This window comes from Schistocerca cancellata, chromosome 2 (assembly GCF_023864275.1).
Source record: "Schistocerca cancellata isolate TAMUIC-IGC-003103 chromosome 2, iqSchCanc2.1, whole genome shotgun sequence".
NCBI classification, from domain to species: domain Eukaryota; kingdom Metazoa; phylum Arthropoda; class Insecta; order Orthoptera; family Acrididae; genus Schistocerca; species Schistocerca cancellata.
This window is the reverse complement of record NC_064627.1, coordinates 911,157,500-911,229,588: the sequence shown is the minus strand read 5'-3', so window position 1 is coordinate 911,229,588 and position 72,089 is coordinate 911,157,500. Positions and strand designations below refer to the sequence as shown.

The 72,089-nt window shown below is 40.0% G+C and overlaps 1 protein-coding gene across 3 annotated transcripts; it reads left to right on the top strand.

The window, feature by feature from the left end:
• Nucleotides 1-34,328: 34,328 nt before the first annotated feature.
• Nucleotides 34,329-65,482, top strand: LOC126162848 (phospholipase A2 group XV-like). 3 transcript variants are annotated; one of them, XR_007535121.1, is made up of 8 exons: nucleotides 34,329-34,622; nucleotides 36,662-36,804; nucleotides 36,982-37,213; nucleotides 37,297-37,524; nucleotides 54,394-54,565; nucleotides 54,652-54,774; nucleotides 58,369-59,043; nucleotides 59,158-65,278. XR_007535121.1 is itself a non-coding variant. In XM_049919619.1 (8 exons), exons 1-8 carry the CDS (start codon nucleotides 34,523-34,525, stop codon nucleotides 65,447-65,449), a joined length of 1,239 nt encoding a protein of 412 aa, XP_049775576.1. In that variant the 5' UTR covers nucleotides 34,329-34,522; the 3' UTR covers nucleotides 65,450-65,482. The 3 variants fall into 3 exon arrangements, 2 of the variants coding, with proteins under 2 accessions (XP_049775576.1, XP_049775577.1); XM_049919619.1 differs by lacking the exon at nucleotides 59,158-65,278 and adding an exon at nucleotides 65,358-65,482 and having other exon boundaries at nucleotides 58,369-58,517; XM_049919620.1 differs by having other exon boundaries at nucleotides 58,369-65,278.
• Nucleotides 65,483-72,089: the final 6,607 nt, after the last annotated feature.

Here is a 72,089-nt window from a genome sequence, read left to right as displayed (position 1 = left end):
TATGTACACAAGGTTATACCATCAGTCGATCAGGGTTATGTTTAAGACTCCTTTCCAGGCGAGTGAATACAGAGAAAGGGGAAAAAACACGTGGTAACTGTTCCTGTTAAATTGTGCAAACCAGGCTCTAAACTTCATGTAAGGCATGTTGTTGTTGTTGTGGTCTTCAGTCCTGAGACTGGTTTGATGCAGCTCTCCATGCTGCTCTATCCTGTGCAAGCTTCTTCATCTCCCAGTACCTACTGCAGCCTACATCCTTCTGAATCTGCTTAGTGTATTCATCTCTTGGTCTCCCTCTACGATTTTTACCCTCCGCCCTGCCCTCCAATACTAATTTGGTGATCCCTTGATGTCTCAGAACATGTCCTACCAACCGATCCCTTCTTCTAGTCAAGTTGTGCCACAAACCAATCCTATTCAATACCTCCTCATTAGTTATGTGATCTACCCATCTAATCTTCAGCATTCTTCTGTAGCACCACATTTAGAAAGCTTCTATTCTCTTCTTGTCCAAACTATTTATCGTCCACGTTTCACTTCCATACATGGCCACACTCCATACAAATACTTTCTGAAATGACTTCCTGACACTTAAATCTATATTCGATGTTAACAAATTTCTCTTCTTCAGAAACGCTTTCCTTGCCATTGCCAGTCTAAATTTTATATCCTCCCTACTTCGACCATCATCAGTTATTTTGCTCCCCAAATAGAAAAACTCCTTTTCTACTTTAAGTGTCTCATTTCCTAATCCAATTCCCTCAGCATCACCCGACTTAATTCGACTACATTTCATTATCCTCGTTTTGCTTCTGTTGATGTTCATCTTATATCCTCCTTCCAAGACACTATCCATTCCGTTCAACTGCTCTTCCAAGTCCTTTGCTGTCTCTGACACAATTACAATGTCATCGGCAAACCTGAAAGTCTTTATTACTTCTCCATGGATTTTAATACCTACTCCGAATTTTTCTTTTGTTTCCTTCACTGCTTGCTCAATATAAAGATTGAATAACATTGGAGATAGGCTACAGTCCTGTCTCACTCCCTTCCCAACCACTGCTTCCCTTTCATGCCCCTCGACTCTTATAACTGCCATCTGGTTTCTGTACAAATTGTAAATAGCCTTTCGCTCCCTGTATTTCACCCCTGCCACCTTCAGAATTTGAAAGAGCGTATTCTAGTCAACATTGTCAAACGCTTTCTCGAAGTCTACAAATGCTAGAAATGTAGTTTTGCCTTTCCTTAATCTAGCTTCTAAGATAAGTCGTAGGGTCAGTATCGCCTCACGTCTTCCAATATTTCTACGGAATCCTAACTGATCTTCCCCGAGGTCGGCTTCTACTACTTTTTCCATTCGTCTGTAAAGAATTCGCATTAGTATTTTGCAGCTGTGGCTTATTAAACTGATTGTTCGGTAATTTTCACATCTGTCAACACCTGCTTTCTTTGGGATTGGAATTATTATATTCTTCTTGAAGTCTGAGGGTATTTCGCCTGTCTCATACATCTTGCTCGCCAGATGGTAGAGTTTCGTCAGGACTGGCTCTCCCAAGGCCGTCAGTAGTTCTAATGGAATGTTGTCTACTCCCGGGGCCTTGTTTCGACTCAGATCTTTCAGTGCACTGTCAAACTCTTCACGCAGTATCATATCTCCCATTTCATCTTTATCTACATCCCCTTCCATTTCCATCATATTGTCCTCAAGTACATCGCCCTTGCATAGACCCTCTATATACTCCTTCCACCTTTATCGCAGAGACTCATGCTACAGAAGTACATAGACTTTTTGAATTACCAGCTTTTGAAAAGTTAATGAGGACTCGAGAAGGTTTTGTAAAACCTGTGTTTATTTTCATTTGCAGTGGTGGTCTCGACGAAAATCTACGATACGATGGCGTTATAGTTTCAGCTGCACAACATTTTAAAAATTTTGATTCGGATGCTATTTACATTGTCAAATGCTCCAAGAAGAAGTGGTTTTGAAGCGGCGTAACATCTGTGACTGGAGAAAAAGAAGACGCACCAGGAGGCAAGTAGTACGCTTATAACGATTGTGCAAGTTATGTATACTGTGCTCAGTAATAAATAGTGTGGAAATGGAGTGTCACTATCTGCTCTAACACCTCCGGTTCCCATTTCCCACAGTGGTGGCCCCAAATTCCTACGTCGCGCCGCGATTTTGCTGCTGAGTCGAAAATCTGCCAGCGTTGTTTACGCCATCCAGAATGCTGCCTTTACAAACGGTAAACCTCACTGTTTCTTCGGCAATGTCGGCAACATCTCTCAACAAGTGCTCATAAATTTCACGAAAGTTCCGTGTTCAAAATCGCTAAATATCCGCTAAGATTTGGACGAAACTACAATGCCGAACCACACAGCGACAATGTCTTCATTGTTCGCCACATCTTCGGACCAACGTCGCATCGCAGTCATTGTCAAGCAGCGAATTGTGTCACAACGATTGTCGAATTTACCGGACGACTTCACGATAAACATTCCAGATTTGACACCGAGTGAATCTATTCCTGGTACTTCAGACAGAAGTGCTGCAGAAAATCATAATAAACAATGACCGCCCGCCTCCGTAACAAACGTTAATCTAAATGCCTTCGCCCATCACACAAGACCATCTGCCAGCGGACCGCGGTATCAAGGTTTACATCATCTTCCAGTACCTGTGCATTCCGATGTTCCAAATCCGGTTCCGACCTTTCCGACTAAACGCAACTTCTACGAGACAGACTATGACGTCATTCATATCCCAGCCGCGCCTGGCGTCACAACGTGCTACGCATGTGCATCAGCTGCACCCAGCACCCAGCACCTAAAACCAACTTGGACTCCGTGAACGTGTTTTTCACTTCCTCGCCTCGGCAGGGTCAGATGCCGCAGCTTCACGGTTCGAGTGACGTTACGCCCGCCTCGCGAACGATTCCACATCCACACGAATTTCATGAGATACCGTCTGTGCTGCTGGATAATAATAGGGCTACCCCTCCTTACTTTACCGTGCCACGACTTCACGCGCACACTCACACACATTTTCTGCCGTCTGAGGCATCTGATATTGGGAAAGTCGTACCTACCGCGTCAGCTCCGGAATTTCACTCACAGGCGCGGCCGTACCTCGAAGAGCCGTGTGAGTTCTACGCACGTCGCCGCGTGACGCTGACGCCACCCGCGTCGCCATATGAATCACCGCATCACGCGCCTCCCTACGTCGAGCCGCATTTTCTGCCCGTCTCGCGCACCGAGGCGACAGCGCCTCCCGACGCTCAGGCCAGTATTACACTATCAAATTTCTTTGTCAAAGATTTGATCGAAGATGTGATCAAATATTCCGTCAAATATATTTGACAAAGATCTTTGACGTAGCGCTAGAAGGGGTATTACACTGTCATCATATTTTTCGTCAAAGTTCAAGATGGCTGACAACAACAACTTCTTGTTAACCGCAGCAGTTGCATGTACCACAATAGCACTGTGTGCACATGCGGAAGAGAAGCGGGGGAAAAAAAGGAAACATACCTGGGTGAAGCCATGGGTTTTACGACGACACGACAAAAGCGTTCAACAAAACTTGTTACGTGAGCTTATAGTGGAGGACGTCAAGTCGTACATCAATTACTTAAGAATGGATGAGCATACGTTTCTGTATGTGCTCAGTGAAGTGTATCCTCATATCACAAAGCACAATATTCACTTAAGAACTGCTGCATCTGCAGAAGACAGGCTCACTGTAATACTCCGATTCCTAGCTACAGGAGAGGGTTAGGTTAGGTTATGTCAGGTCAGGTCTCCAATCTTCTTGATCTATTTTTGTATTCAGGGTGCCTCACGTTGTAAAGCGCCTCATCAGCTTCATACATCTCTATTAATTTTGTAGTAGTCGGCACACACCAACCGTATTTACCGGCAATGTTTATAAAAACGCTACAGACGACAGAACGCTGCAGTGATGCTGGCGCTCCATGTGGTAACACGTCACATTGCACTGCACAGAAGACAAGCGACTTCTTTGATCAAATCTACAGCGAGGCCCTAGATTTGATCAAATATTGGACGACATTTGACAAAGTTCCCCATTACACCATCAAAGATTTTTGACAAAGAAATTTGATAATGTAATACCGGCCTCACCTCGGGATGATGCCTAACAATCAAACCACTGACGGCCATCATACCATCCCCAACCGTCCGAAACTACCGTTGTTCAGCACGGATTCTCCGGCAGTGTGATTTGCCAATGTTTGATGTCAGCCAGTGGCATCATTGGGGACGACTAGAAGTTCACCAATTTTCTTAACCGCCTCGGAGACAGTGCAGACCTTATTAGCGACTTGCTTTTGGACGTTCCGCCATCGTACGAAACTCTCCAGACACTGCTGCTACAACGACAAATACGCACGCCTGAACAGCAGCTACATCTCGTCATCAACGAGACTACTTTGTACAACAGCAAGCCGTCTTCGCTCTGGCGCCGCTTGCGAGTTTTAATTGAGCCAACGCTACTACTTGATATTGCTGCCAGAGAATATCCATACAGCGAAGTTAGTGCATGAGGAGTCAGCTCTGGAGTTAAAACTTTGTCTCGCTGGCAATGCAGGCATTATCACAACACCGCATTCTAATCATCTATCAACAGCGCTACGCTGCAGTCGACGCCCAGTACGACCGAAAGCGATTTTGCACGAACCCAGCCGAGATACACCGACACCCCCCCCCCCTCCCCTGCCAGTACCTTCCTTGGCGCCTTTCACGGCTCCGGCGTACAACAGCCGCTTTATCGCGACAGCCGAGGCTGTTACGGCCCAGCTGGCCACAGTGTGTAAACAAAAGCCGCGTCGACCAGGTGCATCGTCTCCTTCCGCGCCCAACATACAGCAACGCTACTGCTGGTTTCACACCAGATTTGGTGAGGACGCACAGCACGAAACTAGAAGGACGACCTGACATTGGCGCACCAGGTCTCTGTTCTTTAACTAGACTGCTCTGCACACCACGACAAAACTGCACCGACGCTGGGTTCCAACGGTCAGAGAGTTGCCGACTATTCGTGCATACAGGCGTCTGCACACGTATTTCCACGTTGATTCCGGGGCCGATGTGAGCACGCTACCGCCTGCTCTCGTGCCTGGTACACTGTCACCGTCGCCGCTGCAACTGCGCGCGGCCAGTGACATCGTAATTACAGTTGCTGGAACTGCACACATTACTCTCGACCTCGGAACAGATACGTAAATACCTTGGACATTCGTAGTGGCAGAGACACCCGAACTAGTCCTGGGAGCCAAGTGCCCCGGCGCTACCAACTACTGTGGGATTTAACCCTCGTATTATGACGGGACGGCCAGCAGTAGATCCGTTGTGTGGTCAGCCTGCCGGCACAGTAACGCCCTCGGCCACGCTGCAGCCGCTCGAAACACCACTCGATCTGAAGCAGCGGAGTACTTATCATTACATCATGGCAACGAGGTCACGCATCTCAATAACGAACAATTACGGAGACGAATCATGGACGCCACTGCGTCACTATGCGCAGCTCAACAGCACCTCGACGACCTTCGTCATCTCGACACCGAGCACAACTGTGGCGTCGTTGCTTCGGACACTTCTCAGATTAGTGAAGCGTCACGATCCCCACTCGAGTGCGCCGCCGAGACAATGTCGTGTGACGTTGTCAGCGACGGCGAATCACGTCGCGCCCCGCCGCCTGGATTCACCCCACGCTCCTCCATTAAACGACATACAATCTGGGCCGTGCAGGACGGTACTGACCTTGGCGCGTCGCTTGCCGAAATACTCGTACTATAGGGCGAGCCCTCACCCTACCTGCTGAATTCGTAGTGCATGGAACGGTCTCCACAGACCAGGGCTTACCAGAATTAGTCGTGCGCCTGCGCACACATATGCCAGAAGTCTGTGTGCCACCCCCCCCCCCCCCCCATCACACAACACAACGAATTTTTATTCATACAGACCTGGTCACATGTTCCCAGGTGATGCTACGTGCAGATGCAATGAAACTCTCCCTACAACTGCCGTTTACAGGACCGTACCGAGTGATGAAAAGAGATGCAATCACTTTTGATATCGAAATTGCTGGAAAGCGAACAACAACCAGTGTTGACTTTAGCAGACTGTCTAACAGACACTCCTGGCCCCAGCGCCTATTATACACCCGTTAGTCAGTTTCTAAGTGCGAGTGAATCTCCACTATTATCTGTCTGTTGACATATGTCACATTATGCGATACCGACCTCGTGATTACTGCTACGTACACAGACAGGCGGTCAGGTGAAAGCACCTGTCCCACCAGAAGTTGACACAGCAGGACTCACCTCCCGTGTTTCAACAGACGGTACACTCACTAGGACCGCCCTGGCTTACACCGTCGCAGGCCTCACAACACCTTCTGTGGACGCAGCAATGCAAGGCAATGCCACCAACATGCCTCCCTTTTCAAACACAGTCGCCAAGCCAACAACAATGAAAGACACCGCCGAGACTACGTCCTTACCTGCAAACGCTGTCTGCAGCAACCAAAGGCTAGGCGCGCACTGGCGATTTCCCGTCGCGCGATTTATTTGTCGCAAGAATGAAACACAGTGGCTCGCATAGGAGCGCGCGCACATGCGACAAAAAAGTAGCGGCGATTTAAAAGACGCAACCGTCCCTATTTCACGTGCGACGCGATTGTCGCAGGTGTGGAATGATTCACAGGCAATGGAATGGGCTCGCGCGCACTAGCGACGCGATTTTTCAGTCGGTCGCTCTCGCTCTGTGTTGCATACACACAAGTTTAGTGCGCCAGCAGCATGTCTGATAACGGGAGTTGCGCTACGGATGACATTGTAAGTAGTGTTGTCGATTTAGAAAGACTAATTGCAGAAGTAGAAAAGCGACCAGCTCTCTACAACAGGAAATTAAAAGAATACAGTGATCGCAATTTGAAAGAGAAACTATGGGAAGAAGTATGATGCAGCCTAATTCGGAACTGGACTGAACTGCCTGGACCAGAAAAGACTAACAAAGGTATTTCATGGTTCACTTATTTTATTTATTCGTGTAGACATCACAGTTACAACAACTGAAATTTTTTCATATTGCCAAGATACTGATCCTTGTGGAGTCACAAAGTAGTTTGCAAAACAATCCCTTATCTGCATACCACATGCATCAGCTCTTATTCCTACAGGCTCACAGCCTTGTAGAAGGCATTCGGCATTGGTACGACTCGTCCTCAGTTCGTACACCGTCATTTTGTCTTACGAAATTATACAGAATACAACATGCTTTTATGATTATGTCTGAAAAACAAACATCCCCGCCCATAGGTCGATGAAATATTCTCCATTTGTTAGCCAAAATCCCCAAAGTACATTCCACCATTCTACGAGCACGACAATGTCTATCATTAAAAACACGCTGTTTCATTGTCAGGTTTCTTCGAGTACGGCTGCAGAATATGTCTAGACAGAGCAAATGCTTCATCTCCTACAAAATTAAAAGGTTGAGGCTCTCCTTCCTCGTCGTGTGGTAATTATTGAGGATTTGGAATGTTTAACTGATTAGATTTCAGTTTTTAATAGAAGTTGGATTTCTTGAACACATTAGAATCCCCAATGGCTCTGCACGAGCCCACGTCTATCACAGCAAATCAATAGTCAGCGTCTACTACAGCCAAAAGTATTGTCGAAGAATAATTCTTGTCATTATAAAACTCTGAGCCACTGTCAGCAGTCTTCTTCAGTCTCACATGTTTCCCGTCTACAGAACCAATGCAATTTGGAAAGTCAGTTCTGTCTAAAAACTGTTTGGCAATAATCTTCCAGTCATCTTCAGTTTTTTCTGCCATATGAATAGGCTGTAGACATTGCCACAACAGCTTGCATGTATCCTTCGCAATTTCTGTTTGTAGTGGATCCCAGTAGGTATTCGTAGTGTAATGAGCGAAAGCTATTTCCAGTTGCAAGGTATCTGGAAGAAATAATATTCAGTAACAGCATTAATATTTATTCATAGAAATATTAAGGGAAATACTTACAATAAATTATATACAGTGATAATTTCATTTATGACAGGTAAAGAAATTCAAAGGAAGTGATAAAATTTGAAGGACTGCTTCGCGAGAGAACTGGCATCACAGAAAAAATCTTCGTCTGGCGAGGCTGCAAGAAAATGGAGGAAATATCTATACTACGATGCAAAGTTATTTCTGCTCCCTCAAATGGAAGACAGACCGACCACCAGCAACATCGAAATTTTGCCCAGTAGCACAGGAAACAAGGAAGTAGGTTCTCCCCCCAGTTTGTCTTCACAAAACAACAACGATACTGCACAGAGCACAAAAGTACGACATCCTACGAAAAGAGAAGCCAAGAAGGTTACGTCCTACGAGTAATCTCTATTAAATATATTAAAAGACAGACAAAAAGAAGAAGTTAACGAGGATAAGAATTTTGCATTAATGCTTGTCCCCACGCTGGCGAAGTTAAACGAAGAACAGAAACATTACGCGAAAATAGAAATACTGAATGTGATGAGGAATGCCAGGTATTATCAGCTTTCACCGATTTTTCCACAGCATCCGAACATGTGTTATAACACAACTCAAGCGACTTACAACACCACTCAAGCAACTTATTCTCCAGCATCTTCATTCGTTCAACCGTATTCTTCAAATGTCCTAAATGAAACGGAACCTCCACAAAATTTGTTCGTGTGCCCCTCTGCTGACAACCGCAACAAGACCACAGAAACCTCTATGCGCAACATGGTTTTGCAGTTTTCCCATGAAACAAGTTCGCCAGTTTCGACCTGCAGTAGTGATTTTCTTGATGTATCTGATCAGTAATGTAAAATGGCAACAACAATTGTTGAATGAAATGATTCTCTTGATGTATCTAATCAATAATGTAAAAGGGCAATAAAAATTGTTGAATGAAATAATGTGTGCTCACCTCAAAGTCACTGATAAGCGCTCCTCAGGTGGTATACACTTCCTCCATGTCGTATCTTGTTTTGTTGTATTCGGTCCTACTGTCTGAAGCAGTGTATCAAAACTATTCGTACTCATTGGATAGTATTGAAAGAATTTATTTGGGTGATTTTGTAACTCTTCGTGTAATTTGTAAAACTGCCCTTTCACTAGTCTTTGACTTACAATCGGATGCACCCAGTAACGACATTTGCGCTGTTTTCTCGCTCTTCTTCGCAGTAAAAGCGCCACCAAACAAGCTGTTTGATGAAATACATGCTGGTACTGAGAGGAGTTGCAATTCTCCTGCCGCTGTGTGCGCACCACAATGTACTTCCGCGACAGCGATTGTTAAGTCGCGCCAACTGAAAAATCGCCTGTGCGCGCCTAGCCTTGTGTCGCGCCATCGACGTCGCGCATTGGGCATGCCCTGCGCCTCCTTCGACATGTATTCCATCGCATCCACCGTCACACAGCCGGGGGGGGGGGGAGATCGCTGCCCCGAGAGGCAAGGAGTGTCGGTATGTATATTGTGCTCAGTCAGTCATAAATAGCGTGGAAAATTCTATGGAGTGTCACTATTCTGCTATCACACCTCTGGTACCCCATTTCCCACAAATTTAACAAAGTGGAGCGACAAATGGCGACCCTTAGTCGTGAACTTACTGGTGTTGTGTTAAAACATGATAGTTTCCATTCACATCTTGATTCTAGTAATCTAGCTACTGACTTGGTGCTAGAAAAACGGAACTCTGAGAGTGCAGTCATCGTTTTGGCTGATGTTTGGAGCCAATTGGTCATAACGATTTTCCTGTGGTTGCCGAATACATTGTGCCAACAGATACCATACCGTAATAGATATCATACAAGCTGGGACATTGAAAAATGATGCTGTTTGGTAAGCAAATCGCACACGTGGATCACAATATTTTTTACAAGTTGAAATATGCGAAGCTTGTATGCAACGATCTAGCCTGTAGCGATAATCACGAGGTTTTTTTTTTCTTCCCACCAACTGTTTCGATTAAACAGACTTCAGAAAGATACGTACCGTAGGAAAAGATGACTCCGAAGGTAAATTTGCTCCGCTGTTACTGCAGCTATCTATGGATCTCCGAGCGTCATCACATTTGAAGCAAGTTCCGTACGATGGCTACTGCTCCAGTGCGTGTCGAGGCATACTTATTCAAACGATCGTGAGGCATCTGCGGCCTACATTTTTCATCATACAAAGCCACTATCCAAGGCCGTAGCCAAAGGGGAGGTGTTAGGGTCCCACCTATAACCTAAATGAAATTACACATGATCTAGTTGCCCTGTAGAGAAATTGAAAGAGATTTGATTTTCAGTCATACGATGAAAATAGGATACATACTATCGATAGTCAGAAAGGCCAACGATAGATTTGAACTACCTATAAATCCACAGTAATCCATGGTGCTATTGGCTATTTCGCATCCACAGTCTAGCCAAGACCGAACATTGATCTTCTTTGAGCTCAGTTGTTTTGACAATTAACTCAGTTTTTACTTGTAGTGGAATTTAATGTAAGTGCTACCGTTTATTGTTTTTATGCTCTGTGTTGCCGTGATAGTTTCTAATTATGGATAAGTTTGTAACAAAAAAGAGACGAAAATTAATTTTGATTCAACAGCCAGAATTATGGTTAGTCAAAGATATGTAAACACTATTATAATAGCCTAATTACCTATATAGCAGTATAATGTTAGCACTGGATTCGTATTTGGAGGGTGGTAGAACTCTGAGGTTGCAGTATTTCAGTGTTTCACAAGGCAGCGGAGCGGTAAATATCATTACAAAAAAACATTTAATTAAAATCAGTACATTGAAATATACTTCGATTTGTCTGTGTCATCCAGAAATTGCACTGATCAACAAGAATAATGCCAAAACAGCGATGGTTGTATTTCTTTAAAAATTTGCTTAGCATTCAGTGACTAGCCCAAATGACAGAATGTCGCCCAATTTGGTCACATGGGCCGTACTCAGTTACGAAAACCATTCCGATACGAATGATGGGTAGGGATTTGTGGAGAGCGGAAGTCGTATGGGATGACAGCACATTCTATAGTTCGTTCGTTCCTGAAATACAGGGTGATTATCATTAAAGTTAAACTTTCATACCGCTGAAGAAATAACACCACTCGTCAGAAAGACATCAAATTGCAACGAAATGTTATCGGAGAAGGGGGAAAACGTATGGCAGAAGAAAAATGAATGGTTACAAAATGTAGCAGTAGATGGCGTTGTAAGCATCATAACTTAATAGTGGTCGACTACAAACGACAAATGAATCAAACAACAATACTTAAGGTCTTGCTTTGACGTTAAAAAAACTGTACTGTTCAGTGTGTATGGGTGTACAGGTGTGATACTGTTAGTTACGTAAGCCAATCCACCGTGGCAAGATCATATCTCATCAGATGAGAAAAATCGGGTTTTAATCGTCCGTAGGCCAAAAACCACATAAAAAGCATCACTCATATCGTTTTTTAATTGTCCTGAGGCCAAAACCGCATAAAAAGCATCAATCTCATCGGTTTTTAATTGAGCTGAGGCCAAAATCCGTATAAAAAGCATCGATCACAGCGGTTTTTAATTGTCCTGAGGCCAAAAACCGCATAAAAACATCAATAAAAATCAAATCGGATTATTAATTTCCGTACAACTGGCGCAAAACATGTTCAGTATGGTGTCCACCGTTTTCTGCAACAAGTTGAAACCGAGAAACAGCATGTTTCACAACTGATCGAAGTGTTTCCGGGGTCATGTTCAGTATGTGTTCCACAATGCGTGCCTTCAATATAGCTAAGTTTGCAATCGGAACACTGAACAAAATATCTTTCAGATAGCCCCACAGCCAGAAGTCACAAGGATTAAGATCAGATGATCGGGACGGCCAGGCCGTAGGGAAATTGTGGCTGATAATTCTAGCATTTCCGAAATGGCGCTTCAGCAGCTGCTTAACTGGATTTGCGATGTGCGGAGGTGCGCCATCTTCCATAAAAATGATCCCATTTACACATCCACGCTGTTGGAGACCTGCAATGTCGTGGTTGCATAAAAGGCACTCACAGAGCTCACCAGTGACAGCACCGCTAACCGGAATGGAAACACCTGTCTCTTCGAAAAAAAATGGCCCTATGATAAATGATGCCGCAAACCTGCACCACGCAGTGACCTTTTCAAGATGAAGTGGTATTGACTGATTTGCGTGTTTTTTTCCGTTGCCCATATTAGACAATTCTGTGTATTGACACATCCTGTCAGATGTAAATGGGTTTCGTTTGTCCACAAAATCTTCCACCGCCAATCATTGTCCACTTCCATGCGAGCAAGAAATTCTAAAGCAAAGGTCTCTCTTGCTGGCAGGTCAACGGGAAGCAACTCGTGCGCATGGGTAATTTTGAATGGATAGAAAGGAAGGATGTTTCGTAGGATTTTGTGCACCGTGCTCACGGGAAATGTCAATGTTCGGGCAATTCCCCATGCACTACCTGTTTGCACACCACCACTCGTCTCCTCGTACATTGCTGTGGCCACTGCTTCCACTGGCATCGAATCAATTCGTTTCCTCCCTCTAACAGGTTACACACCGAAAGAACCCGTCTTTTCGAACTTCCGAATCATTTTCTCCAAACTCACGGCAGTCATCGGACCAATGCCTTTTTTCAAACCCTTCAGTATCCGGAACTTCCGCAGAGCGACGTTTGCACAGTCATATTCTGTCACACACAGCGCCATTTATTGATCACTTTTCACACGATTTTTTTGTCTTCTGCCATACGTTTTCCCTCCTCTCCGACATTATTCCGTTGCAATTTTACGTCATTCTGACCAGTGGTGTTGTTTCTGCTGTGTTTTGAAAGTTTCATTATAATTTTTTCAGGGCTGCTTCAATTCGTCCGAGTCGACCGCGCTCTCATCCCCCCCCCCCCGCCTTTTCGTCCAAAATCTGTTTACGATCTTGTAATACTGTAATAATGACTGAACATACAATGAGAAGCATGCAATGTCAGAATTCAGTCTTTTGTTGGGATGCGTTTTATTTTATTTTAAAACAACGTACGACAACCAGTTTTTTTTTTCAAATTCTCCAGTGACTTGGGGTAGCTGTGCTTGTTGAACCGCTTAGCTAGCAATCCCTGGATTCTGGAGGTGAAAGTGGTTTGAATCCATCCGCCAGCTACCGATTTTCGGTTTTGACAAATGTCGGAGTTAGTCCATTACTGTAGGTCACAGCCAGTTCTTTGCGAATACCTTTCTTTCCTGAAAGATTCCAGTTCTCTGAAAGATGTAGAACCTCTGCTTATATGAAAAGAGCTACATCGAAGGCATCTCTTCGGAGACTCCCTGCACCAAAAGCCACATGATAAATAAATAATAATTCGCATTCTCCGCATTTAGGCTCCTGTATATGTCTACTGGGACATTCTTTATCGCACAAAATGATCTTTCTTACATTACAAGAGTAAGGAATACTTAAATTTGGGTGTGTGTAAGATTGAATAATTCCGAATCCTATGCATTTTCGCCACTAAAAATTGTTCTAACTTTTCTGCTCAACAGAGATTTCTTTATGCCCAAAGGATTGTTGGTAATAATCACGAGGTCCCAAAAAATTTGTGCTCGTCCGTTCCTGATCGCTTCCTCAGCTAAAATCAAGACTGAAAGAAGGAGAGTGTAAAATGATGTTGGAGGGTGGAGGGAGATTGGTGCTAGACTGCTTCTTAGTGGTTTGCCAAAATACAGCACTCCTAAATAAGGAGACTATTTCGCCGCTTACTGAAGACTCCAGGATTGTTGTCGAATAAAATGGTTTATCGTTGTTTATGGAAATTTTAAGAATAAATGAAAAACATGAATCTTGTAAGGTCCTCTTTAACAAATCAGACCCCCCTCCCCTTTGACCAAGTCCTGGCCACGTCATTGCACTATCCAACACATGCAGTCGCATAAGAGCCAACAAGAGGTTTGTCCATCACGGAGACCCATCCTCAAAGAATTGAGCTAGACATGTCTTTGTTTGACGATGCTGCAAGGCTGGATGAAGATTATGTGAACTCATAGAATGTTCCTGACAGGATCCAAATAGAGAACAAAGTAACTGCGTTGCCAAACATAAATAATGTAAAGGGATAGGTTCAAAGTCCTTGGACTTCATCGGACTTGTTATGTTTTGTATATTTTCTAAAACATTTGATTTATTCTTGATTTCATGAAAAAATTTATATAGAAATATATAGGCTAAATAATTCTAGAAATGCTATTTTAATTTAATAATTTCGACATTTAAAACTGCAAAACATGTTACGTCACGGAAGTGGAGGGGTGTCATCCAAATTTGACCACCTGCGACAAGGAAAGGGTGGCTCCAAACACCATGAAATTCGTGTAAAGTAAGTTATGGATGTCCCCTTGAAGATATAAACTGCTATTCGTTATTCGTGAAGAACAAATATTATTCGAAACACCATTGACTTGCAAGAATAAAAACACTTATTCGTTATCTGTGAATGAAAAGTTTTAAGAATACTAGGTAAATCTAAAATCCAGTTGAATTTTTAGCTTCAGCATTTAAGGGCTCATCTGCACGCGAAAGCGGTAATATAATTTTTTCGCGCTGTCGACATGATATGTAGCACTATCGATTAACGATATGTAGTTGCGGTGAAAAAACAGCAAATGTTTTAATATATTTGACTCCTCTCGCGCTACTCAGAGTGGTGAGACAATCTTCTTCTGTACGGACACATTTTGTCATTGCTCCGTAACTCCAAACATTTTGTTACATAATGAACATTGATTTAAAGAAGAGCATCGACGTACTCATTCATATTAATATACTGCCAAGCCACAATTATTATTTATATGTAAGTATCTAATCATAATTTATGTGATTTCTTGAATACATATTTTATTAATCTCTATGTCTTTTTTTCATTTTAGTAATTTTAACAATTATGTAAGCGGCTGCGACATGGTAGAGGTTTGTATGCAATCTGATGGAAAATTATAAAGTCCTAGCATAAAAGAACCACGTCAATCTTCACACCAAGAAGTACGATATTTGACTCGGTAATACAAAAATACTTAGCTCACGTACGACCTCAACCACCAATGCCATTGTTCGCACACCAGACAATGTGTGAGGAAATAATATTGTTTAATCTTAATACTTTGAAGTATTACTGATTATCTTATCTGTATTCTCATCCCCACACGCAGAAGCAATATTGTTATTTATAAGCTCTTTGTCATTTATTAAACGAATGAACTTTTCGTTTCTTTTAAATTAGTTTTCAGAACAACTATTTCCTTTTTTTTAACGTTTCATCAGAAGCTTTATATGATTTACGGAGATTTGCCGTTGTAACATAAAGAAAATTCGTTCTACACATGCAGTGCTCTCCTTAATTCGTCTTTAACCATGACTTCAATGTTAAACATTCAACTCATAATCATCTTCATCAAAAATTGAAAAATCATCAGTTCCGTTGTAGTTTTTAAGCAAATAATTCGTTGTGATTCCACTTTAATTTCACTTCTTAAATTACATTCCAAATAAAATCTTCTTTATACCTCATAATGTCATTCGAAACCCGCGACACGTTTTCTTTGCAATTTCTTTGGTTATTATGTGCCTGGAGTTTGTTGTAAGCCTACCTTGGTTATCGACAGCAATACAGGTGAACTACTTGTTTTTAAATCGTGGGTAAGGCTTTGCTGCAATAATTGCAGTTGGTATAGAAAGGTAAAAAACCTCTTCCAATTGTCTCTTGAGCCTTCCACGATACACGTGTTGCAAAGTGTGCTGCAATATTACGAATTCTTTAATATACTCTCTTCCGAAATTTTTGACTGTCAAAACCCTACATAATTGCGACTGATGTCGGATCGAGAAACTATTCCTTTTCCTAACGGCAAGCTCGCTCGGAGTTAATGTTAAAACACTTTGCATGACTTTGGACGTGCAGCAAAATTCCATAAACGTTTTAGGAGACTTTAGATTAAAAGCCTGGTGATGTTAATCGTTAGGAAGCACTGACTTCTTGCGTGGTTCACTCATTCTGTAGCACTGTAATCACGAATTGCGTAACTATCAAGGATACGCGCATATCCAATAGTGTTAGCAATCTAAGAAAGCTGTTGAAGATTGAAAGTGTTTGTCGGCAGCATTCTCACCGTTGGCTGCTACTCGCCGTTGTTATCACTGGGAGGGGCAGATGTGTTGGCAGATGCAGTGACAGATGAAGGGGGTCGAGTCTGTAGTGTGAGGGCTGTAAAGCACTAGGCAGGCCTTCTGAGGCAGCCAAGAAAAAAATAACGTGCGTTGTGGGCTGCGCACCAACCGCTGCGACAGCTAGCTGACTGCGGAGACAGTTGTGAACAATGTAGCACGGGTGGGGCTGCCTTCAGAGCCTTACACTAGTCGAAGCGGGCAGACCTTGCTTGCGTCGTGAAACAAATTACAGCTTGTAGGACCTGGAGGAATTTCCAGTTCTGGAGGGACGTACAATACGTCTTCAGGTTTGTAGCCATCTCTTTCTGGTACATTATTTTGTAAAACACAGCATGCATTTGTTACGGCACTTGCAAATACTTTTCGAACACACATTGGGCGATGAAAAATTCTCCGTTTTCCATTTATTTGCCAGAGTGCCAAAAGTGCATTCCATAAACCGCCTAGTGAAGTCCAAACAGTGGGTTTTTAAAGGTCTGTTATTGTTTGTTAAATTCCTCCCTCCATAAATTTTCAGATATACCAAATGGCTCGTCTCCAACAGTGATACACGGCACCGATACTCCCTTGTTTGATATGGAACTTTTCTTCCATATTCGTAAATTTTTATTAACGAGATTTTCATGCAAAATTGATTGCATGAATATAGATGAATCTCTGAATATTCCTTATGCTCCAACATCTGTATAAGTGAATTTATAATCCGGAACGCATAAAACAAGTAAAACAACGGAAAAATTATTTTTGTAATTATAATAAAATACGTTTGTTATAACAAAAGAGGCATAACATATACCCCTTCCATCTCGCTTAGCTGATCAGTTACGTCTGATCGTCAGCTATCTGACTAAATTGGCTGCTTGACATTGCGGCTGCCTAGTGCGTTAGAGCCTGAACTACTGAGGCCGTTCGCCTACAAGCATTTCTATGTTTCATTTATTGCACTGTAAATCAAGAATAGCTTTGCTCAACCTGAATGCTTATTTCAGCACTGCAGTGCTTTACTAGGCGTGCTGGTGTGCCTTGACTTTCTCCCACCTCTGAACAGCCAGTTAGAGGGGGATCTACATTTCAACACGTACTCCGAAATGTGGTGCAACTTTACTGGGCAGTATTATTATTATGGATGAAAGAAGCGCTGAGTACAACGAACATCGTAAGACCAACCGGGAATCGAACCCTAAGCCTAAGTTTTGTAGCCTGGAACTTAAACCACTGAGCCACAAAGGTACATTCCTGCACTAACCATTAATAATTTAGTTATCAAACAGGAACTGCACTGAGCCAATGAAACAAAAACTAATTCTAAACAAGAAGTAAACAAGGAAAATACAGTGACATGATATATTATTCATTTAATTTTTTTCCGTCATAGTGCAGCAACTCTATGTGGCATGGACTCAACAAGTTGTTGGAAGTCCCCTCCAGAAATATTGAGCCATGCTGCCTCTATACTCGTCTATAACTGGCGTAAGTGTTGCCGGTGTGATATTTTGTGCACGAAGTGACTTCTCGATTATGTTCCATAAATATTTGGTGGGATACATGTCGGGCAGACTGGGTGGCTACACCATTCGCTAGAATTATCCAGAATGTTCTTCAAATCAAACCATTCGCTCAAATCGAAACATCCCCTTAGAAAAATTTATGAATTACTGTGCTAGTAAACCTCTTACGTTATTTGATTTTCAAACAGCTGAACAAAACTGAACGTACTCAGACATTCACTAAACTGACACACAATATTTTTAGCGCAACGCATTCTGACTTTCAATAATCCCTACAAAAGAATGGCCCTGACTAACAATAACCTATACCTTTCATGAAGCACTTACCTCACAAAAATCTTCGTTACTCGAACTACTGCAATATAGCGAGCGCCAATGCTGCCAGCTAAATAAAAGATCCTAACTACTGGAGGCACTAACTACTAATTGGCATAGTTAGCAAATGAAAGATTTTGATAGAGAACAAACAATGTATTTACCTTAACAATATTCAAAAGTCGTTATATATATATATATATATATATATATATATATATATATATATATTATTATTATTATTATTATTGGTGTTTTGCCCTTAAAGAGCGCATTTGGACTAAACTACATGGCCAGTTCCTTTTGCAGCCTTCCTTGCTGCCCAAACTTCCCTCATTCGCTCGCTGTGTTTCTGTTTCCGGTCCTCTGTCCATGCTTCTTGTCGGCTTCGTGTCTTCGGCTTCATCTTGATTGCCTTTTTGGTTGCCCATATTTCTTTCATCTTCTGGCTGTGATCTTGCTTTCGTTCTTCGGTCCATTTTATGCCTGTTCGTTTGTCGCATTGTATCTCATGTAGTTTACTTTTCTTAATGATGTTTCTGAACTTTATTCTGTCGTTTATTGTGTCTGCTGTTATGTTGAGCTGGTTCAGGTCGTTTTCTACCTCTGCCACCCATTTGTTGTTTCTAGTGGTTACCCAGTCAAAGATCTGTTTGGTCAGCCTGTGTGATGGCATTCTGTATAGGTGTCCATAGAATTGTAGTCTGCGTTTTCTAATCTTTTCTGTGATTGTCTCCGTATGTTTGTACAGTTCCTCTGTAGGTTTCTTGATCCATATTCCATTGTTGTTAGTTGCGCCAAATATTTTCCTAAGTATTTTCCGTTCTACTTTTTCTAATTGTCTGATACGTGTATGCCCTCGGATTAGTGTGGTCTCTGCTGCATATAGTGCCTCGGGGAGCACCACCGTGTCGTAATGGCGTAATTTGGCTTTTTGTGAGATAGACTTCTTGTTGTAATGATTCCACACTACTTTGTATGCCTTGTGCAGTTTAGTCTTTCTTTCTTCATTTGAGTCTCTGTTATGTCCACTCATTTGTAGTGTTTCACCGAGGTATTTGAAGTTTGCTGTTTTGTAAATCGTGCCATACTTTGTGTTCAGAGATGAGAGTTTCTTTGTGCTCATAAACTGTGTCTTTTCGTAAAAGATCTGTAGTCCAGTTTTGGAAGCGATTTCGTGCAGTTTTTCAATAGCGTCTTTTGTTTCCTTTATACCTTTCGTGACAATCGCCAAATCATCTGCAAAAGCCAGGCATTTAATCTGTAGGTTTCCTAAGGTTATCCCCTGTTGTGATGTTTCCCATTCTTTTATGACCTTATCTAACACCAGATTGAAAAGGAGAGGTGAGAGGCCATATATATATATATATATATATATATATATATATATATATATATCAGTTCATGATATCCAGTATTACAAATTTACTCTTTCTGATGGACACACGTCCAGATCGGCCGCTCTCAAAATTCTGCCATCTCTCTCCCCAAATTCACCACTGCTGGCAGCTCACCTCCAACTGCGCGACGCTACGTACTGTTCACATCCAACTGTCCAAGACTACAATAGCAAATATTCCAACAATGCAAACCAGCCACAGACTGCACACAGCAGAGTCAGTGATTTTTCATACAGAGCGCTATGTGGCGTTACTAACATAAAAACCTAAACAGCCTACTTACAAAATTATCCAGAATGTTCTTCAAATCAAGAGCAAACAACTGTGGCCTGGTTACACGGTGCATTGTCATCCATAAAAATTCCACCATTGTTTGGGAACATGATATCCATGAATGGCTGCAAATGATCTCCAAATAGCCTGACAATCCAGAGGACTCAATCCATTCCATATAAACGCAGCCCACACCATTATGGAGCCACCACCAGCTTGCACAGTGCCTTGTTGAGAATTTGGGTCCATGGGTTTGTAGGGTCTGCATCACACTCGAATCCTGCCATCAGCCTTTACCAACTGAAATCGGGACTCATCTGACAAGGCCACAGTTTTCCACCTGTCTAGGATCCAACCGATATGGTCACAAGCCCAGGAGACGCGCTGCAGACGAAATTGTGCTGCTAGTAATGGCACTTGTGTCGGTTGTCCGCTGCCATCGCCCATTAACGCCAAATTTCGCCACACTGTCCTAACGTACATCTTCGTCGTTCGTCCCACATTGTTTCTGTGGTTCTTTCATGCAGTGTTGTTCGTCTGCTAGCACTGACAACTCTATGCAAACGCCGCTGCTATCAGTCGTTAAGTGAAGGTAAGCAAACTTTGTTTCAGATAAAGCACAGTTTAAACAGAGTTTGAAAGACTTTTTGGTAGCAGCTCCTTCTATTCTATAGATGACTGTCTTAACAGGGACTGTTAGACCAGCTTAAATAAAAATGTCTTTTAGATTTCAGTTTTAACAGCACTAGGTCATGACAGCCAAGATTAGGTATTTTGTGTATGATACATTTATTAAAGGTGCATAACTATATTTCATTCTGACAGGTATTAATTCTGTAAATATTGGCAAACCCACTTCACTGTTATATATTCACATTTTTTGACTATCTCCTAACAAATGGTCAGGGCAATGAGTATTATACTCAGATGTTTTATGTTTTTTTATTTTTTAAATTTTCTGAATTGTTCCATATCCACGAGAATCATTACTGGGGGGGGGGGGGGGGGGGCAGCAGTTAGCTTTAGCGTATTTCAAGGGGTCGTGGACAAGGCGACAGTTCGAATTCCGCAACCACTTACCTTTTAATATAATTTTTTTTTCATCGCTCGTCACATTATTTATTTTATATGAGAGAGTTAATACAATGAAAAAAACCACGTGCATTTTCATGAAGTTGTAGTGAATTTTATATATTATTTGACTATTTACTATTTGTATTTCAATTTTCAAGGACGAGGGACAGGCTTGGAAAGGCAAAGTCAAGCCTCGATAAATAATGAAGCTGATGACGTTAATCACAATCAGTAATATAATGAGTCACAATGTGACAAACCACAAGAACAATATACAGTTACTCGTCGGATGTGCTCTCGACATGACACGTTGCAGGATAGTATTTGTCATATAAACACGGAAATATAAATTGAATCCTCATACAAATACACGTGGTTTTTCCATTACATTATGTTTCGAATGTCATATAAATTAAATAATATGACCAGTGATGAAAAGAAAAGATTAATAATTAAGTTTGAGGGGGAGTCGAACCGTCGCCTCATATACGTTCGCCCTACGAAGCTCGAAAGCTAATCACTTAATCACTTAAAAAAAAAAAAATTGGGGCGGGGCGGGGGGGGGGGGGGGGGGGTCAGTCACGGGCTGGCAGAGGCAACGTGGGCAGGTGTCGCAACCCGAGACCTGGCCACAATGTCTCCACCCTCCCTTTTCTGGGGATGTAGTCTAAGGTATGAAAGGGATTTTTTATTTTATTTTTTGTAAATTTTTATTTGAGGTGTTTTTTGTGTCTATTGATTTTTATTGTCTTTCATAGGTGCTAAACACAACATACATAAATTAAACGTGCCATTCAACACACCCAAACGTACAAACGGCTCCTAACGCCGTCTAGATTTAAAGAGTTCACTAGAAAAAGAAAGAAAAGAAAACGGGACCCTGTAACGGCCCTGTTGTCGTATATGTAGTCCCCCGAATGCATCAGGCATAAACGTTAGTTCCTGAACGTTGAGCTACCTCCTCATTTCACTTCTCATACCCAGAACCCACGTGTCTCCGCGAGATATCATGTTGCTCTTGCAATATGTACCAGAAATCTATGACATTCCTGTCATCGGTGCGACAGATATAATAACGTCGCCATCCTCTTTATCCAGTTTGCGGCGTTTGTCCTGGCGGTGGGAAAGTATACTTAGTCCGGGAACAGTAGGTCGTCAGCTTTGATTGCCGTGTGCGCTGTACGCAGTAAAAGGGCCAGCATTTTCCTCGTTAGAAGCCAACAATCGATTGCCGTGCAACAAACCAAATGGTGCTCGTCGGAGTCGACGACCGCGCAATGGGGGCACATCGGCGAGTCGACCAGATGAGTGGAGTGCAGTCGCTGACGGTTCGGAAATTTGCCGTTCACCACTACATACCACAATGCACGTACCACTGAAGGGAGAGAGGAAGGATGGACCGCTCTCCTAATTCTCTGCCTCTGTATCGCCGGGTACTTCTGTTCGGCCACAGAGCGCGATTGTTGCTGAAGGAAGCTTCGATATACGTCTTTCGTTGTGGGCAGCCTGGTCTCCGGCAAACTGTCCTGAACGTAACTGTAATCGACGCAGAGGTCCCGAACGTGTGCGAGCAGTGCCGTGATGTGGCCTACATTGACTGGTAGACAAAGTGAATGGAGAGCCACTTCGTTGATCACAGCGCCCATTAAGGTGACGTGCTCGATTCTCCAATAGCATTGCATCGTACTAAGAAATAGCGCACGCGCCCTGTTCTTCACGTTTACGAGTCCGATGCCTCCTTCTCTCGGTGGCAGCGTCAAGGTATCGTAGCCGATTTTGAGAGGAGGTCAGCACCTACGAAATGTTCGAAGTTCGAAATTAGTCTTGACGCGATCGTGTTGGCAACGGCAGTATGTGTGCCAAGTGACTTAGTTTCGATGCCAAATAGACATTGACATAATGTGCGCGCTAGGATATATCTATGGCGCGCAGTGAATGTTGTCGTACTAATGCGCGAATTTGTCGCAGCAGCCGTCGATAATTATCCGCCGCTGTACGTCGTATGTTTCCATGGAATACCACTCCCAAACACTTTAGAATGGGGACTTGGTGATCGGCACTGCTGTCCCTGATAGCAGCCCTCTGTCCACTTCCATGTATCGTGTCTTTTGTAGGTTGATGACACTACCTGCCACTCCTCCCAAATGCTGAAGCCATTCCAGCGCCGCCTGGATTTCTTCTTCTGACTTGACCAAAAGAACGACGTCGTCGGCGTATGCGCGGTATTGGAAAGATGCGGTCCGTAGTTGGATGCCTTCAAGTCGACGTCGGAGGCTGTGTAGTGCAGGTTCAAGAGTGAATGCAAATAAGATGGCCGAAAGGGGGCAACCTTGCCACACTGAGCGCTGGATTGTGAAAGGTTCTGAGGTAACACTGTTCACCAAGACTCCCGAGTTCACGACATTAATCAACATCAAGGTCGTGTCCACAAACATGAGGGGGATTCCCATTAGTTCCATGAACCCTCGCAGGAACACATGGTTCACTCAGTCGAAAGCGTGGTCGAAATCCACTGCCACGAGGCCTCCTCGTAATCGACGCGCCGACATCAATGCTATGACATCCCTGTAGCCCCCAGCACTGTGTGTTTATTGCTCTCCTCACCTAGACACGTTTGATCTAAGTGTATTTTGTCCTTTATCGCCGCTTGAAGGCAAGCGCGGAAGATACGTGCAAAGATTTTGTAGTCTCCATTCATTAACATCAAAGGCCAGTAGTCTTGTGGTCTACGACCATGACTTGGTTTAGGAACAGGTATCATGATTTTTATTCATTTATTTATTGTTCCGTGGGACCAAATTAAGGAGAAATCTCCATGGTCATGGAACGAGTCAATACATGAAATTTTAACACGATAGTAGAAACAGATAAAATGAAATGTAAAAAAACATATTCAGGTGACGAGTCGTAAGTTTAAATAAAGAAAATCAACAATGTAACACTGGAATTTGCTTAATTTTTCAGCTCTTCCAGGAGCTCCTCGACAGAATAGAAGGAGTGAGCCATGAGGAAACTCTTCAGTTTAGACTTAAAAGAAGTGTTTGGGCTACTGCTAAGATTTTTGAGTTCTTGTGGTAGCTTATTGAAAATGGATGCAGCAGAATACTGCACTCCTTTCTGCACAAGAGTCAAGGAAGTGCATTCCACATGCAGATTTGATTTCTGCCTAGTATTAACTGAGTGAAAGCTACTAACTCTTGGGAATAAGCTAATATTGCTAACAACAAACGACATTAAAGAAAATATATACTGTGAGGGCAATGTCAGAATTCCCAGACTATTGAATAGGGGTCTACAAGAGGTTCTTGAACTTACACCACACATAGCTCGAACAGCCCGTTTTTGAGCTAAAAATGCCCTTTTTGAATCAGAACTACCCCAAAAATAATACCATATGACATAAGCGTATGAAAATATGCGGACTACTTTTCATGTTGAACTACCACTTATTTCAGATACTGTTCTAATGGTAAATAAAGCAGCATTTAGTTTCTGAACAAGATCCTGAACATGGGCTTTCCACAACAGCTTACTATCTATCCGAACGCCTAGGAACTTGAACTGTTCCGTCTCGCTTATAATATGCCCATTCTGTCTGATCAAAATATCGGTTCTTGTTGAATTGTGAGTTAGAAACTGTAAAAACTGAGTCTTACTGTGATTTAGCATCAAATTATTTTCCATAAGCCACGAACTTATTTCATGAACTACATTATTTGATACTGTTTCAATATTACACACAAGATCCTTCACTACCAAACTGGTGTCATCAGCAAACAGAAATATTTTTGAATCCCCTGTAATAGTAGAAGGCATATCATTTATATAAATAAGAAACAGCAGTGGCCCCAGCACCGACCCTTGGGGAACGCCCCACTTAACAGTGTCCCATTGGGACTGAACATCACTACCACTCTCAATATATGCCCTCTGTGAACTCGGTAAGGATACATGAGGTAGGTGTTAAGAGTTCATTGTACATCTGTACCCATGTCGGTTGGGATTTGTTTAACGCACTACTCTTTGGCAGCTTCCAAATCATCTATGGTGATTTCAGCCATAAGGCTGTCCACTTCAGTGGGATGCTCGTTCGCTGACATTTTGCGAAGTACGTCTGCCAGTCCTGCTATGCCCAGCTTGTCATCCAGATAGAAACTGTGATAGTGGTGAACAAATGCAAGCGGAGTACCCTTCTGTAACGTGGCCCATGATCCATCAGCCATTTCAACATCCCATATAAGTGTTTGTCACAGCTGCCTCTTTCTCCCAGCATACAGTGTAACAATGACCATTCGTTGTGTAATCTGTCGAGCATTCTCGCACGTACTTTACCTCCTTCCATCTTCACTGCCGTAAGATGCAGCAGTTGTGCTTTGATACGTTGGACAGTCTGCTGACGGTCGGGGGACGGTGGTTGTTTCGCCAACTCACGTAGGGCTGTGAAATAAAATTCGTATGTCGCCCATTGCCAATGTGACTTATCTTGGTCATATCGCGTGAACTTTCTATGTAAAGCTGGTTTGACGCACCAGAGACACCATTTAAGCATTGAATCATACGAACGTTGATGCCGTTGACATTTTCGCCATGTGACTTCAACCTCACGTAAACAATTCTCATCCCACAGGTGGGTAACGTTGAGCTTCCATGGGCTCCTACTGCGCCGTGTCTTGCCATGGCACAGCGATGGTGCAGATGTAAGACTGTTGATCTGTAAAGGGCGTAGGCCACACCTTGGCATCAACCATCGCCTTGTATTGCCCACGCGACACATGGACTCTGTCTAGTCGACTAGCTGAGTGGCTTGCAAAGTATGTATATCCGTGGCTATCGTTGTGTGTCATTTCCCAGGTGTCATGCAGTGCAAGATCCTGGACTGGGCGTCTGTAACGCCGGGCAAGAAACGAAGTGTGGTCATTGCTCCTGGGACTGCAGAACACAGTTGGCAATATAATTCTCCTGACGTTCTCGAAATAGCGGCGACTCTTCCTCTGTGTAAAAGGCTGTGTGGCCGTGTCTCTTGGTCGACCCAGATGATGCGTAAACATTCACCAAGCGGACATCCTCGACAGTCAGGGCAACGCCACGGGTCAACGGTAAGTATTCCACATCTTTTGCCACTATTCCTTCTCATAACAGTATGGCTGTGCCACCACCACCGTCGTAACCTATTAAACGATAGACGTCATAACCACAAAACTCAACTGGGGCGTCGTTTCGTACCTCCTGCAGAAAAACTATGTCGACGTTCATTGCCTGCAGCATATCTTGGAACATTTGTATCTTTACTGAGGTGAGAATACTACTGACGTTAATTGAACCAATACGGTAGACGTGTGACAGCTTATCTGGTTGTCCACTGATGGGAAGTAATGCATCTAGTGATCGGCTGTGGAAGGAGCATTCTTCCTGGACCAGGACCACATGACACGGCCTCATTGGCTGCCATAGACAAGGCTCCCTCCCGACTCGTTGTCGGTGGGAGCCAATGATTGAACGTTGACTTCCTGCATCTCAGTAGTTTCTTCCATTTCTTGTGCCCAATCTCCTAATGCAGGGCTTCCCAACCTTTTCAGTTGGCGGACCCCTTCTTCAGTCGAAAATCCATGGCGGACCCCTAGTCAGTCAATAGCACAGTAACTTTAAATTTCAGAACGAAACCCATGGGAACTGAAAGCTTCTTAATGCAAGTGCCATGTTCCCAATGACCTCCCGCCCCCCCCCCCCTCCGAAGTATCAGTAGTCTTTGGTTTAGAGATGAATGAAAACAACTAGAAATTAACGATCCAATTTGAATTCCCACTGTATTCAGACACTTACTAGTGGATTTACTCCCTTTGTTCAGCACACTATAGCCTGATTAAAATTACTTGGTAATTGACATTTCACACGTTGGAGCTGCCTTCCTCCAAGAGCAATCAACGTCACGTCCAAACTGTTTGCTGTTGACAAGCTGCCGCTTGTGGTCTGTTCATTTCCACTGTTTGGCTATTGTTGTGTAAGGAGCATGCATATTCGTAACAGTCGTGTGTGTGTGTGTGGTTTTTCGTGAAATCCGAAGAAACATGTTCAAATGTATGTAAAGACTATGGGACTTAACTGCTGAGGTCATCAGTCCCTAGTCTTACACACTATTAACCTAAGTTTAACTTCCGCTAAGGACAACACACACACACACACACACACACACGAGGGAGGACTCGAACCTTCGGCGGGAGCGGCCGCGCAATCCACGACGACATGGCGCCCAAGACTGGGAGGCCAGTCCGTGCGGCTGTGAAGAAAAGAGGCAGACCAATGACTCGGGGTACAAACACATCGCGAAAGAAAAGAGGCCAAGGAATTGCCTTTAAAGGACTATTGTGACATCTTTTGTGCAATGTATGGGAATACATTCACCCAGTTTACACGCGTTTCCAAAACAGGATTTCGTAAGCCGATGTCCCAGTTCCGCTTTTGGTTGGTCAGGTAAACACTTCAAAATCGGTTCTGGAAATGTGCTTTTATAAAGCCGTTTTCCAGTTCCACAATCGATTTTCGTGCCCATGCAAACAGCTCGGAAAGTCTAGCTATTTCTACGTCTTTGCGTATCTACTGAACGGCAGCTGTCAGTCCATAGCCTGCAGCTAGCAGGCGGCGTTGCAACAGTGTACTGTCAGTTGGTAGCTGGCAACTGGCAGGCGGCGTGGCTACAGTTTAGCCACAGCTGACAACTTCAACTACTATTTGGACACTATATCGTGGCAGTCAGCCTCGACTCTAAACAAATTAAGAAAACAAACAAACACTCTCTTATTTCTATATAAGAAGACAAAGCTTTCACAGAATGTAAGACTTTTTTTTCTCAAAGGAAACAATTCTGGCAGAGGAGTTTACCTTTTACATGGTGGCACGTGAAAAGTCCTCATTTGTTTACGCTCGCAGCCAGATGCCACAATATAGTGTCAGAGAGATAGTAAGTAATTGAAATTGAAGTATAGGCAGGTCATATTTTTAACTGAGAGAACGGAATTTATTATAAAGAAAAGAAATTAGCTTTAGAGATCATTTTAATTTTCGTAACAAAAATATCAATGACAACAGAATTCAATTAATAATTATTTTGTAAATGATAGAAGACAGAAGCAAAATTCCTACAGAGTTATACTTCAGGTACGTTCACTGAGCATTTACGAAGAAAAATGCTTTCTTCTTTACTATAGATGAGTCTGTAGGAATAATAATGGAATCCTAATGTGATGCTTGAGGGTGCTTCTGCTGACACAATTTTGAAAAGTTGGGTTCAGTTCTTGAAAACTGGAGACTGATGTCTCGTTCCGCATCTAGACAGCTTCGGTACTTAGTTTTGTGGGCGGCATAGATCGAAAAACCAGATTCACACATGTATGTTGTGGCAAACGGAAGAAGTACACGCTGACCAGAGTGGCCGAGCGGTTCTAGGCGCTACAGTCTGGAACCGCGCCACCGCTACGGTCGCAGGTTCGAATCCTGCCTCGGGCATGGATGTGTGTGATGTCCTTAGGTTAGTTAGGTTTAAGTAGTTCTAAGTTCTAGGGGACTGATGACCTCAGAAGTTAAGTCCAATAGTGCTCAGAGCCATCTGAGCCATTTGAAGAAGTACACGTTTTGCCTTTTCAACAAGGAGGTAGTATTTCTTGTTATCCAAGCGGATCCAAAAGTATGAGTAACCGTCAATGTAAAAACTTGATTTCAAGGGAGGGTCTCTGGCAATTTCTATTAACAACACATATTCATTTGATGATAGAATGTTAGGCTTTTTGGACACAGTGAATGCGTTGACCACCCATTCGTATTTCTGGAGCTTCTCATCTTCAGCTGTTGGGAAATAATGTTCCAACAATGACATCAAGCTTCGGAGATGTTCCAGGATTTCATGAAATAAATTCTCCCCAAGCGCCAATGTTCTGTTTTTCAAAAACTCCTTGAGAAGAGGAAATCACTCGACCTCCCCCTCCTCGACACTCTGCCCGAAAATTGATTTTCCTCTTGAATTCTCGAACTTTGTCGAAAACAGTGACCTTTGTTTCACTTTGTCCTTGGAGTGAAATATTCATTTCGTTCATTTTGGAGAAAATATCTGACAAATAGGCAAGATACACTACCAATTTTCGTCATTAATAAGGTCTGCTAATTTGGTGTTATGCTCCGAAAGGAAAGTTAAGACTTCCAGTCTTAATTCTTACAACCGAGAGAGTGCATTCCCACTTGAGAGCCATCTCACTTCTGTGTGGAGAAGCAGGGAACAATGAAGGCTTCCCATATCTTCACACAGTACTGTGAAAAGTCTTGACCCGTCATAGCTTTTGCAACATCTGTGCACACATCTATGCAATTAGACCATGAAACTTCGTTAGTTCTTAAAAAATCATCCAGTAGACGGAATATTTCAGCACCTGTTGTGTCTGCACGATAAGAGGTCCTCCTCAAAACATCCAGAATATTCATAATGGACAAAAGCCAATAAAATCGCTAATCCTGCAACATTAGTGGATTCATCTATCTGCAGAGAAAATGAATTGTGTTGGATGCGAGAAACAAGAGTGTCTTTCACATCATTTGACATGTCAACAATGCATCTCTTGACAGTATTGTTTGATAATGGCACCGAAGATACAAGCTTTACTGCCTTTTCGTCTATCATGCAAGAAACAATAATGTTAACACACAGCTTTATGCGATTTTCTGCAATGGTATGAGCTTTGCCTGTTTTTGCCACTCGATAACTAACCAAGAAAGAAGCTTTTTGCATGAGTTTTCATGTAATGCTGAGAAGCAGCTAGTTCAGCATTCTTCCTTTTGAAAATAACGATGTCTTTAGCCTGGAAATGCGGGTGAGTACCTTCAGAGTGACGGCGCAATTTAACTGGAACCATTGAACTGTTCGGAAGGACTCGCGCACAAATTACACACTGAGCTTTACCCTCCTTTGTCACCATAAAGCCCATTTCTAAATAGCTTTCGTTGTACTTAAGCTTCTTGGTTATTCCGCTTCCACAGGACATTGCAACCAATGGAGTACTTGCACCCTTTTCACATAATAAATCCGGCTTTGGAGCTTCTTGTGATTGTTTTTCCTTTGGTCGTCCTTCCTCCTCATTCATTTCAACCAGAAACTTCCCTTGTTGTGAAGGCGATGGAGAAACTGCAACCTTCTTCAATCATACTGACTTCAGCCACCGATGTTACAAGTAATGTACTGGTCAGAAATCAACTTATGAAGTAGGTAGTGCACTGACAAAGCAAGTTTAACATTTAATGATGCCTGGGGCGCCGGCCGGGGTGGCCTAGCAGTTCTAGGCGCAACAGTCTGGAACTGCGCGACTGCTACGGTCGCAGGTTCGAATCCTGCCTCGGGCATGGATGTGTGTGATGTCCTTAGGTTGGCTAGGTTTAAGTAGTTCTAAGTTCTAGGGCACTGATGACCTTAGAAGTTAAGTCCCATAGTGCTCAGAGCCATTTGAACCATTTTGATGCCTGGGGCCGCATACGTGCCAGGGAGCACTGTAATTGGTCGACAAAGCTCGCTCCGCGCATGCGTAAAAGGTTTCAGCGCATCTAGCGCCGTGAGCCGGCGCACAAACGCCCCCCGTATTGTTGCGAAACGGTCGATCAGAGAAGTCGCCTTCTCCGGCACTAAACTGTGTAAGCGTTCTCCCTTAGGAACCGCAAAGGCTGCTTGGGATTACGACCTGAAGTAAAAGTACTCATGATTTTCACACGAAAAAAAAAGTGATGAATTTGATTTTCCCATTTTTATTCAATAATTTTACTCATTATTTTACACGATTTGGTGAAAGGTGGCCGTGGACCCCCTAGAAAGAGCCGGCGGGCCGCTATGGGGTCCGCGGACCACACGCTGGGAAGCCCTGTTCTAATGCATTGGTGAGGAATCTCACAATTGACGGGCATTCATCTGCAGGTGGGACGTCATCCTGTTGCATATCTGTATCCATCGCGTCTCTCTGATGTGGCGGCTTCTGACGCATCTACATCTACATTTATACTCCGCTAGCCACCAAGTGGTGTGTGGCAGAGGGCACAATTAGCGCCAAAGTCATATTTCATTGGGTACGACGTCGTCCTGGCCTGCCGGTGGAAACGAATCATGATCATTCCCACTGTATTGTTCGTCGCCGGTGTTCATCTTCTGTGGACAGCCACCTCTTCTTTCACTTCTTTGACCGTTGGGTTCATGGTGGGGCTTCCACATCTGCTGAGAGATGCTGTTCAGTGCGATCACGCTACAACGCCGAAGGCGGACTTCGGAATTGCCAGAGTAGTGCACGTTATTACTTGCACATTATGTTGTCTTAATGGCCCAACATCGTGGCCTCCCCTTGTAAGAAATTTTAAGTCTTTGCATGTGTCTGTGCATCTAAAAGAGATGTCGATGACCCACCATCTGATATACTGATTTATCCCTATCTTACTCCAATTGGAGGGTTTGGTGCGAGAAGGAGGCAGCTCCACATTTTCCAGTTTGTGGCAAATTAAAAACAACCATTTAAAAATTCAGTTTTCACCAAAACGAGAAAGTTGTCAGCCTTGTTTTGGGCTATCTAATATTACTAACACGAATACACACAAATGCACGCACTCAGGTACGTGCAATAGAGTTTTGAATTTTGGAGCTGCCTCCATTTTTCTCCAAAGTGAAAGAAAAACTCTTTGTAGGACCATTTTCTTCATAATTTACCATATTTCAGTTTAAAAAACATTTATTAATAAAGAAAGTACAACATTATTGGCATAATACATTAATTTTACAGTTCTTCTTCAGTCTTCTAGCTCCCCGCCAGTCACCTCAGGATCATTTGAAGCATCTGACGTCAACTGGTCGTAAAACCATATTTCGCTTTGCCCAACATACCTTTTGGCCAGCTCTTTGACATCTTTAAACTTTTGGCCTTTAAGCGGGAGGAGATAATCATAAGTTTGATGAAGGTGGTCCATTGTTATGAGACTCGCAGGTCCTTGGTTGCAAATTTGCGCATTATCGAAGACAGTCATCCCTACGGTCGCACTGCATTGAATAATCCAGTGTATGGCTGTTCATAGAGGAATATTTTGTACTTTGTGATTAAATATTTTCCTCTTGTTCGATAATGATACGTAAGGGTTTTTCACAAAAAATTTCTTCAACGTGTCAACAAAGTAGAAAATAAATCTCGGGTCCACTTCAGTGACATGAAACGCGCGATGTTTACACCTGTCTGCTGAACAATACTTAACACAGCCTCCTTCCTGCTATTGTTTGGGGGAAGAACGAGGCAGCTCTCGGAGCTGCCTCTGTTTTCATGCAAACTCGGAGTACAGGCAGCTCCAACTGTTGGAATGCTCTGAAACTAGTGGGTGGAGCTGCCTCTTTCTTGCACCAAAGGAAGGGACTTTTCTTTTTGTATGTGATAGAATCTTCAACGCAATAGAGCGAAAAAGTGGAGCTGCCTCCTTCTTGCGCCAAACCCCTCAATTACAGTTACTACCTAGTAGGTCGCGCGGGGTAGCTGCGTGGTGTATGTGCCTTGCCACGGTTCGCGCGGCTTACCCCCACGGAGTTTCGAGTCCTTCCTCGGGCATGGGTGTATGTGTGTTGTCCTTAGCATAAGTAGTTTAAGTTAGATTACGTAGTGTGTAAGCCTAGGGACCGACGACCTCAGCAGTTTGGTCCTATAGGAACTTACCACATATTTCCAAAAACTACCTAGTTAAGCCAGCTTAATGTTTTAAGTATCAGTTTCAAATGATGAATCTACGAATATACTACAACCCCCTACATATCGCTTCCGCGGGGGTCAGCAGTAAACTAACCTTTTTGTACGTATCTCTTACGGAAAAACAATAGTGTTGCAACTTCACATCTAACACTTAAAACATAGAAATGCTACATATCATATATTCAGTTACAGTGACAACTGGCGAAAGTGTATCTAGCGCTAATAACAGCAGAAAAGTTTTGTTTCTTGGAATAACTCCAGAATATAGGCAGCATCACCTTTGCGTAATATTTCAAATTGTAGTTCCTCTTCTGTGAGTTCCCAACGTAATGTTTATTCCAGCAGAGTACCGGGTTTTGACTCTAGCTGCTATCTCCTGTCGCCAATTTTCGTGGTATTTAACAGTGCGTGGTTTATAACAGTGCTTGGTTTTCCTCTGTAAGGAAAAGAATCAGTACCGCAGGTTTTGGGATGCGGTTCGACCGAACATTATTTTTTTATCAATACAAATATTATATTCGCACTTTTACAACGTTTAGAAAAGCGTAACAGATGAAAGAGCTTGTGTTAAGTATAGGGCCTACATAGGAGGTGCTCATAGAATCTGCAATAAGATACATCTACATCCATACTCTCCAAACTTCTGTGAAAATGATGACAGAGGACACTTTACAATGCACAGCTTAGCAGGACTTCTTCCCGTTCCATTCACGTATAGAGCGCGGAAAGATTAGGCTGTTTAAAATGCCACTGCGTACGTGCGCTGCAATTAATCTACTATTGTCCTCACGATCCCTATGAGAACGATAGGTAGTTGTAGTATACTCGTGGATTCATAATTTAAAGTTTATTCATGAAACTTTATAAGATGTCTTTCTATGCCTCTTCAAGTGTGCCTATTCGGTGTGTAACGAGGCGATTCTTACAGTGACCGAAATATAGTATTGTGAAATAGAATCATACTTCACATCGACATCCGTTATAAGTATATCGTACTGTTTGTAACAGTGCTTGGTTTTCCTCTGAAGAAAAAGAATCAGTACCGCAGGTTTTGGGATGCGGTTCGATTGAACATTATTGTTTTATCAGTACAAATATTATATTCGCACTTTTAAAACGTTTAGAAAAGTGTAACAAATGAAGAGCTTGTGTTAAGTTTAGGGCCTACACAAGAGGTGCTCATAGAATCTGCAATACGATACATCTACATCTCTACATTAAACTGTTTACTGCAGTTCGGTGTCGTACAAGGTAGTGTTATTAGTTTTGTAACTTAACTGCAGCCTTGTACTGAAACGGCTCGGATTCGTAACTAAAATATATGCCCGAACATTTTTGTAACGATTGTTACACATGGTCCGTAAAATTTATGGCAAAGGCAGTGAGAAATCCCTCGAGTTGCTTCGTTTCGAAAGAGTTCTTGCATCCCTGACTTCTCTGCACCACATCTACTTCACTGCCAATCACGTGTTCTTATATGTTAATGACATTCCTTTAAACATCGTCACAGTCCTTGGCACAGTTATCACAATGTAAAGTGCACGAGATAGCTAAAAGATAACGGAACTGTAAGCCATGTTTTCGTAACAGCCCTTCTCATTATCGGTGTTTGTAAAGAACAGAGGAAGGGCAAAGATCTTTCAAACGTTAGTACAACAGAACAAAGACAGTTCTACAATCAGCTGATTTTGCTTACGCCAAGTTGTTTACCTTTTTCTTATTGGCTATTGCCCTTCAGTCAGTCGATTCGATTGGTCGCTGAGTATCAGTCTAGCAGACAGCATTTACAAACACAGTGTTTTTCGCACTTGTACTCCTTGTGGTGTATTGTAAATCGTGTTCAGTCGCAATTAATTTTCCGCTTTGTGCACGAGTGAAATATTAGTAGTTTACGTTTATGCACGGTATTCATAAATTCGTCGTTATTACATTACGAACTTGTTAACTGTCTATTGAAGTAACATTAGGGAATGACACACACAGTGATCATCACATTATTGTTTTACGTCGCTGTCACGTTGGCCACAGCGCACAGCATCAGTAATGAGTCTGTACTGCCTATAATTCTGGGTATGTAGTGTTACGAATTAATTTCCTGTGCCGTACAACGTTTTTATGTTACAGTATACGTACCAAGGACAAAATTCATTATCAGTAATAATTAATTTTTGAACTTGTGTTTTCAAAAACAACTAAGAATTTTGTTTCTATTACTGTTAAGTGTGTTTGGTGTTATTGTTGAATGTTCTGCGTATAGTGAAGTTCTTGTAGCGTAGCTGCTCTACCTTAAAGTAGGCTGGAATTTTATTCATTTTCTTGATGGATGTAATGTACAATAACACAGACTTAATGCCACTTTATTTAAATAGAAATATGTGTTATTTTTATCAAATTTAACAGCCAAAATTTTTGGGCGCTTGTAAAGACAATGCTGCTGCTGCTTACATTATTGGTACTTCTGCACAAATCATGTGTACTGCTGAAAGAATATGATTTATTCTTGATTTGTTTGATTGGTCCCTGCTGATACATCTTACGGTCTAATATGCAGTTATATTTGCAGTAAAGTCTTTCAGCCATCCAACACTGAACTTTGCTACATGTATTACAACACCCTAACATATGGACTGACATACTGCTATACTGAGTGTCAAAACTGAGAGACATTTGGATTGGAGTTTGTAATAGAAGTATGGCCCATGTTTTTCATATGAATCACCTAACATTGACTGATTGTAAATGGCGATGATAATTGTCTAGAAATGCACTGAACTATTTTTCCCCAGTGAACATGTCCAAGACTCTGATGTTACTGTATGCTTGTGGTATCTCATGATGAATACAGAAGCTGGAAACAATCTCAGCAATGTTTAAAATGATCTTCATAATTAGTATTTAATACATCTTATTAAAGTGGGAGTTATTTCTTCTTAGACCCCAAAGGAAGCTTTGTTTGCTTCTTATACAGCAAGAGTACACAGCAGCTGAGCAGTTTTAAAAGTGAACTCAAAAGAATGTTAATCAGTAATAGTTTTTACAGTGTTAGTGAATATATGAATTCTTCAGAAAGATAGCATGCCTTCACCTATCTTATAAGTTACTCATATACAAACTTGTGTCGTGGGGTTGACTCTTTTGTGTACACACAAAAATTAATTAATCTGTCAATATAGAGTGTTATAATCATTGTTTCTTGTTGCTGTCCATTATACGCAGAATATATGTAACATATTTGTGTCCTATATTGTTACCAATTTGTATCATGTAAGCTATAATTGTTTTGCCCATATATTTAATTCAGATTGTTCACTGATAGTTTTTACATAATATGTTGTTATTCATATTTTTTCTGTATGTAACACATGACAAATCCCATATCATTGTACATGATAAAACGGGTGCTCAATAAACAATAACTATACATTAGTCACCATTGATATTTGTACAAGCAGTAAGGAACAAAAATGTTCCATCATTCAACATCCGAAAAAGACTAATGGCCTGTTCATTAATGTTTCATTCATTCACATTGTGTTTTGTATAAAACACCATAAAGTAGAGCTTTCAGGAATGTGGAATGATTTTTATATATAACTATGAAACCACAGCAGGCTACTTCTGCATAGAATATTAGCACCAGATCATAACTATTATTAATCTACTCCCTAGTAATTATGAAAATTACTTATAGATTAATTATGTACGTGTTTGTATAGTAGGAGAAAAACAGTTGTTTTGAAAAAAATCACCATTGTCCTGTATATCGTACTACACGGCACTCTTATTTAAGTATCCAAATGAAATATAACATTTATGTTGAGTTGTCAGTGTGCCAGAAAATACAGTGGGGTAGTTGCTGCACGTAATTGTGCAAAGCAGAATGCAAAGAAAGTATTGTGAAATGACAAAAATATAACACGCAGGATTCAGTTGTTAAAAAGTAATTGCATTGTTTTCTTTCCACTTATTACCGAATCATTAATGGTACATAAATGACTGTGTTGTTGTCCATTTCTGACCCATATCTGCATATATTTATGTGTGTGTAGTTTACCGTAAATTATTTAAAAATGTTGACTTTGTTAACTGTTTCATGAAAAACTTTGCAGTTCCTGGGGATGGAGGAAGTCAGCTGGAAGCTAAGTTGCACAAACCTGCAGTTGTTCACTATTTGTGTGAAAAGACGACAAATGATTTCTTCAGCTTGTGGTTGAACTTGGAGCTGCTTGTCCCTGTAATTATAGACTGTTGGGTAAGCAGATAGTTGTGTTGAGGAAGGAGGGAAATAGTAATTTTATTTATTTAGCTATGTTGTAACAATGATTGCATAATGTAATGGTTAACATTGACCCAGTAAAAGATGGAACTATAGTTTTAGGGTATTTTGTATGATTTGTTGTAAATGTATTTATTTGATAATACCTTCCAGATAGATAACATGAAACTTGTGTACAACAATCAGACAAGAACAACTTCAAACTCTGATGGTGTAGAAATCCGAATTCCAGGATTTGGAAATTCAACTACTGTGGAATGGATAGATCCAAGCATGGCATCTGAAGGAGCTTATTTTAAGGACATTGCAAACACATTAGTACCCCTTGGATATGAAAGAAATATATCAATAAGAGGTGCCCCTTATGATTTCAGAAAGGCTCCTAGTAAGTGATTTTATCAGCATTATTTATTTTTCTGCAATGTAATGTTTTCAGAGATCATATTCTTTTTTCTCTCTTTATTGCAGATGAAAATCAACAGTACTTTGTAGATCTCAAAAAGCTGGTTGAAGAGACATATGGATTAAATGGGAACAAACAAGTTATATTTTTGGCTCATAGCATGGGAGCATTGATGACATTGCACTTTCTGCAAATGCAAACACAGAGTTGGAAAGACAAACATATTCGTGCTTTGGTTACTCTTTCTGGGGCTTGGGGAGGCTCACTCAAAGCCTTGAAAGTTTATATGGTCGGTACGTGAATTGTAGATGGTATTTATAACTTTAGTTTACTCTGATATGTCCTTTTGATTGTCATGAAGAAAAATGCTGAAAGACTGAAAATATATTTGAGAAAAATGGTAATAATGTAATGCATACATAAATGAATGCTGAAGTGTGTAATTAACATGTTCATTGTTGAGAAATATGCAATATCAAAATATTCCATGTTGTCAGTTGGAACAGTTTCTTTGTCCATTCATTCAGAATGAAAACATCACAGCTGTCATGCCAATCACTGTTTGCAATGAGCTACTCGCTCTCCCGAAGGGGTGTTGCCTTCATTTTGTGTGGGTTGCCCGTGGAAAGGGTGGGGTCTAGCAGTGAATTAGTGATATGTATAGAAATCACGGGGGAAGGGAAACAAGCTCAGGAAAGATGTGGAGTATGACTACAGGAGCAGTTTGTAGAACAAAAGAATATTAGAGGATACAGTTACATTTTATGCATAGCAGATCACACAAATATAAGAAAAATCGTAAATCTGACACAAAATTTACCCTATATATGCTGAAAATTGGATTTTTAAAGGTGCCTTTTCTATCATTTTGACAGCATGTCATCTGCAAAGTAGTCATGGAAAAATTTGTGTTTTTGAAATACTTTTTCTGTGGGTAGTGGTCGTGTGTGTTACTGTACATTTTTCCATCGTGTTGTGCATATCTGATGGATCTCTCTCTCTCTCTCTCTCTCTCTGTTGTTCCTGAGTGTGCTGATTTTGCATATAAATTTCACTCTCAACTATTTTTTTCTGTTTGTGGATATTTTACACAGAATTAGAGTTAAGCAAATGCTTGAGTCTTCTTAATGACTGAGAGGCACTATGTTATTGTTGCAGCTCACCTGTTCACAGTTTTGCTTCTTTTCAGTGGAGCACTAATTTTTAATGTTTCATGAGAACTTTGTGGTGTCTCCAGGGTGTTTGTTTGATAACTGTGTTTTGTGTGGGGAAAGTGTCGTTGTATTATTTAGTGTTACACAGTGTTGCATTTCCATTCAACACTTTCTTTCCTTATATCACTGTTTTTTGTAAATGGTAGATGTCCTCTATTGAAGATTTTTGATATAGACTTTATCTTTCTTTGAGGATCTTAAGAGCAGTTTGAATGTTGTTTGGTTGGTGGGTTTCTTGCACGAGATGGTCTGTAAAAGTGGTTGAAGATTAAGGTGAAGGATAAGAAAAAGTGAGATCATTGACATAATACTATGCATTATGAGGAAATTGAATCTATTGCCACAGAAAAGCTAGTTACAATAAACCTGTTTCAAAGCTAATGACACACTTGTGCTAAGGAGCAAGAGTGATCATCTTACTGAAGAAAATGCTGATGATGTGGTGACTGTGATCAGCAACAGACACTTTGCTTTTCCTGATTGCCTTCACTTAGAGAAGTAGACAGCCATTGTTGCCGTTTTGGAACCTGTTAAGATCTCATTGTCTCACCAACTGGTCCCATCTGTAAGGAAGCTGCGAAATGTCATCATAAGGAGCTCCTCAGCCTTTTCTCTTACTAGGGAACACCCCCATCAAACCCCCCTCAGATTTAGTTATAAGTTAACACAGTGGATAGGCCTTTAAAAACTGAACACAGATCAATCGAGAAAACAGGAAGAAGTTGTGTGGAACTATGAAAAAAATAAGCAAATTATAATAACTGAGTAGTCCATGCGCAAGATAAGCAACATCAAGGATAATGTGAGCCAAGGAGCGCCGCGGTCCCGTGGTTAGCGTGATCAGCTGCGGAGCGAGAGGTCCTTGGTTCAAGACTTCCCTCGAGTGAAAAGTTTAATTTTTTATTTTCAGACCATTATTGTCCGTCCGTCTGATGCGAGGTAACTGCGCCGTAGTATGGGGACGCTACACCTAAACGGAAGAATTTGAAAGTTTTGACAGAGAACAGGGAAAACTGTGAGACTGTGAAACTGTAGCATTCATTTGTTGCAGTTTATGTGACAAAATCGGGCAAGGTAGAAGAATCTTTTTACCCATTCGCGAAGTGTACAAGTTAGGTGGGTCGACAACATATTCCTGTCATATGACGCACATGCCGTCGCCAGTGTCATATAGAATATATCAGACGTGTTTTTCTGTGGAGGAATCGGTTGACCTATGACCTTGCGATGAAATGTTTTCGGTTCCCATTAGAGAGGCACGTCCTTTCGTCTACTAATCGCATGGTTTTGCGGTGCGGTCGCAAAACACAGACACTAAACTTATTACAGTGAACAGAGACGTCAATGAATGAACGGACAGATCATAACTTTGCAAAAATAAAGAGAGTAAACTTTTCACTCGAGGGAAGACTTGCACCAAGGACCTCTCGTTCCGCAGCTGCTCACGCTAACCACGGGACCACGGTGCTCTTGAGCTCGTACTATCCTTGATGTTGCATATCTTACGCATGGACTACTCAGTTTGTATATTTTGCTTATTATTTCATAGTTCCACACAACTTCTTCCTGTTTTCTCGATCGATCTGTGTTCAGTTTTTCAAAGCCTATCCACTGTGCCAGCTTATAACTAAATGTGAGGGGAGTGCGATGGGGAGGTTCCCTTGTTAGTAGCAAAGGCTTACCGTATTTACTGGAATCTAAGCCGCACTTTTTTTCCGGTTTTTGTAATCCAAAAAACCGCCTGCGGCTTAGAATCAAGTGCAAAGTAATCGGAAGTTCTGAAAAATGTTGGTAGGTGCCACCACAACTAACTTCTGCCGTCGAATATATGTAGCGCTACACAGGCATGCTTTGCAGGCACAAAGATAAATACTGGCGCCAAAACCTATGCGTCAGTAAATAAATTAAAAGAAAAGGTAGGAGAATGTAAACATAATGCCATGTATTCTTTCGCGTTTGCTGCTCTCTCATTTAAATCCTGTCTGCCTAATAAACTATGAAGCTAGAGTGAGACAACAGCAAATGCGGAAGAATATACATATCAGGTAATGTTTATATTCGTATTATTCTTATGCTAAATAGTGATACAGTCAGAAATGAAGCACGGCAACTGACTAGATTTTTAAATCTAAGATGACTCTGATTTCTGTGCAGAATGTAATGTACTAAAGAGGCGTCTGCAAGGATTTTCAAACAGAGAAAAATTTTTGCTAAACTCTCGTTCAGAACATCTTCTGTCATACGCAGTCTATTATTTGGTTCTTGTTGATCATCATCAAAGAAAGCAGCAGTGTAAGTAACAACTAATAGCAGTCTCTTGCCATTATGTCGCTAATGAGACAATTCCTCTTTTTTATCAGAATGCAACAAACAGTGCTTGACACAGTACAATAATGTATTTTCAGCTTAGAGTGACAAACACCTATAACAAAGAGAATGGCACTTATCAGATCAAAGCAAAATAAGCAATCGATTCAAACCAGACAAAGCACGTGAAAAAGGAAGGGTACCCGTATAAATACCAACAGAGTGCCTGACACATAGCAATGGCTACTTGGCAAAGCTTAACTGTTAAGCTTGCGACTCGAACCGAACTACTGTAGCTGTATCTTCATCCATTCGACCTCAATTGTGTTTCATGTTACAATGGACCAACTTTGTTTCGATTTGGAGGGGCGGTCTAAAACTTTTCTCTCCCCTTGAATTTCGAGTCTCAAATTTCAGGTGCGGCTTAGATTCGGGAAAATTTGTTTTCCTTGATTTCGAGTCTCATTTTTAAGGTGCGGCTTAGATTAGAGTACGGCTTAGGTTCGAGTAAATACGGTAGTGCTATAGGGCTGTGCTACCATCTGTCCAAGGAATGATGTGTTCGAAAAGCTCATTAATTTAGGGGACTTTTTGTACAGGAACAGCTTCTTGTCTGCTGTTAGGTTCCCTTTCTGTTCTCTGACTTGCACAGGTGCTGGTCAGTAGACAGGACCAACAGATTTGCATTCTAGTAATCACTCTGTAGAGTAGATGACTTCAGTGATCAAATAGAAGCTTCAATTATGGATGCTTAGAAGGACTGATGTGTCAATTATATAGTTGTATCATATTGACAGTGTTGTTCACCGTGCCACTGATACCTTCAGACCAAGTTTTGTAATGTCGAGAGACAGCCTATTTTTGGTGGATTGGAGAAAGCCATTCAGCAATTATTGTGGGTGCAGGGGCTGATTCTTAAGTATTTAAAATTTAGCCTATTAACCCATTAACATACTGACTTTTTACTAGTTATGTATGTTTCAAAAAATAGTGTTTGTTATTAATGAAAAATTTTCTTTAGTGGCAGACACTACAGACAGGTATAGAAAGAAAGCTTCTAAAGCTCAAAGGAATGAGTTAAAATTTTTTGAAGATCACCTGTACTAAAGTCCTAAGTATACTTGAGCACTGCACTTTGACTAAAGTATTCTGAAACTTAATCATTTTTTTAGTTTCTGTGTAGGTATGAAGTTGAACCATGTATTTCACAATGGTTTTCTGTGAACAGAAATCTTGGAGGAGCTGGCTGGACCACAGTAAATGAATTTATCACATACTGTGAGCAAGCACTTGTCTGGCATCTGACAAACTGTCGTTGCTATCGGTCTCTGGTGAAGTAATACCACATTTTTCTTAACTTTCTGAGCCACTAATTCTGTGTCAGACTCAGGATCTCTATAGCCATCCATTTTTGGAAGCACTAGGCAACAATAGATGACAAAGGCTGAAAGTCTGTTTTGTTGTAGAGTATCCCAAGCTGCACACAGTAAAGACAGTCTGGTGGCAACCACCTCAACCAAAAAATGACTGCCAGGCTAGAAATGTAGGACTGTATGCACTCCAATGGCTGAATACGTAACTGTCAGCACTGAAACGAATGTAAGAAGGGTTTTTTTTTCTTTTTTTCCCCCGGCTATGCTTGTGATATGAAGTTTGGCAAAATAATAAAAATGAGATAAATTGGGATTTTATGTTACTGGTTTAACTAAATGACAGAATGGCCTTGCTCATTAATCCAGTGATAAGTAAAATGTGACATCTCATTAGAAAAAGCAAGAAAATATCTTGAAAGAATTCATGAATTTCATTAAACATTTCACATAGCTACATTGTACAAGGAATCAGTAAGAGGGATTTTGCGCAAGGACAATATACTTATTTGGTGAATAATTTGAGTAAAACAGACCACTCACGAAATAGAAGCAGCGTTGGTTCTTTGACAGGCACACACAAAAGAGAATGACAATTTTGTTAACTTTCAGTATAAATCCTTTGATGAGCTGGATTACAAGGCATACAGAATCCAGCATTTTAAAGAGAATGGAAACATACCATCAGACTTTAGAAATTAACAGCACCAGATAAATCTGATTAAAAACAGTCTTGGGTGCAAAATAACAATTATTTAATGATGTGTTTCATCCTTTTGCGGCATCATTAGGTTATGTGGTATTCTGCAAATAAGCATTCATCAAAAATCATGCGAGACAGGGCATGGACATTACACATGCCAGCATCCACAGATGCAGAAACACGACCATGCTTACAAATCAGAACAATGTGGCATCTGCATAAACTGTAGTAGTTTCCTCTGTTTTTAGAAATGTGTATGCCACATTTGTACAGATTTGTAAGCATCATCCTATTTTTGCACTTCTACACCTGTAGGTACTTGCATTTTTTTGATGAAATCTTATTTGCAGAATACTGTATAATCTGATGGTGCCCAAAAAGGTTAAATGGTTTATTAAATAATAATTTTACAACCAAGACTGTTTTTTTAAATAATTTGTAACAATTGCTGTATCAGCCAGACAGTGGAGTGGAAATGATTCTTGGATAAATGCGAGAACTATTTTTCAATTATCTCACAGCTCATGCATCCAAATACAGTAGTAGACCAGACTAACATACAAAAGGAGGGAATTGAGAAACTGTTAAATGACAATCAGCTTGACTTCTGAAAAGGTAAAGGCACCAGAGAAGCAATTCTGATGTTCACTTGCAAATAGGAGCAAGACCCAAGAAAGACAAATCAAGAGAATTTCATTGGATTTGTTGATCTCCAAAAAGTGTTTGACAATCTAATGTGGTGTAGGATGCTTGAAATCTTTGGTAAATGCAATAGGGAAAGACAAGTAATACATGAAATTTGTAAGAAGATAGAGGAATGAAAGGCCAAGAGAGAAATTCATGGTTTAAAAAGGGAGAAATATAGGCATACAGTTTTCCTCTTCTGTATTTCATTCTGTCTACTGATAAAGTAATTAAACAAAGGTTCAGAGCTGGAATTAAAATTCAGCATTAAAGGATATCAAAGGTAATATTTGCTGGTGACTGACAGTCATCCTCAGTGGAAATGAGGAAGAATTATAGGTCCTATTAATTATATATATGAGCTGCTGAACACAGAAGATGTATCAAGGGTAAACCGAAGAGTGATGAAATTTTGAGCAGTAGCAGAAATAAGATTAGTGACAAACTTGATATCAAAATCTGGGACCACATATCAGATGTATTGAAAGCATGGTAGAGCAAGGATGAACATAATAAATGATTTTTGGAAGTCAAGAAATTCTACATCCACATGATTGATTTGATTCATGACTTTCAGCATGTCCTGGGAGAATAGTGTGGGTCACATTTTCCGTGAACAATGTTTACAGAAAACATGTTGGTTGGAACAAAGGAGTTCATCATGTTTGAGATATCTCATTATGTTTGAGCTCAGAATATGTTGTATGATCTGGCAATAGATAGATGTCAGTGATATTAGATAATAGTTTTGTGAATAACGTTTGATACTCTTCTTGTATGTTAATATGGCCTTTGCTTTCTTTTAAGTAATGACCACAGATTTTTGTTGGAGGGATGTATTATGATTAATAGGGGCCAACTTGGCTACAAATTACATATAGAATCTGACAAGGATTCCATTGAGCCCTTGGGCCTTATTTCAGTCTTAGCAATATCAACTATTTTCAGTGTCAGTGTTACTAATTACAAGCATATCACTCATCTTCACAGTGGTGTATTTAACTGTTGTAGTACCCCTGGCTCTTCCTGTAAATGAAAATTTAGCTCAACATCTTTGATTTTGCTTTGTTAGCATCAGTGTCTGCTTCTGTCATCCACAAGTGTCTGGGCACTAACTTTAGGGCCATTAACAGCCTTAACAGGTGACCAGAATTTCTTTGGGGTTTGTGAGAGGTCTTTCAGTAAGGTTCTGCCATTGTAGGCATTGGAGACTTCACATATTGCCCCATTGACACCCAAATATATTTCATTTAATATCTCTGTCTACAGCCATCTGCTTTCTTTTACATGTATTGTGCAATAGTCATTGCTTCTGTAGTAGTTTCTGCACAAAAATTATATGTTGCTTATTAAACTATTCTTCTAATCTTGAGACACAGCCCCCCACTCCACCTCTCTCTCTCTCTCTCTCTCTCTCTCTCTCTCTCTCTCTAATCTAAATATAATGAATACACTGTCCCCCCATTTACTCTCTAACGAGAATGTAAGCATTATGTCAAAATAGTGGAATACTTTTTCATTACAAAAATTTTAAACAGCTCTATACAGTGAAATTCAGGTAAGATTTTCACCTAAAATATTTCCAGACCAATTTTTTTTTCACCCAGGTGAATGCTGAGAAAGTGTTCACTAAATGCTGAATAACCTCTTTTCATGGCTTTATTGATTACAGAGGTATCAGTATCAGCTTCACATGTTCAAATGGAACTATTGTAATTTTTGTTGCCAGTTCTGGAAGATAAGAATTCAATGGCATTTTAATCATCAAAATCTAGTAAGTAATTTCAAAGTAATTACAATATTTAGAACTTAGGATTTATTTGCTTTGAACATGAAATATTTGCCTTATGTGAAAGACCTTGATTCCTTAGTCATGTAAGGAAATAAATTGGATAAAGAGAAAACAGTGTGTTCCATCATTATAATTCTGGTATAGAGCAGCACAGAAGAATTATAGCTTCCATTCTACCTGTGTTCACTTGCTGCTTAATTTGGAAAAGTAAATGTCTTTTACAAATCAGGAGAAACTAGATATGCTGCTTCATCATGGAGAATACAGAAGGAATACAAAGAGAACGGCTGAGTTGTATGCAACAAGGTATTCAGACATTGTGTCCAACAAGAATGACAATTCAGTGAATGCCCAAACAATTGTCATTGGAGGGGCACTAGAATACAATGCAGGTCATAAGGAGCAAACCTTAAACGAGCGAAGGGAATGAAAGATGTTCTGGCAGCTGTTGTTCGTAATCTGCGTGTTAGCCCCAGAGAAATTGTGAGTGCCTTTGGAATATGTCGCCCGAGTGTTGTCTGCAAACTGGTTCCACCCATAACATGTGTAATTTTGACAGCAGATTAACCAGTAGGACTGCCGAACACACATGCGATTCCATTGCTTGGTTATGATGTGATGTCAGGACAATAGGTTCTTTCTTCAAAGAATTCTCTTTAGTGATGAAGCTACCTTTGTAGATCATGGAAAGCTGAGTGTGAGAAGTATACATTGTTGGGACACTGAGAATCTGCATGGCTGAGACTGGTTGAACATTTGATGCAAGATTATTGGAGACTAAGTGATTGGTCATAACTTCATTGAAGAAATCATAACGGGTAAAATATTTCCACAATTTCTAACTGAGACACTGTCTGCTCTCCTAGAGGAAGTACCGCTTGAAATATGTAGATGTTTGTGGTACTAATATGTTGGGTATCTTGCTCACTGTTATCTTATGGCTAGGAAAGCTTTCGCTCTGCTTTTCCTGGTTGGTGAATAGGATGTGAAGGCATTATCAGTTGGCATGCACATTCACGTGACTTAATGCCACAGGCTTTTTTCACTGGGGTAAACTAAAAAATGAAAGCTGTGCAAAAGCTCCAATGACCCAAGAGGATTTAAATTATCTTGTTGTTATAAAATATGCAATGATATTGACAGAACCTCTTCAGTGTGTCCAGAAGTCCTTGCACCAGGGACTGCGAATACATTTGAAAACGACCTCATTCTTCTGTGACATCCATTTTATTGCTATTGAAGGTACACTGCAAAATTGCGAGAGTGCATCTTGACATTACACACACAATGTGAAATTATTGTTGTTGTTGTTGTTGTTATTTAACAGTCTTTATACTTTGTCTCTGTTCTACAAATCCGTTCAATTTTTGACATGAACCTTTCTTTCAAGGCATTGGTAGAAAAAAGTGTAGCACTGTCACTATAGTCAACTGGCAAATACTCCTTAGATGCCACATTACCCAAATGTGATTTACGTAAGTTTTGATTTAAATGTTTCTCCAGCATTCCATTTTTTTGAGTAGACACTATTGGTTGTATCAAGTTGGGCTGCCCATCAGTCTGACACAATAGTTCTGTGTAACAGCATAAAGTTAAGCTTGAGAATGCTGCCAGTTTCATGTTCAAAACAGGTAAAACACAAGTTCTAAATACTGTAATTTCTCTGAAACTGCTAACTGGATTTTGAAGGGTGAGATATTGTTGAATTTGTATCATTCAGAACTGCAGTACTAGTAAAAGAAACTACTATAATTCCATTTGAAAAACAAAGTTAACATTGATATCTCTGCAATTAATACAGTTATGAAAGGAGCTACACGTCATTTAGTGACGATTTTTTCACCAGAATTAAGATAACTTAAATGGGTAAGGAAATGTCTGAGGCGAGCAGCTTAGCTGAATTATCATGTATTAGCTGCTGACAACAAGAGAAGCCTCATCATGCCTCGGAACCGTTTTAGCTAACGATCAAAGAAGTATAACAGATATTTTGTAAAATATTGTGGTGGGGGAGATTTTAATGTGTTTTGGAATGTTTGATTCTTCATATGCTTTTTTGCTGGCTGTCAAGTGCACACAGGTATCTAGTAAGCTACTTTAGCTTTTATTTGGGATTTATTTAGCTTGTAATATATTTTACGCCAGTAAATCTGTTTTTTGTCAGCGACGTCACTAATGCACACTTATGCAATGGCATAAAAGTCCTGTATTGTATTCCAACCCTTCCCCTAGTGTCTCATGAAGTGGAAGAAAGTTACACTGTTGACTGTGATCCATCTGTATGATGTGTAAGTTAAGCCCAATGGATGTATTTTTGCATAATTTTTCGGACGTAGTTCTATTTTCTTACGTAATTTTTCACATTTTTTGCACCACCATGGATCCTTGCTCCTTCCATCTGCATCAATACAGAAAAGTTTCCTTATCCCTAGCCAGATCCCAGTCCCACATGCTGTTCTTGCGTTGTTGCTTGGCTCATGAAATCCCAAATTACTCATCTCTGGTTGCCACCCCTCCTTTCACAATGACTTCCACTTGTTCAGATTCCGCCAGTTCTTAGCCCTCACCAACATAGTCCTGCAAAACCATATCAACCAAGACCAGTCCTCCTTACAGTACCTTCTCTCCATCTGCAAAATTCTGCTGCTATGTAATCCCAAATCCCTGGAACCCCCATAACACACATTGAAACTCTTACTCTGCAGGAACTTGAGCACCATGCACAACACCACCTCAAAAAGCTCTCCATCCTGCTCACTTCCTACTCCCACCTCGGAGTACCACTGTCCACCACTTCTACAACAACCTCCAAACCTCCCCTACGCCCCCTCATATCTGACAAACCCTGTCTCGCAGACCTACTACACTTATCCCACCCTCCAAAACTCCCTCCCACCCCCACACAGAACCCAGAACCTAAACAGACCTGCAACACAGTTATGAAACTTTCCTCCAGAAGCCTTAGTCCCACAGAAACATCAGTCCTTTCCAAAAGCCTGATATTTGCCCCATTCCCAAATTCAACCATGTAGGCCTTCTCTTCTTCTCCCGGTCCCTACAGTGGAAACACTTTTTTGCCACCAATCAGACTCAACCAAAGACCAATATTGAACCTTGCCTGATTCAGTTCACTCCTCCATCCAACTGTGATCCAACCCCACTGCCTCCAAACCTCCCCCTGTTAACTTTCCAGAATTTCTTAACCTCGAACCTTGCCTCACCATCATTGCCCAAATCGCTCACCATGCAAACTAACCTTTCATCCGCAGAAAGAACCACAGTCCACCATCTAAAAACTGATCCCGTCCTTATAATCCTACCTGCAGACAAAGGCTCCACTACTGTTGTTTTGCACCACAAGGTTTACGTGGCAGAAGGACTCCGTCAGCTTTCAGATACTTCCATGTACAAACCATGCCACAGTGATCCCATTCCAGTCACCCAGCAGGATATCCAGACACTACTCAAATCCTCAGGCCCATCCCAGAACCTCTCCCTAAGTCCATCTCTCTACTTACCCCTACCACTCCCCGCACTCCCACCTTCTACATGTTTCCTAAAGTCCATAGACCCAACCAGCCAGGAAGCCCCATTGTGGCTGGTTACTGTGCCCCCACTGAGAGAATCTCTGCTCTTGTAGACCAACTCCTTCAACCTATTACCCAGAACCTATCCTCCTATATAAAAGGTACCTACCATTACCTCGACTGACTCTTCACAGTTCCTGTCCTTTTACCACACGGTGCCCTGCTCGTCACTATTGATGCCACCTCCCTATACACTAACATTCCTAATGTCCATGGCCTTACTGCTATCAAACACTACCTTTCCAGCCTATGGATTCCAAACCAACAACCTCCTTCCTGGTCTCCATGACCAACTGTATCCTCACCCACATTTACTTCTCCTTTGAAGGCATTACCTACAAACAAATCTGCAGTACGGCTATGGGCACCCGAATGGCACCATCCTATGCTAACCTATTCATGGGCCATTTAGAGGAATCCTTCCTAAAAACCCAGATTCCTAAACCCCTCACCTGGTTCAGATTCAGTGATGACATCTTTGCTATCTGGATTGAAGGTAAGGACACCTTATTCACATTCCTCCAGAACCTCAACTACTTCTCCCCCATTTGCTTCACCTGGTCCTGCTCAACCCAACAAGCCATCTTCCTAGATGTTGACCTCCACCTCAGAGATGACTACTTCAGTACCTCCGTCCATATCAAACCTACTAACCACCGGAAATACCTCCACTTCGACAGCTGCCACCCATTCCATACCAAGAAGTCCCTTCCGTACAGCCTAGCCACCCGTTGTCATCACATCTGCAGTGATGAGTGGTCCCTCTCAAAATATACTGAGGGTCTCACTGAAGCCTTCACTGACCGTAATTATCCTCCCATCCTTGTACAAAAACAAATCTCCTGTGCCTTACCTTTCCAGTCTCCCACCACCTACCAAAGTCCCACAGTCCGGCCACAGAGGAGCATTCCCCTCGTAACTCAGTACCACCCGGGACTGGAGCAACTGAATTACATTCTCCCCCAGTGTTTCAATTACCTCTCGTCATGCCCTGAAATGAGAAATGTCCTGTCCACTATCCTTCTCACCCCTCCTACTGTGGTATTCTGCCATCCACCGAACCTACACAATATACTCGTCCACCCTTACACAACCCCTGCTCCCAATCCCTTACCTCATGGCTCATACCCCTGTAATAGACCTAGATGCAAGACCTGCCCCATACATCCTCCTACCAACACCTACTCCAGTCTGGTCACTAACATCACCTATCGCATCAAAGGCAGTGCTACCTGTGAAACCAGTCATGTGATTTACAAGCTAAGATGCAACCACTGTGCTGCATTCTATGTAGGCATGACAACCAACAAGCTGTCTGGCCACATGAACGGCCACCGACAAACTGTGGCCAAAAAACAAGTTGACCACCCTGTTGCTGAACACGCTGCCAAACATGATATCCCTCATATCAATGACTGCTTCACAGCCTGTGCCATATGGATCCTTCCCACCAACACCAGCTTTTCTGAATTGCGCTGCTGGGAACTTTCCCTGCAATACATCCTACGTTCCCGTAACCCTCCTGGCTTCAACCTTTGTTAGTCACTGTCCTCGCCCATCCAGCCCCCTCCCTGTTCCAATTCCAGCACTACGTAGCCATCATTTCACTGCCACACCCAGTCCTTTAATTTCTTATTATTTCTCTCCTTTCCGCTACTTACCCCCTTCCCCCTCCGCACCTTCTCTCCTGCCCTCTGTCTAAACTGCAATGCTTCACTGTCCGCCACTCTCACCATACTATCCCTCCACCTCCCCGCCCCAGCCTCATCCTTACCCCCACCCAGTCACCACTCCCATCATGAACTGGTGCTGCTGCTCGCAGTGTGGTTTCAGTTCTCTGAGACTGCAGACGTGTGTGTGTGTGTGTGTGTGTGTGTGTGTGTGTGTGTGTGTGTGTGTGTGTGTGTGTGTGTGTGTGTTTGTTTTGTGCCTATCACGACTCAGCATCTCTGCTATATGGTGAGTAGCAACTTTCCTTTTCTGATATTGTTACATTCCACCCTGGATTTTCCATTGTTTGATTAGATGATGACTATTAATATGTGATCTTTTAGGCCTTCTCAGCATGATTGATTAATGGTGTGCTTTTGGATGCTTTGCTCAGCTGTTGTTTCCATTTTATGCACAACATTTTGATGAGTGATCCAACTGTCTTCTTCAGATGTTGTGAGTTTTGCTGTTACATGTACTCACTGCCTGGACTCAAACCAAATTGTTGGTTATGACAGCACAGTATACCACACAGAAGAAAGACTTGATTCTCACTAAAAAGTCCAAAATTTCCGTAGACATCATGAATGACTGATCGTAAACTTTTACTGATTAATCAAATTCTTCGGAAAACCGTTGTCACTCAGAATTAAGGAAAATGCCTAGAGCCGTGGATTATACGATGCCTCATCACAAAAGCTGGCCATGGACTCATCTCCTTCCTCATTTCTTTCCTGGTACTAGAGCTTGTGAAGGATCTCTCCTTTGATTGGCCAAATATCACAGTACTATTCATATTTACATTTACATAACCCAGTACTCTTCCTCTTTGGACCAGTCCCACTTCTGAAATCAATATATATGAAATTACAAAATAACAAATTCCCAAAAATTGAAAGAAAACAAATTAACTCCATCTTTGAAACAATTGCATCAACTGATGAACTGTAATCATTGAGGAAAAGGAAGTGAAAGTACATTGCAGTGTAAAAATTATGATGATGCTCTACATTCAGAAGTCTGGTTTGAGGTCTACTGTAACTAACAGTCTGACAACCGATGTGTATAACAATAATTCTAGTTGATATTGATTAGCTCTGATTTGACAACAACCAGTAGCTTATTTAAATATGGTTTCATTGGATTAATCATGTAAAAGACTAAAGAAAGCAGAATATTCCTAAAGTACCAGAAACTGGCTGCTTTGCAGTTTTTACTTTTCCTCACACCTCACATCAAGGGGCACACTTCATTCTTAGCAATTTCAATTATTCATACTCCACATACATGTTGCATTCACTCCTTTGTTCATGTAAATATCACAACAAAAATGAAAATAATGTCACACAACAGACAGTCTAAAACTGAAACTATTACATAAATTTTAGGCTTTTCTTCAAAATGTTGTTTACTCAGTTATTGAATAATCAAATATTTTGTCAAAGTTCTTCACTGATTACACGAAACATATTAACATGTCAGGAAGCTGTACATCATAGAACATAATAAATTCCACATTTTAGGTAATTTTTCATATTTTGCTAGTTATTTTAAATAATAAGCTTAGATTCCATATTTTCGCTAACGATCACCATTACAAAAGGCTTTGCAAAGTTTCATAACAATTGTGTTATTAGAAATGTCTTTCATAATCCATTGTAATGCATGTAATAAATGTATCTTTGTTCAGTACAGTCCCTCGGCTTTGTCTGAAGAGCTGGCTGGTTTACTTGTAACATATGTTAATCTCGGTGTGTTTGGAAGCACTCTCTAGGGCAATGACTTATTGGATGTGCCAAGAAAGCTTCTCTCAGATTGTCTACTGGTGATGAAGATTGCTACACCTCAGGTCTACTCTCAGCCCCTTGAAGAAAAAATGAAAAATTTAGCAGAAAGTGCCAGCCTGCTAGAGAAATGAAATACAGTTCTGAAAGACTGAGAAGAAGATATTGAAGAAGTAAAGAAGGAAAAGAACTGATTACATCAAATATGTTACATGAAGTGGATGAATGCAGGAAATGGAAGAACAACAATTTTGTAAAAGGAGGGAACATGTAAAAACTGAATACTTTCACTTGTATGGATGTAAATTGACTTGTCCACTGTCTTAGGCATAAGCAGCAAAGTACAAAAGAACTGGAAAGGTTAACAGATCAATCTAGAGACAAATGGATGAAACATCAGCATGAGGAGAAACAATACCGTACATAGCAGCTAAGTATCTAACAAACAAAGAACCAAGATAAGTCAGCAAATGCATGCTTGAAAGAGATGGAAAGATGACAGCATGCATAGAAGAGAATAAACAGTTATGGAAGGATTATGTTGAAAAATTGAAGCACAAGGAGATAAACACAACTAAGATTGAAATGTGATGAAATGGAACATGGACCAAATACATTGAGGTGTGAAGTGGAGAAGGCTATTAAGGATCTCAGAAAGAGGAAATCAATGAGGTGAGATTAAAAAAAAAAAAAAAGAAAAAAAATCTAAAGGCCTTGGGAAATGGAGAGATATCCATAGTGACTAACCTTATTAAGATATGTGATGAGGGTATGTGGTCAGAGGATTTGGTTAAAACTATTCTAGTCCCTATATCAAAGATATAAACCATCACATAATATAAGGATTTCAGTATTGTTAATTTCATATGCCACATTACCAAGACCTTGTGTAGCGGCCGGCCGCGGTGGTCTCGCGGTTAAGGCGCTCAGTCCGGAACCGCGCGACTGCTTTGGTTGCAGGTTCGAATCCTGCTTCGGGCATGGATGTGTGTGATGTCCTTAGGTTAGTTAGGTTTAAGTAGTTCTAAGTTCTAGGGGACTGATGACCACAGAAGTTAAGTCCCATAGTGCTCAGAGCCATTTGAACCTTGTGTAGCATTACTCAAAAGATTAGAAAGAAAAATTCATGAAAACATGGAGCAGTATCATTTTGTGTCCAGAAAAGAAGGGGCATGAGATGTCATTACTGGATGTTTTAGAATGATAGAATAAAGAATGATAGAAATTAACAAGGATATTGCCTGCAATGAAGAGTTATTGAAAGAAAGATTGCAGGAAAGGGAGACAGGAGGAGGAGGAGGAGAATTGGAAAGGTGGATGATATCAAAAACGAATGAAATTACCAATCACCATCTGTTGTAAGACAGATATATCAATGCAGTAGTGTAGTTGTGAGCAAGGTGTTTTTATTTTTTGCTGCTTTGATTGATCCACAACTTATGCTTGGAGAGAATAAAATATGCGTGTGGAAGATGTCAACAATGTTTGGTAAAAGAAGCCTTACAAGATGGTAATATTTTGATAGTGCATCCAACCTCATACTTCTCTTTTACTCTCCTCATATGTAACTCTTCATTTTCAGGTTTCTTTATTGTTATTGTTGTTACTACTACTACTACTACTACTACTACTACTACTACTACTCTTACTCTTATTAAATACTGTTCTCTGTACTGTCTGCAGCACTTAGAGGCTGTTTCTTTATTGACTTATAAAAATATCACATCAAGGAAACACAAAATTCGAAGATAGCTATCAAGCAAATTACTATGTGTGTAAAAAAAATTATCAAGGAGAAGGATGTAGATTTGTGCAGTTCACCTAACTTGTTTCATTTAAATACTAGTATTCTTCCATGTCAAGACTATAATTGGTTCCTTCCTCTTTTGTTGTTAGATGTGAACTCGTACTGTATAGTTCACTCATTATTAGATAACAGACATGTACCCTTGAAAAATAATTTATAGGTATCCATCTTTTGACACATGCTTCTTTCTGATATTTTTTCCAGGTGACGACTTAGGATCGTATGTGTTGCGTGAAAGTGTGCTGAAAGAGGAACAAATAACCTCTCCAAGCCTGGCATGGTTGTTGCCTTCTACACTCTTTTGGCATCCTAATGAAATCTTAGTACAGACAGACAAGAAAAATTACACAGTTGAAGACTATAAAGCCTTTTTCAAGTAAGTTATTTAAAAATAGCATGAAGAAAATGATTTAGTTCCATTTGTCTCACATGGTATAATGGTCTAAATATCTCATTTTACAGGGACATCAGTTATCCTGTTGCTTGGGAAATGCGTAAGGATGTAGAAAAATACAGCTTGGAATTTCAAGCTCCAGGTGTAGAAGTTCATTGCTTACATGGTTATGGTGTTAACACCATTGAGAGGTAACTTCACAAATTGTATGATGTGTGATGCTTACTTTCATTAACTTAGTTTCAGTAACTTGTTATGAGTTGCTAGTTTTCTTTTCTTCTTAAACTTATTCATTTTTTATTAGTTAATAAAGTGATACAACTGTGAGAGGCCCAATAGAAACTGGATGTAGGAGGAAATGTTTGTCCCTTAAGAATGGAACATTCCTTCGCTAGTAGTGGAAGGCAAGGTTGAGGGAAATGAGAAATATATTAGAAGCAAGGGAGGGGAGGTTACTCAAAATTATGTGACCTGTTTTATTGGTTGTTTGTTGTTGTGAGTTTGTTCTGTACAGCAACGGAGAAGTGGACAAGTGAGAAAACTATGAATTTCATAAATTTGATTTGCATAAGACTAGAGCCAGGGGCATTGAAAGTAATGTATATGAAAATTGCAGTCTGAAAAAGGACAGCTAGCAAGCTGTTGATGATGAGCTCTGAATCATGCTTGATGAAGCACATAAAAAATTCCAAAGTTTTCTAACGTATACCAAATGTGAGGCAAAAAGTTGCATAGGAACAGTCTAAGTACAGGTGGCTCCTCATCTACATGGTTTACATTTGACGCCGTAATTTTTGTACTATCTCAAAACCTGCTTGAAGCAGGAATTGATAGTGTAAACAGTGTTAGTGGCTGGTGAAACAAATAAAACATTAAGAAAAAGTTCTGTTCTTATTTCAGACTTACTGTAATGAAATTATCAAGACCTTGTACCAAAGCATTGCATAATTCTGGTACCAAGAGGCTTATTGATGAGTAATGCACTTGAAAGATGTACTTTAAGCTTCTCTATGTATCACCAATAGCTGCCACCAAAGGATGAGTGTCAGTGGGATTGTAACTGGAATACACTCTCTCGTATCTGTTTTAGCAGTTCTCAGATCAATTTCTTGTGTAAGATATTCAAAACTGTGTTTTGATATTGTGGTAAAATTCTGGAAAAGGTTTGTATGCGGCATCAGTTCACAAGTTAAATATTGTGAACCATTCTGCTTGCTTAAAGATCAATGCAAGCACAAATCCCGATTTATCATGTTCATTCTAACTTTATTCCTTATGGTATGGAAGAACAGCAGAAGCACTGTATCAGCTCGTGTTTATCCATTTTGTGGCAGTGATGTGGCCCAATGTGAACACTTATGGCTTGAGAATGTATTGCCATAAATGGCGTGAGTCATATGGCAAAAATTTTGCTGGACGACATTGTCAGGATATATGTCGGCAACATGCAATTTTTATGGCTCATGTAAACATACTTTAAGGATTTTTTGTCAAAGACATTCATGCACCTAATTCTTATGTACTGTGTATTTACAAGAGGTACTTATCCACTTGCAGTGACGGAAGAAAAGGAAAAGTTCATTGAAATGCCCTTGTACTCTTGATGGGCTTGCTTAGGTGGCTGTAATTATATGTACACTTTAGTGGTAATTTAAGTGTAATAATTTTGATGAAATAATCTACAGGTTGTGATTGCCACAGCATACATGACATTTTTAACATATGTGCACTGCCTTAACATTTCCTTCCTTTGTATTTTTATTTTGGTAGAATATCATCTCCAGAGACTGTGAACATAAGCACAATATTTTGTCCTATTATTGTGCAATTTTGAATAATTTCCATTGCTATTTTACAGAATCATAAAAACTCTAGAGAATAAACTAACTTATTTGAATTACTAGGAAATGATAAATTGCTACTCACCATGCAAATGACACGAACTGCAAACAGGCAAACTAAAAGACACTTACCATTAGCTTTTGGCCAAAGCCTTATTCAGAAAAGGACACACACACACACACACACACACACACACACACACACACACACACACACACACACACACACACACACATATTTATATATATTCATTCACACAAGCAAGCACATCTCTCACACATTCATGCACAAATGACTGCCATCTCAGGCAGCTAGGACCAGACTGCAACTGTCATGTGGAACAGAAACAGCAATCTGGAGGGGGTGGGGAAGGGGAAGGGATAGCAGGGTGCAGGTGGGGGCAGAGAAGTGTGCTGTCTGGCAGGGCTTGTGGGTACTAGATTGCCAACAGCTACAGCATCGGGTGGTTGTGGAACATTGAGGTGGGGAGCAAAAAACGAGAGGAGAAAGCAAGGAAAACACCATGGGCAGGTACGTTGGCAGAGAGCAGCACACAATGAGGATGAGGAGACAAGAATAGGGAGAGGTGATAGGACGGAGAGGGTAAACACTGTTTTGTGAAGGATATCTGAATGGTCATTGGCAAACTGTGGCCAAGAGCAAAGTAGAACACCTTGTGGCACAAGATGCTGAACATAACATGCTTGATTTCAATGGGAGCTTCTCTACCCGGGTCATCTGGAACATCCCCTCCACCACCAGCTTTTCTGAACTGTACAGATGGGGGTTATCCTTAGAACACATTCTCTGCTCCCAGAATTATTCTGGCCTCAATCTGTGATAACCTAATGTCTCCACACGCTCCATCCAACAGTTTCCATCTTCTCTGTCCTGTCACCTCCTCCCTATTATTGTGCCCTCACCGTCTTTGTGTGCCACCCTCTGCCAATGCACCAGCCCCTCTTTCCCCTTTCCTGCACCTCTCATTTTTCTCTCCCCCCTTACCACTCCCATCCTCACCCCACCTCCCCGCTCCAAAGCCTTCGGCAGCCTATTCCCTGCTCACTCCAGTAGACAGCACTTTTATCTGTCCCCACCCATACACTGCTATCCCTTCCTCTTTCCCATCCTCTCCAGATTGCTGCTTCCATTCCATGTGACAGTTGCATTCCAGTCGGAGATGATGGTCATTTGTGCATGTGTGCTTGCTTGTGTGAATGAATGTGTCTGTGTTTCCTTTTTTGAAGGCTTTGGCTGAAAGCTAGTGTGTGTCTTTTTGTTGCACCTGTCTGCAACTCAATGTGTCATCTTTATGGAGAGTAGCAATCTATCTTTTCCTTATACTTTCAATATTCCAATCTATAGTTTCCATTGTATTATTTGAATTATTAAAATAAGTTAGTTTATCAACTGCAATCTAATACACCTTAATGTTACATAACATTAAATTAGCTGAAATTGAGTAATAAAAGTTTTCTGAAATTATTTTTTGTTCATATAGTGTTTTTAATCATCATGATTAGTATGGTAGTATTAGAAATAAAATTAAAAAGAAGAACTGCGAAGGTTAGTTGCCATTCCAATCAAAAGTACATTGCCTAATATACATTCAGTTACACTTGAATTCTGGCCTGAGTTTTCTGACATACAGGTTGTATCACTCTGTCTAACATGTGCTACAAATTGGATAAAAAAGTAATGATCCAAGTTTTTTCCAAGATTAAAGTTTACAATAGTCAAATACAGTCATAAAGTGTTGTCAGTGCCTAAACTATTTTTAACTGATCAAAGCTAACATGCAATATGTCTGTGTGTTTTACTTATTGCTAGGGCTTTACATTACTTCTTTCTAATTCTCCTTGTCTGAGTTCTGAAATTATTGTTGCAATCTGCGTGCTATTAATAAAAAGTTTGGTAATCAAGATGCTATACTTATTTTTCAGGTTGGTGTATAAACCAGGAGGATTTCCTAGTGCATACCCTGACTTCTTATATGGTGATGGTGATGGAACAGTAAATAAACGCAGTTTGGAGGGCTGTCTCCATTGGCAAGGCAAGCAGAAACAAAAAGTATATCATCAGACTTTTCCAGGTGTGGATCATATGAATGTGTTAAGAGACATTCGTGTGCTTGGCTATCTGAAAAGTTTACTCAATAAATTATAGTTCTTGTACCATAGTGTAGTGTTTTGAATTTTTTTATGCTGTTGTAAGTAGAGACATGAGTAAATAGTATTTTGCAGTATAAAAGTACACCTGAGATTTCGTGCTGTACAAAAACTTTGATTGTTGCAAAGAGAACAGGGTTTCCATTTCTATCCACATGTGAACTTACATAAAAATCTCATAAAAAATATTCAAACTATTGTACATTAGAAAGTGAGTCTGAAGAAAAATTAACTTGTTAATGCTTGATGAAACAGTAATTTTTGATAACTTGGTATTAGATATAAAATATATATATATTTACTAGAAAAGGAGACATGGAATAAATACAGCAATGAGGGCTTACCGTATCTCCAAAGGAATAAAAACTGATCTGGCTAGAAACTGGTTGGTGATTGGGAACAAGGTCATCAACATTTTTTTTACATCCTAGTAGAACTATTGGCTAGAAGGTACTGATAGATGAAATGACAGAAATGTAAAAATATTATATGGATATTAATATATTACAATATTAGGGACACAAGAGACTGTAAGACATACAGCAAGAAGAGATTGGCTAGAAGGTACTGATAGATGAAATGACAGAAATGTAAAAATATTATAGGGATATTAATATATTACAATATTAGGGACACAAGAGACTGTAAGACATACAGCAAGAAGAGATTGAACAAATGCTTAGAGGTCTTGTGACAAGAAAAGCTTCAAAGGATAGTTGCCATTCCATTGCTTAATATTTGGTCAGTTAAACGTGTATTCTGGCATGATTTTCTGGTGTATGTGGGTTGTAACACTCCATCCAACATGTGCTGCATATTGGAAATAAATCATTTTTCATTTTATAGCAGTATACTCTGTCATTTCTCTTCTTAACAGAGCTTCATATTCTTATCGCTCAATGTTGTTGGAATAAATTTGCCCACTGTCAAATGAGAAGTCCTTCATTCTAGCAACTCATTCTTTGTAAAGAGAATAAAGTAGGAAAATAATTTCATAGTGTAATTCTTGATTTAAAAGCTTGTTAAAAACTCAGATCTATCTGCCTTGTGCCACAATGGATACACTAGTGCAGTATTCTTTATCTGGTTTCTCCCCCCCCCCCCCCCCCCACACACTCTAGTGTATATTTGTAAAAGTTTTTGTCATGAATTTTCAGAAGTTTTATGCTGTGGTATATTGTTAAATTTTTGGGGTCAGTTCTAGTGTCCGATACCACCTGTCGGCTTTGACCTATGACGTAATGTGTGATGTTATTTTGTTTGTGCCGCAGATTGCTGTAGATGAACGTTAAATGATTTCTCTGGATTTCCTCGTTACGCACTTATATTAAAAATTCAATGTAGATTGTTTTGTTTTCATCTCGAAATTTGTTTTCGGCATCTTTTGTTAATGAAAGTAGTCGTGATTTATAAGGTCTTAATTTCTCACTCTGTTCGTTATAGATGAGTCAGTTGTTTTTACTGTGAAAATTCTACTTTAGAAAATGAGTGACCGTAAATCAACTATAAAATGTTTGCAATCATTGGGTGTCACTGCTGAATTTAGCAAGTGCAGTGTCTGTGGAAATTATATAGTTTTGACGAAGGTTGGGTCATCACGAACTTCTGACGAATACATGTGGAGGTCCAGAAAAAATAACATATGGAGATCCATATGCAGGGGGACGTGGTTCGAGAGATTGAGGCTGAATTTAGAAGTAATTGTCATGTTAACCTAATATTTTTGCTATGAATATTCTTGCAAATCTGCCATGCACGAAGCAGAGGTTTCGTGTGGCACTGTAGTCGACTGGCTCTCATTTTGTAGAGAAGTTTGTGGGGAATTTATAAAGTATAGGGGGTCATTTGGGGGGGCCAGGGGTTATAGTTGAGGTAGACGAGCCACATTTTGGAAAGAGAAAGTATGAAAGGGGGCCCGAGGTTGTTGGGCTTTGGGTTTTTAGAGTAGTAGTTTCTAGAGGAGACTGTTCTGATGTTGTTGCATTTAAGGTTGTACCAAATCGGAAAAAGGAAGTCTTGACATCTTTAATAGAAGAATATGTTGTAGAAGTTTCTGTAGTCATGTCAGACGGGTTTGCTTCATACAAGGGGTTGGGTGAAAGGACTTATCATCATTTGGTTGTGAATCACAATATTCAATTTAAAGATTATAAGATGGGGGCTGTAAAATCTGTTGTCGGACGGGGAAAGAGCAGGATTTCAGTGTTGCAAGGCCATTTAGATTAATACTGTTGGAGGAAGAGTATTCCTAAAGGTTATTGTTTATTTCTTGCCTTTATGAAAGTACAAAATGTACATGCCTTGATTTGTTAGTTAGGTGTTGGTGGGTCTGATACTTTTTTCTTGTTTTATGTTGCGTTTTTTTTCGTTACTGTATTGTGCGAGTGCTACTTTTTTAGTTTCTCTGCAGGGAGGTTTTTCTGTTGTTTTAATATTTTCTGGTTACAATGGTGGGCCGAGGGCTATTGTTGTGTCTCTGCCGGAGGGTTTATGTGATTGACTCGTGGTTTCATTTTTTTGTTATTTTAAAATTTTGCATCTGATTGAGGGCGGGTAGTTGGGAAGAACTGATTTGGGTGGTACCTCATTTGTGCCTGGCAGTTTGCATTTCTTATTTTTTTTTTCATTAGTTATTCTGGATTTTTCTTCTTTCATTACAGTTTGACCTCCTAACAATATTATTTCTTGTTATGTCCTTATTTCGTTATTGTCAGCCTTGATCTTTGACTCCTTATGAAGTTCATATGCGGTAAGTTTCTTTTTATGTAGCCACTTTTATGTTTTCCTTTTCGATGTTTTTGCTATACTGCTCTTAATTTTACTTTCATTCCTGATGTATCAGTTCTACTGAGTGTTATTTTGGCGTTACTGTATCTGTTGTGACTTTCGTGTAGTATAGGTATCGATTCCAGGGTTTGGTCATTCTTGCGTTTTATTCCTTTGCGTGTGCAGTGATGTGTGTAAAGATTTTCATTTCTTGAAAGTCTAGTCATATTCTGTAGTTCACTAAGAAGATCATTTTTTAAGCACGTTTCTGATACGTTATAAGATCAAACAGTAATATTGGAATCGGTAACTAGAAATGACCTACATAGGTTGCTTGTAGTTACTGATTCCAACTATTCGACGGTTCATTATTTAGATTGTTTTTGCAGTATGTGTGGAAAATATAATATAATATACGCACTCATAATTGCACTCATGTTCTTATTTATTTCAGTCATCTTCAACTCGTTTAAATGAACTTCGCTTGTAAATAAAAATTCGTGTTAAATGTATTATTTTATGGGATGCTACATTCGTCTGTTTACGAGTATGATCCGTTCCATTCATAGATTGTCCATTGCAGCATCTTTGCCTTATGTATGACATCATTGGTCAAAGCTGACAGGTGGTATCAGACACTAGAATTCATCCAATTTTTGTAAGTTTATAGACACAGTTTGTAGAAAGTATAAGGATTATAATAATATGTAAGCATTCTTTTAATAGTACAAGGAGAAGAAGATTGCATAGAATCCTAGAAACTTCGCAGTTTCATTGTATAAAACAGCTTATAAGGTGGTTAATTTCTCGTGGTTATAATGTGTTCATTGTTTATAATATGTAATGGTAATTTATTGATAATTTATTGAATATGTAAAATCATATATGAGTATGGAATTTTGTATGGTAAATGACTGTAGGTCATGAGGGAACCTGTTGACTTGGCTTGCGAGAGTATTACATGACAGAAACAGTCTTTTCATAGAGATGTTTATACATTTTTTTTGTAAGAAAAATTTAAAAACTGAGAAGACCAATTTTTAAAAAAAAGTGAACTGTATAATACATTGTTTCTGAAAAGATAAATTTATTTTCATAATGTGTAGTTATTTATTGTAATTGAACACTGTGTGTTTATGTATTGATTGTTGATGTACTCTAGTAGGTGTGTACTTAAATCAAAGAGCTGTTTTGGATTACAACTTTTTAATGACCCAAATTTCTGGCTAGGTCAGTGGGTTGGCTAATAACAGTTTTAACTTTCTGTGATGTCATTTTTCGATGAACATTCTATTATTATATTGTCATGACATTGTAGGTTACAGATTTTCCATGTCCCCTGTATAGGGTATAGTTTGTTAAAGTAAATTTTAGTAAGACATTGTAAGTTTTCAGTAATGTTTATTAAATCAAATAGTCATAATTTTTTTCAGTGGATCAACAGATTTTGACTGGTCAGTTTCAGTAGCCAAGTAATGATTCTTGATCTAAGGTGGTGTAAAAGTATACCAAGGTCACCGTTTGTGTGAGGCACCTACCAGTAAACTACATATTTTGATGCAGCCTTAGGCCAAGAATCATTCATGTGTTATTGAAACTGATTGATTAGTTGAAACTGGTCTTGCCGCAGCAGTACTTTATGTGAGTAAACTGTACTGTTAAAAAGAAATGTAATTGCTGTTAGTCTCTGCTGTTAACATGGCAAACATGAACAATCTCATTTATGTTGTAGATTTATCTTGCTGAGGGAGGTAAAGCAATGTCAATGAATTTTTAGTATATGAAAGTAATCTGAGGTTCCCTAAAACGTCACATTTATTTATATATTTTATGTAAATTATTGGGTAATATCTGACAATACATGCCTGAAATTTAAAGTTAGTGAAATTAGCAGGTGAGAAATATGAATGGTATTGGTTTTTTATTGGTTGAATGTTTCCAGAACCTATGCAGTTTTTTGAGGATTTACTGTGTATTTAAAAATACATTTATCTTAAAAATTGAAGATATTAATCTTTTTATCATTAATTTCTTGTTTGACTGGAAACTTTTATACTCTCAGTAATACTGTTTTCCTTCTATTGAAGTAATGGTATGCTTAGTAATTGTAAGAAGATTAAACTGTGTAGCAGTGAACATGGGATCTTCTCAGGCAGCATTTGACCCATACCATACTATCTTCATTTACTGTCATTGAGGAGCTTGCTAGCCATTGAAACATCTTCTCCAACAGGGATATTTTGATCACCCCACTTCTCCAATTAGGATCCCTTCTTGTTGATTTGTACTGTACTTATAAGAGGGTACTTGCTTAACACAACTCATCTCCCAAGTAGAAGTTTACCGGACTGCTCCTGGACTCTATAAGTTTAATATGATAAACTTTTACACAAAGGTTTTCATCGTAGAAGTTTAATATGATAAACTCTTACATAACAATTTTCATCAGATGTGTTACAAATGTCTATTCTTTTAGAAGCAGTCTTGGGCTGCTACTGAAGATTTAAGACAGACCATGTTAGTAATTTACAGCAGTAAGTTTCTTACCAGTATAAACACATCATCTCTTAATTACACTGACCAAAAGCTGATTGCTGCTCTCCTATTATCCCACATCTTTCAGTGATTCTTGCACTTTGGTTTATTAGACATTTTGACAAGGACAGTGTGCAGTAGCGTATAGATTGTTGTTTTTGTTCAAGAGAAAAGAAAATACTTGTCCTGAGTTCGCCATGGTTTCTTACTTGGAAATATGTAAAGAACTTGCTAATGAATATTGCAATTATCTAATGTAAATGGTAGCCCCACATTTACTGAATAGTAATGTTTTTTTCTTTTTTTCCAACTCTTTGTCAAACCAGCCTCTGCAAAAATGGTGTTTGTCATCACTTTTTAATCACTAGGATATACACATTTTATGTTATATAAACATATTATTGTCCTAAAATGTCTACTATCATAAAAATTTCTCTATAGGCATATGTTTACTTTTCCTCTGCCCTCCTCACATACAACGTAGAAAGGTCTTCCATATATTCTTGTGTTCTGTTTGTCTTCCATTAGACAAAATGGAAAGGCCATATATTTTAAATTTCTTAGCTTCCCCTGCATGCCATTCTCATCTTTATACAATACCAGTGTTGTTATAGTACGTCTTTAAATTGATTGTTGTTATTAGAGCTCTACCTCAATTTAGAATGTTACCATTAACTAGCTAGTCTTATCCACCTTATGTGATGTATTAAGTGATGTACTTCTTGCATTTTGTGTGCTGCAAATGTGTTAATAATTTTGTATTTTAGTTTGTTCCTGCATTGTTATTGTATTGTCAGGTTAAAATATTGCTCCTAAATTGAGATTTATATTCTGGTACTTTATTTATTTGTTCTAATTGGTTAGTTTGTTGAAAGTGTTTGTGATTTATTAACTGTTACTTTTGATGTAGTGTGTACTCCCTAATAAAATGGAGGTAAGATGGCAGATTTTCTTATTTTAATAAGTGTTTGCCATCTGCAGCTATTTCAAAAGCAAGTGGTCGGTACATATTCTGATTTAATAGATTAATGATCAGTGAGCTTAAATTAGCGAGTGGAATAACAGAATTGCAATATCTATGTTCAAAGTGACTACTCAAATGACTACCGATAAACTTGTAGTTTCAATATTAAGATGGCTGTGTTTTTTGAAAATTTATGTATTAGTTTACAGCATTGTATTCATTTGTTACATATTTCATTGATTAAAAACAGATATTTTGTTCATTAGTCAGTCTTTGTTTGCCACAAACCACGTACATTTTGTTTCTCATGTGTGTGTTTCCTTTTAGGCAAGGAAAATCAATGGACTGTGATATAATTCAATTGTATTATCTCCTGATTAAATAAACAGATTTTGAAATAAATGTTGTATATACATTTGGCTTCAGTTTTATGTGGTCAGATATGCTCATTGCCTATTTTTTAAAATAATATTTAATTCCACATCTGTATTTGTTATAGTTGACCAACTGGCCTCTTTTCCATCAGACTGCACAAAAAGTTTAGCTGTGTCTCCACTTAATGGAGTTTTCTGCACTCTGCTTGGAAATTAGAATCTAACCTGATAAGGGTTCCAGGCTGATGAGCAAAACTCAAGAATCATACAAACAAGTGTTTTGTAAGTTGCTTTCCTTTATGAATAAATTACATGTCTATAAGATTCTTACAGTGATTCTCAGCATGATCTGTGCTTTCTCGTACAACTTGTTGTATATGGTAATTCCACTTTAGGTTGCTGCAGATGTGTACTCCTACACATTACATTTAGTCATATGCAGAGTTGGCTGCCAGTCTGCATTGGAGCATACTGTTAGATAACAGCATTGTATGCACTGTAAGTGCCAGAACTTCTGACATCCATTGAATCTTTTATACATATAAAAGCTCAAATTTTCTTCACTAAGTAAGTGTATAATGGCATCAAATTCTTTCTGGAAGTCAAGGAAGAGTTCATCAACCTGGTGCCGTTATTTACAGTGCTGCTGACCTAACAGACAAAGAGGTGAGTTTTGCAAGATGTCCATCTGCAGAACCTGTTGTTATTTTTGTAGAGATGACTTTTGCCCCCCCCCCCCCCCCCCAAAAAAAAGGGTTATAATGTGTGGGCAAAATCATATTCCACAATGCTACAGCAGATTAATATCAGCAATATAGGGCTTTAATTACATTCATCAGTCTGGCAACCCTTCTGGAAAATGGGAATGACCTGCACTTTTCTCCAATCACTTTGTACCCTTCACTGCTGCAGCAAATCTATCAAAAAGTGTTGTTATAAATGGAGCAAGTTCTTTCAAGTAATCTTATGGGTATCTCATCTGGCCCAGCTGCCTTACACAGTTGAATTATTTTAGTTGAATTTCTGTTCCAAGATCACTCATTTCAATATCTGATATTTTGGCATTTGTGTGAGGATTCAAAGGTTTGATATACTTCAATGAAACATTCCTGGATGACTAAATATTGTGTTTTGGACTTTGTCATCTTCCCTTTCAGTGTCAGTGTGATCACTGAGTGACTATGATTTTGATCTACTTACAGATTTTATGCAAGACCAAAAGTTATTAGAATTTTTGATCAGATCACTTGCTAAAATTTTAGTTTGCTTCTCATACTTCTCTTTGTGCTCTCATTTAGGCTTAATCCAGATTTTGTTTATCAACAAGGCTTTTATTTTGCTTAAATCTGTATTAAGCTCTCTGCAGTTTGTTTCCTGTTGCACTTTCTAAGCAAAAATATTTTCCATCCTTTCTTAACATTCCTTGTAATACTTGCAGTTATTGATGCTATAACTGCCTTAGGGTTACTGATTCCATCCATTATGCTTTAGCTGTTTCAAAAAATCCAGGTCTGTCAGAGAACCAATTTGTGAGGGTAATGTCTGAGGGCCTCCTAGTAACTAAATGTTAAAAAAAAAAAAATTCAGAACAATCTCAGGCAAGCCCCATCTCTGGCACCAATTTTAATCTACAGCTAGCAAACTGAAGTCCTCCCCCTAACACCACATCAAAACAGGGAAATTTTAATACTCTCCAAGTGTTCACAGCAGGGCTCTGCCACTTCAGCTCATGATATGGGTGGTCAGGAAGCACAAGTTATTACCATTTTTGACACTCCTTTGAAGTTTACCTTCACCCAGATTATTTCTCATTTGGAATTTGTAATACCTACACTAGGTACTATCAGTTCTTTATGGCAATAAATATGCTGCCACCATTGGTGTCCAGCCTATCCGTGTGAAATATATTCCTATGTGAATTTATGATTTCCCTGTGACTCACTTTTTGTTTCAACCTAATTTTCTGCTTCTAATACTATGTGGGCATTAATACCTTTGGTAAGAGAGGCTAATTCTGTGTCCTTACCGTGGATGACCTTGCAGTTCATTAATACCACATTTTTTCTTACTGATCAGCAATAATGAAAATTCTCTTTGGAGAGTGATGTGGCTGATCTTTCTCCTATTACAGCAGGTAATTATTCATTGACCCTGTAGAGGGATTCTTCCACTTTAAAAGAATCAAGGATATGCCACACACACACTGTTACCAGAGTAACCACTTCCCTTGTATAGCACATACTTGACCCACTGAGGAAAGTTCTACAACTCTCCACCCAATGACAATCGAGAAACAGTCATCCAAGATCATTGCAGAACTGTCTAAGTTTCTAGTTTAGATGTTGGCCTCACGCCAAAAGACCACAATTGGTGCTGGGTACAATAACCAATTTGTTGCCCTAATGCGTCGGACAGCTTCATCATCGCTGTTGTCTCCACGCTGTAGCTCTGCAACTGGTTTTGACAATTCTGTACCATCTGCTGTGGGTTTGACTGGTGGCATGTATTTCGCTTCATTGCATTGGTTTCCAGCATCCAGAAATGACTAGTGCCGAGACTGTAGTAAGTATGTGGAAAATCATTGATGACTGACAAAAAATAGTGTTGCCAGATGAGTTCCTAAGTTTTACTTCAAACTGTCCTACTGTGATGATCTCATATATCTCAGGCATTACAATAGTGACATACAGCCATGCTGCTTATAGTCAAGTAGCGTAGCAGACAACATGTGATGATTAAAAGTGCCAGTTGATATAACATTTGGTACTGCTTCTTCAGGTGATCTTGTATGTAATACTTCAGCAGAACAATACCTGGTTGCAGTCATTAAATAATATACACACTTTCTTTGAAGAATAAACAGTGCCCTTGTCTTCATATTTTTCTGGTAGGTCAGCCATTGAATGTGTGCAGCGACTTTTTCGTCATGGGACTCCAGCAAGAAATGCAATTGCATTGGTGGACTCACACAGAAACCACATAAAGGAAGATTATCTTGTCCTTTGAAGGTATCCGACTGCTGTGAATGGGCAGCCTTTCCTTCTCATCCCATCCGACAAGTCTCCCCTGATCGTGATTCTGAGCAAGTTTTCCAACTCTTCCCATTTCTTACACCTCACCAGTCCTTTTCCTTCACTCATATTCCTTTGCCTTCAACCCTTCTACCAGGAGGAGGAGCCACTGGCTCCGAAAACTTGCAAATCAATATCTTTATAGGTGCGCCACTGCATGTGTGCGCGTGCAATTTCTTTACACATTCTACTTTTTGTTGCAATCAATCACAAGAGTCAATGTAAAGGGTGGCCCCTGGTAATAGACCACAGATTGAATCAACATAATGCCTAGTGGAAGCTCATTTTCTGACAGATTTTATTTGTAGTACAAGTGCCATATGGCAATGTTCTAAACTAAATTTTACAAAAATTTATGGATTGCACTTCTGGAATGGTGACTTAGAATTCCTCCAAAGCTATAAGTTCAGCATGCATATCTGTACTCTGTGACTAACAACATGCAGTAATTTCATGACTGTATTCACTCTGTGTATGGACAAGATGCACTAAAGCCAAAGATTACTGCAGATTTCAACAAATAGTTTGATGCTACATACACCATACTGGATGTGTCATGTTCAGGGAGACCTAACTTGTTGACATGGCCAGGCAAGAAGCTGCTGCCCTAGGTATTAATGTCGTCGTCATACATATGCACAACACTAATGATTAACAATTTATAGAACAATAGTACTGCGAATGCTCTAATGTATGAATTTAAAACCACATTGATTGAGCCTGATCAGCTGGCTGAATATAAATGAATCATATTTCTGCCTACAGTTTCTTGATGAATAGCTCAACAACATTGAAGAAGAGGACCCACAATCACATGGAATAATGAAGCCAAATGTCATCTGCCTAGTCGTGTAACCAAACACAATTATGTTTACTGTTTTGGTTATGATGGTAGAAGTCCCAATGACATTAGTCTGGGTAGGTATTGCAGACCAAGGTGTCATTGGCTTGTTCTTCTTCAAAGATGGCATTATCAATAGTGAGATATATATGAAGGTCATTAGGGACACTGCTTAGCTTTTACTGCAGCAGAGAGACCATTTTGATCAAGAGTTGTGGTAGCTGAATGGAGCTCCAGTTACTTGTAACATATGCTGCAGCAACACACTGTTAACAATTTTTGTATGTCTGAACAGTTCCTCAGTACAGTGCAAGTAGCACTGAAGTGTTCATGTAAACATGCTGTGGTCTTTGGCTTCAATGAATCTGGTCCATAGTCAAGATACATCTGTTGAACTTCTTATACTATGCCAATTGCTGAGTATAAATGTACATGCTAAATTCACTGCTCCAGAGGAATCCTAAGTGGATTCAACTTATAACGCTTAGAAAATAACACTTCAGAACTACCAGTATGGCACTTCCACTATTTGTTACAAGCAAAACCTTTTAAAAATGCAGTTCCATGTGATCTATGACAATTCAACCTGTGGTGTGCTACTTATGGGCCAACATCCATATTGAAGAAAAGAACATAATATGTGAAACTACTTCCTAAAAAGCATAGAAAAAACCAAGCATCAATTTCAAACCAGCAGATACTGTTGTAAGGTATGGTATGGTATGGTATGGTATGGTAAGGTATGGTAGTAAGCTAGTAGTTCCCTGGAGTGTGCCTTCTTTCCATCCCTCCATCCCCTCCTCTTGCAGACACTTATAGAAACCAGTGTAGCAAACCATGCAATAGGAACAAAGTGTTAAAGCAACTGTGAAATGAAAAATAGAAGATATTTGTGTGCTGAACAACTTAACAAATCACAATAACTCCATGCAGAAGATTTCAGCATTGCAGAGCATGCCATGATATGCAACCTCAGAAGTTTAAGTCAACAAGATGTAAATCTTGCAAGAAGCAAAGTTATAGTTTTGCCAAGCATTGCCACAGTAGAATTATTATGAGTAAAAGTTATATGTTTGAAAGTGGAATAGCATGTGAAGATTTAGAGCAAGCTGTGTTGGAACTGTACATTTCATATTTATTCAGGTTGAGTAGTTATTATTAAGAGTAAACTGTTGCAAATTATTTATTATGACAGAAACAGGAGAGCTATTTAATTGGATAAATAAAGAAAAGACTGCAGCAAAATGGATCAAGGGGATGAATCGAAGAACAATCTTACATACAGTAGTAAACAAAATCAAATCAAGGCAATAATGAATTTCTTAATCCGGGAGAAGGAAGAATGGGAGACACAATGGATAAAAGAGAAAGAACAATGATTAATGGAGAAGAAATAGGAGGAGGAATGATGTCCGAAGGAGAAGGCACAGGAGCCACAATGGTTGAAGGATATGAAAGAACATAAAGAATTAATGAAAGAATGTGTAACCAAAGGCAAAGATTTAGTAACAAATAAGCAGAGAACAACTTCTGAATTTGTACCAGGACTACAAAACCAAAGTAAGTCACAGCTGTGAATCAAGCACTCTGAGTGAGTACAGATGTATGTAATGGAGAAAATGTGGATGCGGAACAGGACATACAAGCATGTATAGTGATGTCACCAAAATTGCAAAGTCTGTGATGGAAACACATTTATCATGTGAACAGGAATGAATAAAATCACCAAGGACAATAACAAAACTGAGGAGACCACAGCGAAAAGTCCAATGAACTCTATAACCAAGTGGAAACTCACAAGATATATGACAACCTATGTAACGAAGTGGAAACAGAGGAGTGAAATCCCAAAGAACACCAAAATGATCGAAGAAGCCATACAGGACTGTTAAAGATGGAGACAAGCAGTATACACAGTGGGACTATAGTTGGAAAGTGTCATTCTCAGTTAACTGGGATCTGTACATTTGATCTGAAAAGTTCAATCTTTCCAGATGCTTTTCACCAAATTTCAAAGGACAATGGGCTGCCAGTTGGATGGAAGAGAAAAATATTAGTTTTGTAACAAGGAAGTGAATGGAGGTCACAGTCACATGGTGAGTGTGTGAAGGAATGATAGTGAATGCTTAGGCAGATTTTGAGGGTGCATTCCTGGCAGAAAACTGCTTGACAGGAAAACAAATTGCAATAAAGCTGATGTCAGTGAATGGACCAAAACGATTGGAGAGAGACTGTAGGCTGAGGGACTACATAGTGATTAAAGAAGAGTAAAGCAAGAACAAGATGGAAAAGCAGAATGAAACAACAGATCTGTGACCACCTCAAGAATATCAAATATTTAGCAAAGAAGAAAAGACAACATATTTTATGATTTGTAAAGAAGTGGAAGAAAGAAAACAAAGACAAACTACAAGCCTTGTTACCAAGCAGTAACAGCCAGAATGCGGTGATGTTTGATAAAAACTGTACAACTGTGAATGATTTTACTCACTCTCAAAATGATAGTTGCAATAATATGGAATTAGGCATGCAGCAATGGTTGGTGAAAAAGGACTGTGTGTTAGGGAAGTGATGACATGGCACCAAGAATGAATAACAAACAGCTACCGTATGTCCAAACTTGTGACTGATGGTCTGTGGGGCTTCGGCTGTTCACTTACAAAATAAAATGTTGTATTTAGTACAAAGTAGCCACTTTAACACTAATCTGTCTATTCCCTAGTTTATTTATTTTATTTAGTCCTTCAAATCCTACATGTATAGAGTATATACAAGGATATTGGACATTGTTAGGTATTTACAAGATAAAATACAGTTTGTATTGCATTCCTAAGTACTAGATATTGAAGTAATTTAGCAAAGAATCAAACATACAACAAACGTTAGAGGCAACATACAAAGTAGAATATTCATAATGCATCTTTATTTTTGTTGTTTGGCTTATA

Excerpts from the sequence above, each read along its gene's own strand:
- LOC126162848 (XM_049919619.1), top strand. The coding sequence starts at position 34,523 with ATGACACACACAGTGATCATCACATTATTGTTTTACGTCGCTGTCACG. Across the intron at positions 37,214-37,296 it reads TGATTTCAGAAAGGCTCCTA|ATGAAAATCAACAGTACTTT; the intron begins GTAAGTGATTTT and ends TCTTTATTGCAG. Across the intron at positions 54,566-54,651 it reads GACTATAAAGCCTTTTTCAA|GGACATCAGTTATCCTGTTG; the intron begins GTAAGTTATTTA and ends CTCATTTTACAG.